Below are 72,089 nucleotides of genomic sequence, written 5' to 3'. Positions count from 1 at the left end.
GAAAGCACATAGTCTGATGTCAGACAAACCTGGTGATAAGTAATCTCCATGCAGGAACCTGGACAGGTTACTTAGGCAGAGAGGGTTGGATAGTAGTGCCAAATGCTAGAGCCTGACTGTAGGGGGTTGAGTCCTAGCTCTGCCACTTGCTGGCTGTGAAACCTCGCTTGTCTCAGGTTTCCATCTGAAAATGGAGATAAGAAAGTACCCACTTTATAAAGTTACTGTGAGGAGTAATGAATTCCAACTGCATAAAACCCCTTCGTCAGCGGGCACTGGGAGCACACAGTCACCACTCTTTGGGTTTGCTGCTATTGTTTTGCTGTCATTACTTAATTTATCTAGGTCTGTTTCTTCATTCATTCATCAGTGAATATTTACCAAGTGCTTTTGAAGAGGCATCCTATCACTTCATTAACTTAAGATGAGACTTCTGGGTCTCAATTATAAAATCATTAGCCTATAAGTCTGGGAGGAAGTGTGTTACTATCTCTTGCAATCATTCTCAAACGTGCTCCCCTGGCAGTACATCTCGGGGAGAACTGGCTGTGCCAGTCATCCAGGGGAGCACGGCTCACCCCCGACGTGCAGGATTCCCTTCCCCTCTGTCATCCCACCAGAATTTGGACCTCACTGTGCTCAGAGTTAACTCTTCTGACTCCCAGTCTGGGCCAGAACAAGCAAGGCAGGTAAATGACAAAGTGAAGGGGAAGAGAAACTCAGAGGTATAAATGGAGGCACTCCAAAAAAGAAAGAAAGAAGTAACAAAGCACTAGAAGTTATTTCCTCCTAACATACAGAGCAATTGGTAGAGATGAATTTTGGATCTGATGTTCATCTCTGCCCTCACTTTCTCTGTCATTTCCCTTACTTTCATTTCTGAGAATACTTCTGAAGCAGAGATTTGGGTCCATGATAGTGGATGAAATAGGAAAATGTTTAGAAGTAAATAATGGCAACTTTAAAGAAAGGACGATCAAAGTTGCTAACAGCATATTGATGCACTTGCATATGGAAGAATTAAATAAGTTCATAAATAAATGAAGGTAGATCTTGAGATTATAGCTATTGAATTATCCTTGGATCAATAACTGGAGCCTATCTTTGTCGAGTATTTATATTTCTCCTAGTCGATAGTTAAAATTAACACTTAGGATCATGGTCTGTCCAACTGCCTCTATTATTAACAGGGCTTCAGAAGGAACTTATAACCTTCTCCTGCAAGCTGGGTCTTCTTCCATGGTCTCTAACTTCATCCAAATGAGGCATATAACCTAGGAGTTTTATTCTTCACACTCCTACTCTCTCATCATATCCAAACATCAGCAAATCTTACTAATCTTAGCACACAAATACCTTTCAAATTGGTGAATATTAATTAATTCAAAATAGTTATGGTTAGCATGTTCAAAAACATAAATTAAAAAATAAAATATAAAAAAGAATAAACATAATTAAGCAAAACAGGTGACTCTATAACAAGAAAAGGTGGATAAGAAAAAGAACTAGTTAGAAACATCAGAAACAAAAAGTATCATAAAATATACAAAATCAGTAGATGCAATAAAACCTAGCTTGGATGCAGTCACGATAATTAGTTTAAGTTGAAAGATAGTACTGAAGAATTCATGCAGAATACAACACAGCAACAAAGAAATACTGAGTAAAGAGGAGACTTCAGAGGAATGGTGTGGTAGCTTTCCTGCAAAGATGGTCACCATTAATTCCATCTCTCCCCATACACACAGGCTTCTCTCCTGTCAAGAGACACTGTCTCCCTTCCTCTGGAATCTGGGCTGGCCTTATGATGTTTTTGACCAAGAGAATGTGGTAGGGGTGATATTTAGAGCTTCTGTGGCTAGGTCTTAAAAATTCTCGGCAGATTCTGCCCAGGGTGCTTAAAACACTCCCTCTCAGAAGCCAGTAATCCTACTGCGAGAAGCCTGAGCCACATGGGGAACTGACTAAGACCCATGGAGAGCCAACATGTAGGTGTGCCAGTGGACAGCCCCAAGTGAGCTCCCACCCATGGAATCAGCAGCTGTCGACATTTTGGGCCCGTGAGCCATGGGGCCAGTAAGTCATCTTGGACATCCAACCCAGTCAAGTTTCTGGATGATTGCGCTCCAGCTGGCATCGGGCCTTAAATGCACAAGAGTTCCCAAGTGAGAACAACTCAGCCAAGTCCAATTACCCCGTGGAACCATGGGAAATAACAATAAATTATTGTTTTAAGTCACATTTTGTGTGGTTTGTGGTACAGCACTAGATAATCGGCACCTACCAAGAAGAGACTGAGAAGTTCTGATTAACAACTAACAGGAAGTCCAGAAGAAAATAGAAAAAAAAAAGGCAGAAAAATTACATTTAAGAATATACAGGAATTTTCCAGAATTGAGAAAGACATGAGTTCTCAGCATGAAAATGCACACCTCATATGTCAAGCAAACTAATTAAAAATAAATCCACACCTAGTCACATTGTTGCGAAGCTGCAAAGCTTAAAAGCTAACAGACAAAAAAGGCAGGTCGCCTGCAGAGTAATGACAACTGAAATGGCAGCAGACTTCTCATCAACATCAAGAAATGCATGATGGCAGGAAAGCAATATTTTCCTTGTTGAAAGAAACAAACTGTCAATCTACAATTCTGTACTCATCTACTTCATCATTTGAGTGAAAGCATAATAGAGACATTTTAAGAGATGCAAAAACTCAGAGCTACCTTTACGTTCCCTCAATAAAAGATTTAATTCTAACTGGGCACGGTGGCTCACACCTGTAATCCCAGCACTTTGGGAGGCTGAGGCGGGTGGATCACAAGGTCGAGAGATCCAGACCATTCTGTCCAACATAGCAAAACCCTGTCTCTACTAAAAATACAAAAATTAGCTGAGCATGGTGGTTCACGTTAGTGTGGTGGCGTGGTTAGTCCTAGTTACTTGGGAGGCTGAGGCAGGAGAATCACTTGAACCCGGGAGGTGGAGGTTGCAGTAAGCCAAGATCGTGCCACTGCACTCCAGCCTGGTGACAAAAAAAAAAAAAAAAAAAAAAAAAAAAAAAAAAAAAAAAAAAAAAAAATTTAAATTAAAAAAAAGATTTAATTCTACAAGAAGAAATAAGAATTTAAAAAGAAAACTGTATCCATGCAACAGAAGGCAAACCTAAAGTACAAAGTAACCAACTGCAGAATGATGCATACAGTATAATACTGTTTAATACTTAAACCCCTACCAAAAGACTATGTATTGTTTATTAAAATATCCACATATAGTAAAGTGGGAAACATGGACAGAAATGATACCTACCAGCTTCAGGACAATGGTAACCACAGGAGAGGGAGCAAAGAGAATGAAATTGAGAGGAACACACCAAAGGCCCCAACTATATCTGTAACACCTATAATTCTTACTATTTGAACTCTTGTCTCTACTTAGGAACTGAATAGAGTCCAGTGATTTTTTTTTTTTGAAAGAGAATTGTTTGGAGGAAATGGTATCTCCTCACTCTCTGAAATCTTACGACCTGAAACTTAAGACCTACATGGATTCAGATAAAATGGTGCACATTGCTCTCTAAGCTTCCTGTCTGAACTGTCACTATCCAAGCTCACTAACTGCATAGAATCAGAGAGCACAGAATACCAGGTTTCTGTTGCTTTAAAAATATAAGGTCTTAAGCAAAATAGTAAAATGCTAACAACTTGTTAAATCTGAATGGTCGGTACTTTTGTGTTTAAATATTTCAAATATTTTAACAAAACAGTTTTTTACTAGTAATTTGTGGAAAGCAATGTCATGGCTTTCTTTTAGAGTCACAACACAAACACAAACTGGTGTCTGTGTAGGTGACAGCACTTTGTGTTGGCCCCACTGCGGGAGCAGTAAGATATTGCCACTTCCTGAGCTGCTTCATCTGCATTTGGGTCCCCAATGCCACCAGACAGAGCTGGGCTGTGCCCCCCACTTCATTCACAAATTTACAGAGCTAGGAGGAGACATTCAAAGATACATGACTATGTCTGATGAAGTAAGTTTCCGGACAAGGCCAATTTTTACTTAAAAGAAAATAAAAATCCCAAGAGGAAATTTACTGAAGGAAGGTGACCCATACTTGGAAGTTGAAGGGGTATGCTGGACCAGGGGCAAGGAGCGCTAATACCAAGCTGAATGTGTAGAGAACCACAGGAACAGTGATGTGAATGTGAACACGAATCAGGGGCCACCAGGACTTCTCCTGACTAGCAACTGGACCACAGAGCCCACAACCCACTGTACCTTGGTGACGGCTGGACATCCAGCCTCCAGAGACTTGAACTGGTTCTCTGTATGATAGCAAAAAAGGTCAAGTCTAATTAATGGGCAAGTCTAACTCATTCCATGATTCTCAGGAATCTTTGGGAGAAAAACCCAAAAGAAGTCTAAACTTCCTGCTGATTTGACAGGTGGGACCTGGACTTTTGTGATTTGGATATTTGAGAGGAATCGTTATCTTATATTGGAGATACAGACTGCTGATGGCAAGGCTTTGGGCTATTGACTTTATCCTCATCATTTGTACACTTGGCAAAGAGGAAGCAGAGGTGGAAAGATTTCAAAACGGCAGCCTATCCCCAAGCAATACTGCAGTCAGTGAGGCCTTTCCTGACCACTCTATTTAATATTGTATTCCTCCCACCATGTACTCTGGACCTGTCTCCCAGCTTTATTTTCCTTAGTAGAAGGATTACCTTAACGTTTAAAGTATTATTTAGTATTTTTTCTGTCTCTCCAACTAGGATATAAACTCCATGAAGTCAGAAATTATCCGTTTTGTTCGCTGCTGGTCTGTAAGTTTCAGAGCAGTGCCTGGCACAAAATAGAAACTCAGTAAACATTTATTGAATGAATGACTCAACCTGTGTTTGGCTTTGGAGTGTGCTCAGACATAACATATACATCACAAACACTCTCAGTGAGATAAAATTTATGGGAGACCATTGATTTGGACTGAGCTCCTGCACTAGACCCTGACAAACCAATCTAAAGTGAAGTCACTCATGCTAAGGCTCCATGTCACCAAACTGAAACCTAAGCTGTTTACCTGTAAGATCTGACCTTTTGAGAAAACAGGAGAGACAGTAGCCTAACACCCAAATAGGGCCGTTTACCAAGAAACCAGAGATTCACAGCAGCCAATCAAAAGGGGCCCACTCAACGGAGCTTGTGATAAGGAAGCCCCTCTGCTGTAACCCACACAAGGAGAGTAACCTGAAGTGACCTGATGTTAGCCAATCTGCTCTTTGCACCAGGCTATCTCCCTGTTGCTGCTCAAGTTGCCTTACAGAAACCCACTGTTCTGCCTCACCCAGTAGAGCTACAGTCTATTTTGTAGACTGGATGCTGCCCAGTTCATGAATCACTAATAAAAGCCGCTCAGCCCTTCTCAGCATACTCAGGGCCCAGTGCTTGCTAAATATAATGGAATCTAGAAACAGTGTGAATGGAGCACCCTGTTTTTGGTTTTAAGCTGAAAGAAACCCTAAGGCAGGTTAGGAGAAAGCAGCCTGCCCAGACCACAGCCATTGCCTACGGATCAGAAAGAGTTCTGGGCTGGAGTAAGGAGCAGAACCTTCCCACGGAACCCAGGGTCACACCAACTCTGAGGAGCCCAGTGACACACATGGGCCTGGGAAGGAGGTGGCCAGGATAGGCTTGCCAGGGACAGTGCCTGGCTCTCCACTTCTACCCCATGGTGCCTCTGGAAGGGTGATCTCACCTCCTGTCCAAACCCCAGACTTCTAGTAGCTTCTCCAGTTTTTTTTACTATGAAAAAAAAAAGAGAGAGAGAAAGAGAACTGGGGAGAATTAGAGAAGGGGAAACGTGGAGGAGCAGACAAGCTGGGCTGAACCAGCAAGCGTCCTCCCGGGGGCAGCTGTGCGGGAAAGGGACTGAGGCTGGATGTTAGCTAGAGCTCTGCTGCGATGGAACAAAAGTAAGTCCCTTTTCTGCAGGGTGGGGGATTCCTGAAACAATGTCCATTGTGGGCTTCTAAAGCCTGGCTGGGGCCCCAGCTTCTAAAATGGGTTTTGAGTTGTAACAGCAACAACAACTTGGCTTCTTTTTATGGTGATCCCTAGGCCACCCTATCCTGATGGCCTGACCTTCAGGAGGACAAGGTGAACTGTTTCCCTTATCTCGCCTTGCTTGACAGGACAGGGTTATCAGGAAGGGAATCAAGTTCAAGTTTGGGGTTTGTTTTTTTTTTTTCCTCCCTTCTGGTATTTCCTACTGTACACGCTGCCAGAGGCAATGACAATGGTGGAAACTAATAAACTGTATGCATAAGCTTTTCTTTCTGGTACAACAAACACAGTTTATGAGTTTCTCTCCCTCTTTTAATCCTTGCTTAAAGTCTTTTCTTTTCCTTGCCTGTGGAGTTCAGCATTTGCCTTGCTAAAGGCCTCTGCCTTTTGTTCTGGCCTGAAGCACGAACTTCAGTGGCAGCCTCCTTATTTAGGGCATGCTTTCTCATCCTCTTTCTGTTTCTCCTTCCCTGTGTCTGTCCCTCCCTCCCCTTCCCTTCTCCGCACACCCCCACCCCACCCACCAAAACTAGTTTATTTGTTTGAAATTGCCAATACAGCATTTCCTACACTGACAGTGGCAACCTGAGTTATGGATTCTGAGTTTCCAGTTCACTGCCCAAACAACTCAGGGCATTTATTTCATGGGCCTCTTCCAGGTGGAACAGGTAGGGAGAGATGCTAAATAACTGACTTGCCAGAGTGTGTTCATAATACGTGTTTCCTCTGCATAAACTAATGAGACTTATATAATTAAGTGCGTGTACGTCTTCCCTGATTGGCGGTGTTGGTCCCTGGTTTGGACTGTCAGAGAAGGCTGGCAGGTGGCATAGAATGGAGGTGGGCTTGCCAGGTATCTGCACCCCTCTTGTTGGTCCTCCTCTTCCAGGGATCTTCACTACTGCCTCCCAGGCTCCACCAGCCAGAGGACCACGCCTCTGAGCATCTCATGCCCCTGGGAGGAGAAAGGTAGGAAGCAGAAATGGCCTTGCCTTATCCTGCATATCTAAAAGCAAATTACCTTAGCTCCAAACTTAAAAATACTCCTATATGTAAACAGCACCCATCAATCGCTGGTAAATTATCACCTTCTCCCTTCACAAACACATATCCAGCCTTAATTCAGATGATCTTTGACTTAGAAGTAAGAACCCACAGAAGGACTTTCAGATGTAGATTCCAGTATTTTGCCACAGATTACTATAGGATGGTAGGTGACCTTCAACACAAATAATTCCAGTTTAGACTGAAACCACCAGAGAATATCTGAATAAACACAATATTTGTCTCCAACAGCTCAGCTGTCTTTGGCTGCACCATCTCACCTATAGCTGTGTTACTGATAAGCCCTGGCTGGGAGGAGAGAGCTGGATGGATCCACCTCTGCCTTGCTGTGTGGGATTGGGCAAGTCACTTTCCCTCTGGGCCTGTGTTTCCTCAGCTCTAAATTAAAAATTAAACTGAATTATTTCTAAGATCCCTTCCATGTTTAAAATTCTATGAGCCTGAGATGACATTTGACTACTACTATCCAAGTCCATTAATGATTGTTAATCCCTAGACATCCCCACAAGAATATGAGCTACTGGTGACTTCACACTTTTATTAAATGTATATATAATTGAAATACAATACATATGCAAAAAAGCATATAAATGTACTGCTTGATGGGTTTCCCAAACTGAACATACCTCGTCTAACCAGCACCCTAATCCAGAGGTAGAACATTCCCGGCTCCCACAGAAATCCCTCACCCGCCACCTCTCCAGTCTCAGGTTCCATATTAATGCTTCATAAATAAATTTTGACTCTACAGCTAATCTGCCTTCAATTCTGTTACTTAGGCAAATTCACAAATAGTCCACACCTGCATTGTAATAAACAATAGGGGGCAAAATAAGCAGTTCTAGGGAACTAGAAATGATTCTTTATTACCCAGAGAAAGAGCTTGTCAAACACAGGAGATACACAGAGCATAAATAAAACGAGAAATGACTTAAAACATGACAATTGTGGCAGTGGTCAACAGCATTAATTCCTTGAGTGCTCCTGCCTAGATGTGGAAATCAGTTCATTACCGAAAGGAAAACAACAGCAATGATACCCATTTCCAACACCAAACACACATACACCACACACAGACACACACGCACTGGCATGGTTCATTTCGGTCACTGAATATAACTCCTTCTTTGAGAGAAAAACAAATGTTTAGGGTTTCATGAGTCATACAAATTTATGCAAAGCACATTATAAACACCATATAACCTCTATGAAGATTGATTTGTAATTCCTATATCGGTGTATTGAGAGGTCATTGATGGATGTGTTTTATATTCACTGGCCATGAAATCAAATTGTGGAGCCTGATTCTACCCACTGGGATGGCCCAGAATTGGGAGATGACTGGAGCTGAGCTTTCCTTAGGCTGCTGGGATTTTTTCCTAGGTCAGGAGGAAGGGTAGGGGTTTGAGGTTTGGAAGGGTCTATGGAGGACCTGCAGTGCAAACCCTCTATTTTATAGGCAAGCAGTTTGGGCCCAGAACAGGGAAGGGAGATGACAGGTCACCGGTCAGATGGTGGCAGGCCAGGGAACCCCTGTGCTCTTTCCGCCACCCCACGGGTCATTCCTGATCCCGTGCCCTGCTGTGGCATCTCCTGGATGTGGAGTTCCCTGCTATTCCCTTTCACAGCACCAAAAGCAGGGGAGATGGGAGGAGCTGCCACTGGCGCCCACAGCCCTTCTCTTCTTGGCCTTGTGTGGTCATCCAAGACTGTCTTCTGTGCTTTTTCCTTCTTGAATGTAGATTTAGGAAGTTGAGGTAACCTCATCCCTAATTCCTGTCACTTCATCATCATCTCTCCATGCCAGTTCCCTCTCTTCTTTGGGGGAGGTCCTTGTTTTTCTCCTCCTCCATTCTAGACCCTGTGTGCACCCCCTCCTCCCTGCAGGTGCCCTCTCTGAGTTTGATGCACACGTGTCCTTGGTTGTGTCCTTGTAAAGTTTAACTTGATGGGTGTAGAGGTTTCTAAATTACATCAATGATAGTGTGCTACAGACTTTCTTCTGGTTCTTCCTTGTTTTGCTCACCACCATGTTTCTGAGTTCTATCCATGTAGGATATGCACACTGAGTTGATTCCGTCTAACTGCTGTGATATATTCAGTGGTGTCGAGGGCCACATTTTACATCTAAGCTCTCCTCTTAAATGGTGAATGTTGGCAATCTCCCCAGCTCCCCTCCTGATGGTTCTCCCTTTCTCCCTGGCTGCCCAATGCTTGGACCCTGTCCTTCCTGCCTCCAGGCTGTGCTTCCTCCCCACTGTGTGCTATTACTCTCTCTGCAGATTCCCAGCTTTTTCTTTACTAATTTCACACCTTCCCCTTCCCTCAGTTTCACCAGCCAAACCTTCTGCTCTGCTGGGTTCCACCTCCTCCACCAGGCCTTTCCTGCTTCCAGTAGCCCTCAGCTTCTACACAGCCAGAACACACTTTGTCCATATTATTCCTTTTTGGGTCTTGATTATATCTTGCTTCAATTTGCTAGATAACCTGAATAAATCCCAGAGCCCTACATGGTCCATTCTCAACCCAGTGGTATGTTCAGAGAAACACAATCCAACAATTTAAATTAATTACTAATGCTTCAATTCTTTACTCCACTTCTCTAGCAAATATTAAAAGAAAGAGAGAATGGTCAGTGCACAGCAAACACCATTGAAAACAAAACAAAGCAGCCAGGCACAGTGGCTCACGCCTATGATCCCAGCACTTTGGAAGGCCGAGGCAGGTGGATCACCCAAGGTCAGGAGTTCAAGACCAGCCTGGCCAACATAGTGAAACCCCATCTCTGCTAAAAAAAATACGAAACTTAGCCAGGCACGATGGAGGATGCCTGTAATCCCAGCTACTTGGGAAGCTGAGGTGGAAGAATCGCTTGAACTCAGGAGGCAGAAGTTGCAGTGAGCTGAGTGACATTGTACCACTGCATTCTGGCATGGGCGACAGAGCGAGACTCTGTCTGGAAAAAAAAAAAAAAAAAAAAAGCAAGCTTCTCTCAGTATCACAGCCTCTCTCAATATCTCCCGGACATCGAAGGCAAAAGTTCTCCACTTGGCTGTTTCAGCACCATCTTCCCTTTGGCTTTTTCCCCATACCAGAAATGGCCACCAACACTTTTCCTCTGCTCAGCCGCCAAGCTGGTCACACCAGGATGGGTGAACGACGGGCAGCTTCACATCTTCCAGAGCTCCTTTCTTGTGAATGGACAAGCACAAAGACCCCTGGTATAGCTAATTCTATCCAACTATTTTTCTGTGGAACTCTGATGAATGTAGTTCTCTGCTTTATGGCAATTATTTAACTTTGCAGCAGTCTTGCGGTTTTGGGAAAATTAACCAAAGTCCCAGCCCCCAGGGTGGGCCTTCATTGGCATAACCATGCAGTATAATCTCATCCTCTTTCTTTGCTGTGGTCAAGAGATGGGACTGAGCCACTCATCACATGGCTCTCCCTGTCCGTAATAATTGATTAGTCCAGTCCAAATGAACTGCAGGACTTGGTTCATTGTGCTGAAGCAAGAGAAGAAGCTCTTTCTTGCCTCGATGGGGGTAGGCTGAGGCTGCAGCGGCCCTTTTCCTCTGAGGGGAGCCAGCCTGTGGATGAAGCCAGGGCACGGAAGAAGGCAGTCTGGAGACTCACGGGGACACAAGAACCACAACCCTGGAAAAACTGTCCCAGCCACCAGCAGCACTGTGGGAGTTACCTCCGCCAAAAAGTTTCTCCTGTTGTTTGAAACGGTTTGAGTTTGGTCTGCTATTTTAGTCTGCAACCAAAGGTCCTCTTCCTTCTTCCAACCTTGCTGACTCTGGCTTGTGTTTGTTTCTTCTAGCTAGCTGCAGGTACCTCCAGGGACAAGCCATGAAACACGAATTGTATAAATCCAGTGATTCTGCATACAAGTCAAATGCTCATATTTGCGTTTGAAAGAGATATTACACAATGTAAAGACGAAAAGTAAAATTCATGCTAGTAATTTGAATTTGAATTTAATAATGTCACCATCTCAGTTGCCTCTTTTTTCAAAGGGGATTTTTAAATATTGCCTCGTCTGACAAGATTACATGAACTATCATATGTAAAGTGCCTGGCTCTTTGTTTAACACTTAGTCAATGAGCATTTAGTAAATGGTTTTCTTTTCCTTTTCTCTTCTTCCTTAACGCAGGAACCGGGCCACACAGCAGGAGGTGAGCCGCAGACAAGCGAGCATTACCACCTGAGCTCCACCTCCTGTCAGATCCACAGTGGCATCAGATTCCCACAGATTCCCACCAACCCTACAGGGTGAACCGTGCACGCGAGGGATCTAGGTTGTGCACTCCTTTTGAGAATGTAATGCCTGATGATCTGAGGTGGAACAGTTTCATCTCAGAACCATCCTCTCCACCCCGCTGTTCACTGTTCCTGGAAAAACTGTCTTCCACAAAACCAGACACTGTTGCAAAAAAGGTTGGAGACCCCTGCCTTAAAGGACCAGCCATTTGCAGGGAGTTAAGAGAGATACATACTCATCCTGATACAAAGAAAAAAAAAAGAAGAAAACGAAAGGGGAAAGAGTGTTGCTGTAAGTCAAACCCAACAGAAGCAATGTTGTCCTCTAAGCCAGATGACTGGGGAATGGAATCCAGTGTGGGCTCTTTGAGATTCTTAAAGTCCCATTACAAAGACCCTACCCTGTTTCCCTCCCCCTGCAGCAAACCTGGCTCCTCTACTGCCTCCTGATCTCCTGGAGCAGGCTGCTGTGTCAGTAGGTGATTGTCCCCAGTCAGTGTTGGTGTGGCTGGAACTGGGAACCCAGAAGGGCTATGGCTCCACATAGAACCAGCATGGGGCCTGTTCTGGGAAAGAAAGTGTGAGACTCTTCTGCCTGTGGAAGTAAGTAGAGGATTCCTAAGTAAAAAATATAAAGATGGCTTTTTCTTTTAAGATAAACTTTTTGTTATGGAAAATTTCAATAATATACAAAATAGACACTGGTATATGAGCTCCTCTGTACCCATTGCCAGCTTCAACAGTTATTAACACCTGGACAGTCTCGTTTCACCCGAGTCCCTACCCACTTGGCTATGTTCTATGTTATTTTTGAGACAAATCCAAAACATCGTATCACTTTATCAGAAACTATTTCTTTCTTTTTTTTTTTTTTTTTTTTTTGAGATGGAGTCTTGCTCTGTCACCCAGGCTGGAGTGCAGTGGTGCCATCTTGGCTCACTGCAAACTCCGCCTCCCAAGCTCAAGCAATTTCTTGCCTCAGCCTCCCAAGTAGCTGGGATTACAGGCGCATGCCACCACACCCAGCTAATTTTTGTATTTTTCATAGAGACAGGGTTTCACCATGTTGGCCAGGCTGGTCTTGAACTCCTGACCTCAAGTGATCCACCCGCCTTGGCCTCCCAATGTGCTGGGATTACAGGCATGAGCCACTGTGCCCAGTCATAATGTGATATTTTCAAGGCTTTCCTAAGAGGTAGAGATGACAGCAAGGACGTGCCATCACCTGCTTTCCTCTTTCCCCCATCTTGGTTAACCCAGGAGCACTCTTGCACTGTGGATGTGTCTAACTCAGCCTAGCATGGCTGATTGCAGATTGGTGGTTGGTGCTAATGAATATTGCTTTCATTTCTCCCAGCCCAGACCACCTGTGTCTAAAGAGACCCTCATGTCATGGTGGTATTCCCATTCTCCCAGATGGGTACTTATTTTAGGGGTTAAAAAAAATCTTTGCTTTCTTGTACCTTTTTAAAATGTAGAGTTGAAAAGCTACTCATCTTTATGTCCTATTCCCAGGAAGCCTGCTTTAGAAACTTGAGGGGAGGAGGTTTCATGTACTTTTCTATTAAAAAAAAAAGGTATTACTTTGCCTTGAAATAATTTTCTGAAAAATCATTTGGGATTTTTTTATAGCTATGATGTACTTCTCATTTCTTAATTTCCTTCTCGAACATGTATCTGTTTTGATCTTTGATTTCCTTTAAACTTACAGTGAGGTAAATGTATTCTCTTACCACCACCTTTGATGCATCCCAAATTATACCCCTTGGAATTGCTTCAGTATTATTCATTTCAAAATGGTTTCTCAACATTTCTTGAATTTCATTTATACAGGTAAAGTCTTTAAGCAAAAGGTTATTTTGGGGCCAGTGCTCACAGAATCCTGAGCTTACTCAGCCTCCTGAGATGATTTCCTTTGGAAGCCACCCAGGAGAGAATTCAGGCTGAGAGCTACAAAGCACAGCAAAATGGGCAGAGAATTAAATATATATATCGGAATGCATTTGCATTTAAAAACTAGAGTGGAATTCCTGATTTTTTTCCAAAGACCTATTAGATTGATATGTTTGTTTATTTCATAATTTAATCTTTCAATTGCAGATTTAATATCCAATTAAACCCCCCTTTTAAAATAACACTGGCTTCAGAGGAAAATTAGCATGTTAAGAAAAGAAGCGTGCTCATCATTTGAAGTCTGTATAGAGCTCAAGCAATGACAGTCGACCTCACTAAAAAGATGATTTCCAGTAGCCAAGTAGATGATTGGTGAAGTAATTATGTTATTTAGGGCCCTTCTCCAGCGCTGAAAGATGAATCGCATTTGCATAGGTAAAAACAAAGACTCAAATGGGAGAAAATAAACCAAAGTTGTTTTGCAGAAACAAAGAAAAATAATGCTCAGTGGTGTCTCTTTCCGAAACATTTTCCTTCTGCTGCCAATCTATGCAGGCTGGAACCCAAATCCTCGGTGGAGCATTGAGAATGAAATCTGGGCATGTCTCTGAGGCTCCAGGTCCCCCACGGAGTAGCTGCAGCATCCTTGTAACACTCAGTGACAGAAGCTAAGTTTTAAAATACAATAAATTGTACATCTGTGATCATAGCAGCATTATTCACACTAGCCAAAACACGGAAGCAACCCAAGTACCCATCAATGAGTAACTGGTTAAACAAAATGTAATGTACATAGACAATGCGCTGTTAGCCCTAAAAAGGAAAGAAACTGTGGCACAGGCTACAGCATGAATGAACCTTGGAGACAGTATGCTAAGTGAAATAAACCCATCGCAAAAGACAAATACTGGGCAATTTCACTTAAATGAGGTACCTAGAGTAGTCAAATTCATGGAAACAGAAAGTGCAGTGGTCATTGGGGCCAGAGACAGGAGGAAATGATGAGTTATTGTTTAACGGGTACAAAGTTTCAGTTTTGCAAGATGAAAGGGTTCTGGGGAGGGACGGTGGTGATGGTTGCACAGCAACATGGATGTACTCAATGCTGCTGAACTGTTCAAAATGGTCACCACGATAAAGTCTATGTTACAGGTGTTTTATAATTTTTAAAAATTGGTTAAAAAGACAATTAAAATTGTAGGATTTTGGCCAGGTGCGGTGGCTGACACCTGTAATCCCAGCACTTTGGGATTCAAATCCCAGCAGATCAAATCCCAAGACTTCAAATCCCAGCAGATCACTTGAGGTTAGGAGTTCAAGACCAGCCTGGCCAACATGGTGAAACCCCATCTCTACTAAAAAAAAATACAAAACATTAGCTGGGCGTGGTGGTGGGCACCTGTATTCCCAGCTACTCGGGAGGCTGAGGCAGGAGAATGGCATGAAACCGGGAGGCAGAGCTGGCAGTGAGCTGAGATCATGCCATTGCACTCTAGCCTGGGTGAAAGAGCAAGACTCCATCTCAAAAAAAAGAAAAATATATATATAGGATTTAAACAAATGGACAGCCCCTCTAAGGTGTTACTGAGAAGCACTGCACATATACAAGCTCCCCAAAATACCTATACACCCCACATACTTCCCTTCCAGTTGTGCTGACAGACATTACCAACATCACTATATTGCTTGAGGTCAGGACCAGCTTTAAGGGGGCACAAGCAGTGCACTTGCACATGGCCCCACATTTGGGATTAGGGCTCTGTGGTTGTGGTCACCATCTTGAAATTCTTAATCATTTTATTTGTGAATTCGTGTTTTGTAAGTGAAACCCAATGGGACAATGGAGCATACACTGGGGTCTTTGGCTGACACATGGTCCAACCTCCTGCTGACACCCCACTTCCCCTAGGATAGTTCTCAGTACCCATCTCCTTCCATAGCCCAGAGACCCAGGGCTGCCCTTGGCCCCCAGCAGGCTGGGGGCTCTACACTCTGCCAGGTGTGCCTCAGTGGGGGCAAGTCTCTGGCCTACCCCGATCCAGGCACATAGCTGTCCTGGTACAGAGGTTGCAATACTCTTGGAGGTCATCTGTGCTTGTGAGGCTGACTCTGCGGGACTTTCCTGCCCTTGACCTGGAAATGGCTGGTTGGTGCAGCAGCTGGTGGGAAGAAGGAATGGGACAGACATTAAACCTCATGTGCCCTGAATTGTAGGGGAGACCCCGGGTCTTCCTTGAGCATGTGCACTCTCCCTGCAAGTATCCCTGTGCCTGAGGGAGTGCTCATCCAGGCCCACTCCACCACCGGGGAGCCTCTCTTCCTCCTTTCAACCTTGCCCACTCTGGCTTGTGTTTGTTTGTTCTGGCTAGCTGGAGGCACCTCCAGGGACAAGCCACAAACTATGAATTGAGTAAATCCAGTGATTCTGCATACAAGTCAAATGCTCATATTTGCATTTAAAAGAGGTATTATACAATGTAAAGATGAAAGGTAAAATTCATGCTAATAATTTGAATTTTAATTTTTCTTTACTTAGAATGACATTAAAAAGCAAATAGAAAACATGGCAAATGAAGAGAGAAGCAGCAGAAGGTAGGAAAAAGCTTTATATTTTAGTACCTTTAACAGCACTTCTTTCCTATTTTTGAACAAGGGGTTCACACTTTCATTTTGCAGCATACCCAACAAATTATGCCACTGGTCCCGTTCTGGGATTAGCATTATCTCTAGAAGACCCATTAGGATACCAGTGTGTTCTCTTAAAGTAGGAGTCAGTAAACTTTTTTTGTAAAGGGCCAGAGATAGTATTTTAACATCGTAAGTTTTTCTAGTTATACAGTCTTTATCATGACTACTTAACTCTCCCATTAGAGCGCAGAAACAGCCATGGACATTACGTAAATGTCAAGGCATAGCTATGTTTCAATAAAACTTTATTTCAAATAGATGGGGCCATGGGCCATCATTTGCCAACTTCTGTCTGAAGGGGAAGAAAGACCATTCATGTCTCCTCTCAACTCCAGTTACCAACTCAGCAAGGGTCTATCTCAGAAAGTACGCATAAGACACCCCCCTCCCCCCGCAAAAGGAGACGAAGATCAGTCCTCACTCAAAAGTTTTGTTTTAGCAAGAATAACCTGGAAAACTCTGAAAAAGAAGAGCATAGTTTGAAGCGTCCATAATTCAAACACTGTGGTATTGGCACATGACTGGACAGAAGGAACAATGGACAGAAATAGGCCCAGATACATGTGGAACTTTATATATATATGATAAGGTGCCATCGCATATCAAGAAGGAGGAGTTTCACATTTCAGTAAGTGATGTTGGGTTAACTGAAAGGCCATATAGAAAAGATAAAGTTGAGCCGGGTGTGGTGGCTCAAGCCTGTAATCCCAGCACTTTGGGAGGCCGAGACGGGCGGATCACGAGGACAGGAGATCCAGACCATCTTGGCTAACACAGTGAAACCCCGTCTCTACTGAAAAATACAAAAAACTAGCCGGGCCAGGTGGCGGGCGCCTGTAGTCCCAGCTACTGGGGAGGCTGAGGCAGGAGAATGGCGTAAACCCGGGAGGCGGAGCTTGCAGTGAGCTGAGATCCGGCCACTGCACTCCAGCCTGGGCAACAGAGCGAGACTCCATCTCAAAAAAAAAAAAAAAAAGAAAAAAGAAAGTTGAATTTCTTCTTCACCCAGTCACAGTAAGATAAATTTCAAATGGGTCAGAAATTTAAAGGTAAATAAAAATGAAACCATATACATATTAAAATAAAATATGGATGAATTCTCCTATAACATGGGAATGGGAAAAACCATCCTAACTATGACTCAAAATTCAGATGAAATAAGGAAAAGATGGATAAATCACTATTAATCAATTTAAAATAATGAAACACTTTTGTATGGTGAGAAGCCGAGTAAGCAAAGTTAAAAAGAAAGAAAATAAATGACAAACTTTAAAAAAAATTTTTCAATGAATTTGAAATATAAGGCTGATTAAGTAAATACTCTGTAGTCCTGAATTTGAATTAGAAGTATCAGCAAAAACTCAAAATATATTTTATCTTTAAAATACAAGCTACAGACTGGGGAAAATTTGTGCAAAACACATATTTGACAAAGGACTGTTATTTAAAATATACAAAGAACTCTTAAAACTCAATGATAACAAACAACACCATTAAACAACAGACCAAAGACCTTAACAGACACCTCACCAAAGAAGATACACTGATGGAAAATAAGCATATAGAAAGATGCTCCCCATCATACATCATCAGGGAATTGCAAATTAAAGCAACAATGAGATACTACTACGCACCCATTAGAATGGCCAAAATCCTAACACTAACAATACCAAAGGCTGGTAAAAATGTGGTGCAACAGAAATTCTCAACAGGATCTTTGCATTCCCTGCTGGTGGGAATGCAAAATGGTGCAGCCACTTTGGAAGACAGTTTGGCAGTTTCTAACAAAGCTAAACATACTCTTACCAATCTCTGTCCCTTCTGCTCAATTTTTCTGAGAACATAAAACTGCTCTTTAAAAAAAAATCTCTTTTAAAAATTAAAAAATAGATTGTAAAAATGCATATTTACTCTGAAAAAGCCCAGAAATAAAAACCAACTCTGTACCACTGAATATTCCTAGCATCCAGATTGTGGTCTTTATATGCCATTTCCACTAAAAGGAACCAGGGGGAACAACTGATTTCTCCAGGAGAAAAAGCTAATTCCAGGTCTAGGGTAGGAACTGTACATGATGAGCCTGGGGCATCTTGTTATATCAGGTAGCACGCAAGACATCAAAGACCACTGGAGCCAGGTCAAAAGAACTCAGGAGCCGACTTGCAGAGGATCACCAGAGCCAAAAGTGGAATAATATGTCTATCAACATGGAAAAACAGCTGCAGTGGATTGAAATACACCAAATATGTTTAAATCCATGAGTCCATAATAATACTTGAGAAAGAAACTCATTGATCACATTTAATGGATCAACAAACAGCTATGGAACCAGCAAACAACTTTGAATCAAGCATTTATCTTCCATTTCCTACATGAATTACATCTCAACATCTCAGGATAACTAGACCATTGATAAAATGTTCAAATTTAGAAAATGTGTGCTAATAAATGAAGAAGGAATAATAGAATTAGGAATGATCATCAGTGGCCGCTGACATTGCAAAAAGGGAGGTGCACAATATCATCTTTAAAGTGTTGCCAAAATGTTGAACCTGAATCTGATTGAGACTTCATTCTAGATCGAAAAACCAATTTAAAGAAAATACAGTGGATAAAATAACATTTTAAGTAAAATCATAAAGATGTAGTCAGCAAAATCTTGACTGTAGAGTACTGCAGGACAATGACCCCCTTTCTTCAAAGACTAAATTGCAAGGAAAAGAGAAAGAGAACGAAAGAGGGAGAGGAGGAAGAAAAAAAGAAGAAGAAAAAGAAGGAGACATTCTTAAAAGTTAAAACAGTTAAGCAACATATCAGCCTTGATAAAGTGTTGAGCTTATTTGAAATAGGTTTCCAAAAAAGGAACTATAAAAAACACTGGGCCGGGCGCAGTGGCTCATACCTGTAATCCCAATATTTTATGCGGCCAAGCTTGGGGGATCTCTTGAGTTCCAGAGTTTCAGGCTAGCCGGGGCAACATAGTGAGACCCTGTTTCTACAAAAAATAAAAAAATTAGCCAGGCGTGGTGGTGTGTGCCTGTGGTCCCAGCTACTTGTGAGACTGAGGTAGGAGGATCACTTGTGTCCAGAAGGTTAAGGCTGCAGTGAGCTATGATCACAGCACTGCACTTCAGCCTGGGAAACAGAACAAGACTTTGTCTCAAAAAAAGAAAAATATTGATAAGACAATTGGGGAAATTTGGAACACTGGATAGTTAGTAATACTAAGAAATTGTTATTAATTTCATTTCATTGTAAAGACAGTATTTTGGTTATATTTTTAAAGAATTATTTTATTTTAGAAATACACACAACAATATTTGTGTAATGTTGTGATATCTTAGATTAGCTTCCAAATCCACATGAAAGAAGAGGAGGCAGGAGAAACAATGTGAAACAAGAGTGGTCCTGAGTTGATCTTTCTTGGATCTGTTATGAATATGTGTGAATTCATTGTATCATTTACTTTTCTATATGTTTGAAATTTTCCATGATAAGACACTTTTTTTAAAGTTTTGTTTCCTTTTGTGAAGAAATGACTTTGAGGAGTTTTGGTTTTTTGCCTACAGCAGAAGCATGCAACAAGCACTTAACGAGCACCTACCACATATATAGCTTAGGGAGACCACCTGGATACTTCACTAGGTCAAAGGACGCAAAGCAGCAGAGACATAGAATGAACAAGCCCAGAGATCTGATGTTCAACATGAGCACTATAGGTAATAATATTGTATTGTATTTGTGATTTTTGCCAAATGAGTAGATTTTAGCTGCTCTTGCCACACACACACACACACACACATACGCGTGCACGCACACACACACACACACAATGAGTAACTATGTGAGATGATAAATATGGTAACTTGCTTCACTGTAGTAACCATTTTATTCTCTATATGTATCCCATGATATCATGTTGAATACCTTAAATATGCACAATAAAATTTATTTTTAAAACATAGTTCAGGTGGAAGAGAATGTAGTATTGTGATGGCAGGGGAAAAATGGAAAACAGGGGATGTTTATCAGGAAAAATTGCGAGCCACTGTGAAATCTATGCAGGCTCCAACAAAGAAACATTCAGATGTGTTTTCTTTAATGTCCTTGGATGGACCTATGAAAAAGCCAATTGTCTAAAAGGACAATGGATTTCTCTATTTGAATGGGAGTTTAAGTTCTTTGAATTCTATTAGAATTAAATACCTTGAAAATTTACATTTTAAAAATTCATTTATGATCAGAAGCCAAACATTCTATTACAGTTTACAAGGTCTGCACTGTTATCTATAAAATAACGGATAAACAAATTCCTTGCAGAATAATTAACAGTGTTCCATATTGCTGCTGCCACAGAACAGTCTTGACCTTTATCTTACATATTTATTTATTCTACTCCTGCTGTCTTCCAGCAGCCAATACTGGGCTTGAGGCTTGAGGTGGTCTCTTATGAGGACACAGGGAGAGCCCATACTCAAGTCAAGTTACCTCAAGCCACAGGGAGTCTGTCAAAGTATGGAAAGTCTGTGTGTGGAGTCGGAAAACCATCTGGAACCAGAACTGCACCCAGAATTAACAAGATCCTTGGTTTCTCTCCAACTGACCCTGTTTTCTCTACATGGAGGCTGTCTTCCTCACTCTTCTGACCTTCCTCTTCTTTCCCTTAGCTTCTGTCCAGTCTTAACTTGCACAGGGCCCATAGAGCCCCTTCAGATCCAGTTCTATCTCATCCCTTTGCAGTTCCACCGAAGTGGTGTTTAGTTTCAGTTACTGAGTGAAGAAATACAATTGGTTCAGCCTGTCTTCCATGTCATTGCACAGCCTAAGGACTGCCCCTGCTCAAAGGCCTATGCATGTCCCATCAGCTGTGGCCTAGGGAGGAGGTGAGCTGAATCACATAGCATAAAACATGGCTGCCTGTAACTGCCCCTTGAGGAGGGCCCGTGAATGGGGCAGTCTCTTAGATGGGACCCCGAGAAGTCTAGTACCGTGCAGATTTCTAATATATCCTGCCAACTTTGAGCTGACTGCTACTAAATTTTATATGAGTCTCAAAACCAGTTTGGGCCTCCATTTACCAAACCCCAAATTCTAATTCATCTCAAGTGAAGGAGATTTAGGGTTTGGCAGCCTACTCACTGCACCTTACCAGGAAGTAACCTTGGACCCCAAGAATAAAAATATTTTCAACTCCTGCCACCCTCTCAGCTCCTTAGAAGACACAAACAGAACCGATTACCATCTTGGCCACTAGGGAAAATGCTTAGGGTGAAGGGGTAAGTTTTGTTACTGCTGATATTTGTCAGTGTTGAAGCTACCAATAATTATATGACTAGCAATTGTTTGCCAAACATTTGTGATATGACAGGCAGTGTTCCTGGAGCTCTTACATAGGCCACCGCATTTAATCCTCCCAACAATAGGTCTCTCTCTACTTGACAGATGAGTAAACTGAGGCTTAGAGAGGCTGAGTAGTTTGTCTGAGGTCACACAGCTATGAAGTGGCACATCTAGAATCTGAATCCTGAATTGATTCCTTAACCAATATGTTATGTTGTCCTCTGTGCTGGATTCTATCACTGCTGTCTTGTGACCTCTGGTCATGTCACTTAACTCCACTGGCCTTCATCATATCTTCAATAAAAAGGGCCCATCTTTTAATCATTGAAATATTTTTCTCAACTTGTTTGGACATGGTTAGGTGCACAAGCTGCAGTCTCAGAGTGACCCGACTCATTCTGGGAACAAATGCCCCTGATTTAGCAAACTCATTCAATGGCTACAACATTTTCAGATAAGGGGGTCTTGGCCTGCACAGCATGCAAATGCATTTCAAAATCAACTCATTTATGATAGCTTAAAAAAAAAAAAATCCAACATAATGAGTTTCTGTGGCTTTGTTTACAAAAAGGGAACTTTTAGACTCTGCAATTACCCAAAGCAGTAAAGCAGCAAAGAAAGCCAGCATGTTAAATAATAATTGCAAATGTTATATAAATGAGAGTGGTTTGATTGAATTTATTAGATATGTGTTGCTGGCATTTTAAGATATAAAGCATTTATCACAAAATGATGATTTCTTCACTTAAGCTTATTAGGAAATCACAACTCAATTCACACATAATTACAGAGGAATTTCTGCTGCTCCCCACAAATCATTACCATGTTAGCTGAAGTCGAATTGGTTTTTCCATGATTTGGAAAGATGAGTTGTCAACAGGAACCCATAGAGAGAGGAGCTACACCTCCCTGGGGTCCCCACATCCTTGAATCAGTCAGAGGAAAGAGTGGCCTAAGGACTTTACTACAAAAGGCTAGGACTAGTCCCAAACAAGAGCTGAGGCTTTGTCTCCATCAGAATCTCGGCATGTGGCTCACCCTGCTTCTGACAGATGATGAGTTGAGAGAGATATTACTTGCACCGGGCAAGTGATGACCACTATTTGAGAGAAAACTGGAAGTAGGAGAGATCGAAGAGAAAAAAAATGAAGGGGGCATAAATATAAGTATATAAAATGTGTTCAATGTGTATGTTATTTATAGTTAATCAGTAAGATACAAGGCTGCCAAGTAACTAACCAAGAGGAAGAACAGTCTTTTGATACTCCTATAGTTGGCAGGTAATGGCTTCAGATTTTCTTCGTATGCATCTTGTGATGGCCATTCAAAAGTGTCCCTCCTTGCAAGACTGACTCTTAGCTTTCTTTCCTTTCACTATAAATGAGAAAAATTAAATATACAAGGAAGTCACAGGAGAGACAGGGTGGGAGACAGAATAAGGAAAAGGATATATGAGAGCAATGACTGGTTATTAGAAGTAACGAAAAATGGAACTTTAGCTAGCGTGAATCATTGGTCTATTTCCTTAACATATAAAAGCTCTTATGAATCAAAAAAAAAAAGCCAACAATTCATAGAAAAATGGGCAAAGATCATGAAAAGGTAACTGACAAAGAAAGAAATACAAATGACTTTCCAACACAGATAAGAGACTCAATCTCATTTAAAATTAAATAACTGCAAGTTAAAACAGTAATAAGCCACAAATTTTAACCTATCAAGTTGATAAAAATCAAAAAAGTTTGATAATATACCATGTCAGTAAGGAAACATTCTTATATAATTGGTGAAGTTTCATGTGCAACAACTTCTCTGGGGAGTAAAATTTGTCAGTGTATATCAAATTTTTAAATAAACATACCTTTTGACCCAACAAGTTCACTTCTATAAATTTATTCCATAGCTATATTTACACATGTTGGACAATTTACACGGGGATATTTATTGTAGTATTACAATAGCAAAAGAATGGAAAAATCTAAGTTGTCCAACAATTAGAAAACAAAGAATGCCATGTAACAATTAATAAGAGTAAGATAGGCTTATTTGTATGCACTGAGAAGTAACAATCTCCTAGAAATAAACCAAAGTTTTAGAAAAGGAAGGAAAGTGTATAATATACTAACATTTATGTAAAAGCAAAAGAATATAGATGTATATGTATACATATTAATATAGAATATATTCATATATAGAATATGAAAATAAAAAGAATCCTTTTCCTATGGAGAACTGGTAATAGAATTTGTTATCATTGCCCATGCCAGATCAGCATTAGAAATTATAGAATTTATTTAATATAATTCTCAAGACTTCTTATATTTCTCTATTAGAAAAATAATCTTTGAAATTTAAACTCGTGTGTGTGTGTGTACATACACATGCATTTGCATGCTTATAAACAGTATATTTCTGGAAGGATGCTAAAGAAAGTGTGGTGATCTCTGAGAAACAAGGGGGTTGGGGACCTTGGAATCAGAAATTTTTTTGCTGTAAGTTAATTCATAGTATTAGGCTTTTTTTTTTTTTTTACCAAGTTCCTATATTACATTTTTAAATCAAAAACCAGACGTATGGGTTGGGGATGGGGGGGCTCTTTGTGATATAAATAGAAATGAGGTCTGTCTGTGAGAATTATTTAAACCAAAGAAAAATCACAAGTTAGGTTCTTGGGAGCAGAGAAGCGTCATCTTGAGAATAAAGACAATGTCAGATGGAGGAGGCAACCCTAACACTGGAGATTACACACCGTCGCTGGACACGTATGTGTTTCTATTACTCTGTTTCTAAAACAGGGAAAGTGGTGGAGGAGAATACACTCTCAGAGCCCCCCTCCCCTGCCTCTCAGGAGATGTTTTTAGGGTGATGGAACTATTACATGATGTGCCTCCTAATGGCTTTTTTACAGTATGTCTTCTCAGGAAAGATGTAAGAGATCAATGACAGACATCAGTATTAAAACTCCCCTTCAGAGAGCAAACCACCCTTTGGAGGGAAACTGCTTTGGAAAGTGAGTGAGCTTTTTCTGGAAATTAATGCAAGTCAAAAATCTTCAAAGAAAGATTGTAATTGAAAACTCATAGTTCTGGGAGCTGGAATTTCTCTTCAGTTTGCCTTGGGCTTCATAAGACATTTGGTGTCCTGGATCCCGTGCACAGAGCCAGTACTTTACGGAGCATGGCCATTTGTCCTGGGTCCCGCTGGGAAGTCACAGACAAAATACCCTGAAGCCCCCAAGCCCTTCAGTGCTCTGAAAGTCAGCTGTGAATAAGAACACTGCACTTCCTGGACTTTACCTGACTTCTGGGTACCAGAACTTGAGTCTCCCTCAGGCGTCCTGGAAGTACTCGAGGTTGTGAGTGATTTTGCCTCAATTCCAAGGGGAATGAATGCTGACTAGTGCTTGCCATTTCAGAGCTGCAGGAGGCTAGTTAAGAAAACAGAACTAGAGTTTTTTTTAAAACTGTGCTGAGACCAGGCAGTTCAGGGCATTTTCTCGTGAATGAGCTTTGCATAATGAACTCAGGATGCTGCTAGCCTAGGACCTGAACTGCTCAAATCCAAACTTTGCTAGCCTAATAGTCAATAAAAACAAACCAAAAAAGAGGGGGGGGGAAACCCAGTGTCTTTTTGAAGGATTAGCTGAAGAATTACACTAATTTTTTTTTTTAATGCTGAAATCTCCAGACAAGTGAGAGTACGAAAGAGATTCTCTTGTTAAGAATGAAAAGGAGGAAAGAATTCACCTCTCCTTTCAGGTGTAGAAGGAGAAAAGCAATGAATAGAAAAGTGAAATGGTTTTCTCCTTTTTGGGAAAGAACAGTTTTAACCTTCAAGTAACTGCAGAGGTTGTTGGAGCTTATACAAGGAAACTCTTCAGAAAGACAGCAACATGAATCATGGGTCGTTTTATCTGCACTTTAAAGCACTCCAACATTCAAATTCCCTAAAGAAAAGAGAGCGGGTGGTGCAAATGATCCAATCTACTGGATTTATTAATATCCCCAGCGCCAGTCCAGGAGGTTCCTTAGTTTCTGCTAGTGACACCAGCAGTGTTTTTTCCTGAGGTTGAGTCACCGTCTCCCTAGTCATGGGGTTGAGGTCACTGGAGAGGGGAAGTAGGAGCCATTCTGGGTGTGCTTTTATTTTTAATATACTAGTGAGAAGTCGGCAGGACCCGTTACAGGAAGTCACATGCTGGAACAGAGCTGCTTGATGCTGGGAGTTTGACGAATGTCTGAAGAATGTTCTCTTAACAATATGAAAGCTCCAGATGGCAAACTGGGAAGGAGCAATCCACTAAGTGCATTTAGAAAGGCCGTGTGCAGTTGCCCAGTGCAGTACCAGGTCAGTGAAGAAATAGGAGTGGATGGGAAGTGGCTGGCTCGCCTTGGTGATGTATGAAGGATTATGGGGCAGAAGTCTTATGATGGGAATTTATTTTCTCTGGGAAAGGGCCGATGCATTTCCTTTTCCAGCGACATACATCAGGGCCTGACATTTATTTGACATTCTCCCATCAGATATTCATGAACACATAGCCTGAGCTGAACATTGTATTTGCAATTGCATGGCAAATGCGATGGACGAGGCCCCTGCCCTCGGGCAGCTTGCAGGCCCGGGGATGGCACCCACAAGAAAGAAGTGACAGCATATTGTGTGGCGAGGACCACAAGGAGGAGAAGCATTGATGTCTGGGGCCATAAGAGGGGTATTTGGGTGTCAAAAAGGAGTCTTGGAAAAAGAATCAGTCGGCTCTAGCAATACAAAGGGAGAAGAAGACGAGGTAGAGAAGGCAGGATGTGTAAGGACCAGCAGCAAGGGGCAGAAACAGAGGCCCCTCCATTCCCTTGCCTTGTCTATCTTTCTCTTTCTCCTCTCATCCCTTTCAAATCTTGACTCCACGCCCTTCAGAATTCACCTAGCCCTGCTCCTCTCTGCCCATACCATGCCCTGTCAACTCCTCACCCAGCAGTTCCAGCTGCAGGCTGCCCTGATCCAGTCTGACGCTCCAGCACTGGATCTGATGCCAGCCCCAGGCTCAGTCCTGGTTGCAGCTCTGGCTTTTTGATCTCCAGCCTCAGCTACTACTGAAAGCTTTCTCCCTCTACCTGACGTTCCCTCTCCTCTTTCTTCTCCTCTCCTTCAGCCTCTCTGTCTCAATGAAAAAGATGAAGAGGATTGTGAGGGGCAAGTAAGTAGAAAGGGGCAGGTGAAATGCAGCCCATGAATGGTTTATACCAGGAGCAGAAGTGAAAACAAAAAATCCTTAACTTCAAACCAGTCCTTCACAGAGAAACTGAAGTGCATTTCATCTTGCCTTACCTCATCTCAAGTGCTCGTGGGGGAGACCAAGGAGCTGACAGAAAAGGAGAAGAGTCTAATGTTTTCTGCATACTAGCAAATGTCAATTTTGAATGGTTTTTCACTAAATTACCTAAATACTTTTGTTTTCCATTACAGATCCTTGGACACGCGATCTTTTCAACAGAACCCTAACAGACTTTAATCATGGTTTCATACCTTCATATCTTTTTATTTCCATAGTGCCTAACCTACTTGATAAATTATTTTTTAATGAATGAATGGCTTAAATTGTTTTTGGGTTGAGTTTGAACTTGCTTAAAGGCAAAACCCAAAAAGAAAATCTGTCTCATCTAGGCAAGGTGAATGCAGTTTGTAGATATCACAAATGGTTTTTGTTACCCAGGAAATAAAAAAAGGGTGAACCTCAACTTTTCTGACTGGCAGCTCATCAGATCAATACTCAACTATTCACTAAGAACATCCAAATAATGTCAATAAAGCAAACTCTGCCTAAAGGTATTTTGTCTGTTAAAACTCTCCAAGATTGTATTTATGTGTCAGAAACAGAGCAGTGGGAGAGAAGGAGAGTGGAGCCAAGTCTGAGCTGATAATGTAGGATCACCTTACTGCTCATTCTTGGGACTTTACCCTTCCCTCCGCCTCCTGCCTAAAATGCCTATCACTTTGCACAGATTTGCAAGTCAACCCACCAGATCCTCCCCACAGCCTAATTTGCTATGATGTGTATTTAACAGAATTTGGATCTGGGACATCATCCAAAATCATTACCAGAAGGACCAGAAAAATCTCATTAGGACATTCACACCCATGGTACAAGCCCATGACAAGGGTCCCAAGACTCCCAGCATTTTTATATTTGAGAATTCAGTGTCTCAAATGGTTGTCAGTAGGAGGCTATCCTTGTTTGGTTGCTTGTTTTACCTTTCCACGCTTTTTGCAGAAGCTAAGAGATCATATAGTAAACTTGTATATTGTAAGACTCTTAGGAACCCCCACATTCATAATCTCCCCTGAAAACCCAATGACCAGCAGGCAACAACAATGCAGACTTAAGATGTGGATGCCCGGCAGCAAGGCTGGCTCCCTCGCCAGCCAGAGGGACATTCATCCACACCAGCGCCTGAGTGAAGTTCCGTTTTGCACCTCTGCAAACTCTACATGCAGTGGGCTTAGGATTGGGGGCAGGGACCATAACTGTGAAAGTGAGAACATTAAATCTGAGGATACCGACACTCCGCCATGAAATAATCTCATAGATGGAGGTGCTTCACAGTTGAAAGCAACCCCACATCATTGTGCTGATGACAATGGGATGGAGACTGAGAAAAACATCCTGACAAGTCTGGAAGGAACAAAGGTCTTTCATTGCCTACACAATTACCCAAAGAGGCCACCATCAGGGAGAGACAAAACAGGCACATTCCTGTCTTTCATCTGTAAGATGCAGTCATCTCTGAAAGATGGTATTCGATCCTTTTCTGGAGGTGAAAAGCAGTTAAAGATACCCAGAGAAGGAAGGGATGCACACCAGAAGTGGCACCCGCAGGAAGTGCCTTGCTGAAAGCAAAGCTGGGTGCTCACAACTGCTCAAAGCTTGGCAAAGTTTCCTGGGACTGCAAGAAGGTTCTCCACTGAGCAGGTAGAAGGTGCCTCCCAGCCGGAGGGGACAGCTGGGTACAGAATGTGAAGAGCACAGCATTGAGGAGCAACTTGCCATTGTACCCTCACCTCTTTGTTTCCCCCTGCCCTGTCAGCTCACTGAGCACTGCTGATCTTGTAAATGAGATGAGAACTAGGGAGTGCGGAAGGAAGGAAGAAATGTGGCTTCTTTGAACTTGTCCTCCATGCCCCCACCACACATGCTCATCAAGAAGCTTGCTTTGGCTGGGTGTGGTGGCTCATGCCAGTAATCCCAGCACTTCAGGAGGCTAAGGCGGGACGATCACTTGAGGCCAAGAGTTCGAGACTAGCCTGGATGGGCAACAGTGTGAGACCCAATCTCTACCCAAAAAATAATAATTAACTAATTAAAAAACAAACCAAAAAGCATGTTTCCTCTGGGTTCTGCTGCATTCCCACTGATATAACTAGTTGGGGTCTCACCAGACACACGGCCTTCCTCAAAGGGACTCGGCACCCCACACAAGATAGAGCTAGGCAATGTAGCGTGTGTCACCAGGACCCGAACAGGCCTCTAGCTCTCCGGTTCCCCGGGCTGAGGCCACCAGTGCAGCTAGGCTAGCTTCCTGCAGGCTATGGGGGTGGAAGAAGCTGGCCCTCCTCCTCTGAACGTCAGAGCCTCAGGGAGGCGGCCACAGATGTGTCCTCTTTACAGCCTCCTCTTTGGTTCATCAAGCAGCCCTTCTCCCAAATATAACCTTCAGCAAAGACAGCGCCGCCCAAGCTCAGGACACAGGAACAAGTCATTCATCTGCCAGCCAGGACGCAGCGGCCCCAGGACCCAGCCGGCGAGCTTGGCAGTAGAAATTACTCAGCCTGGCAGCCTCTCTCCCCGCGCGTGCCCGGAGCCAGAGCCTCTCTGCAGAGGCAGCACCTGATCCCCCTGGGGCCGCAGCAGACGCAGTCTAGAATCCAGCTCCCTCCGCCAGAGAGGGGCGCCAGTGTCTCGGCCTGACCTGCAGCTGCAGCCCCAGCTTCCGGAGGCCCGCTTCTCCCTTTCCGTCTGAGTGTGGAGGAGCAAGCCAAGGGGCCCATGTTATCCCACAAACCGCAAAAGTGGAATTCCCGTTGGCAGTGACTCCCCTGAATGTGTCCGAGGTGCTCCCGAGCTAGTGCGGAGGAGAAGAGGTCACTTGGACTCCCCCCGCCCCAGGTATGCTGGGGACGCTTCTAAGAGAGGGCCTCCAGGTCTCCACGTACCAGCACCTGGGCCCTCACCCCGCACAGCTCACATCACAGAGAGCTGTGGCCAGGCATGAGGGCCAGCGCTTTCAGGGGAAGGAGAATAAAGAAGTGAAGGTCGAAAGAAACCAAAAGAAGAAAAAAGAAACCAAATTTAAATACAGAACAACATACAAACACGTGTGAATTTACATATACAAATCAATCAGTGCAGGTAAAGGCAGTTGGCAAGTGGTCAGTTTGACAATTCCGTTCATTTAGTCAACAGTATTTATTGACCCTTATTGTGTGCCGGGTACTGCTCTGATTGCCCCAGCCCCGCATGGGATTGCAGAGGCCAGGGCCCAGGGTGGGCACCTCTGGGGTGCTTTGTGACTGGGGCTGCAGTAGCAACGGCCTTCCTCCATTCTCCAGAGGAGAAAGTGCAGCTGGAATCCCGTGTAGATGTTCAGTGTTGCCTACAAAGGCCATGATGATCACGAATAGAAGGAAGAGTGACCTGTTCCAGGCCAGAGGCTCAGGGAGAGCCATGGAACCGGCCCCATGTCCCTTCGGCTCGAGGAAACCTGCCCAGTTCAGGCTCCTCCGCGGGCTTTGTCAAATCCCCCGAGACCCAACATGGCCAGAGAGAAAGAATTCCCTCCAAGCTAGAGCCTGTACAAAGAGGGTAACTTAAAGCAGTATTGTGAGAAAAGTGGAGGTGTGTAAGCTCTTATAAAGATGAAAATGAAAGGACTTAATAATTCAGTATTATCTTCTGATATAATCAGGTATTTTTATGGGGCAGTCTGTGCTGTTAACCATAAGGAACATCAACTAATTTTATAGATATTTGAGGAGTAGATGTAAAACAACCATTAACCATCATTTTCTTTTCTTAACAAAAATAAAGTCTTAAGAATATACAATATATTCAGCTTTCCTAGGTATACCTGCCTCTTTTGACTCCAGCCCATCCCACCTAGCTACACAGAACTCACAGACAAGTCTTGGAGGATCTACCCTACGCCTATTCTGGCTTGGGCCAGAAAAAGCCACTAACAGACAGTGAAGAGGAGGAGGAGGAAGATGGTTATAGAGACAGTGATGGATGGTAGTGGTAAGGGGGTGATGGTGGTGATGGTGTAATGGAAGTTAGTAAGATAAATCAATTACAACAATTTGATACTTTAATCTTTTAACACAATATCCTACAGATAGTTTTAAGCATTCATTAAAAGGTTAAATTCTACTGGTTTAGCCTCAGTCTTTCCAGATTTTTCTCTCTATGAAGAAAACCAATCCCATAAAGGTCAGATCATAAAGATAAATTATTTTCTATCTCCAGGTGCCAGAGTTATTTTAGGATTTAGACTAAGACTCATTTTGCTCCACACAGAGCAGATCGGCCCCTCCTTCTTCAAGGCATCACCCAGAAACGTAACTTTTTTTTTCTTTTTTTTTTTTTTTTTGAGACAGAGTGTTGCTCTGTCTCCCAGACTGGAGTGCAGTGGCGCGATCTTGGCTCACTGCAACCTCCACCTCTCAGGTTTAAGCAATTCTCCTGCCTCAGCCTCCTGAACAGCTAGGACTACAGGCGCACACCACCATGCCCAGATAATTTTTGTATTTTCGGTAGAGACAGGATTTCACCATGTTGACCAGGATGGTCTTGATCTACAGCCTCATGATCCACCCTTCTTGGCCTCCCAAAGTGCTGGGATTACAGGCATGAGCCACTGCGCCCGGCCCAGAAAAGCCCAGCCCAGAAAAGCAACTTCTAACTTATTGAAACGTTTACTATATCCTCATTGTTAAAAACATTCTCCTAACAATCTTGTCATTTCTGCTCTTTCTTCTGACCCCCCTGATATTAAGTCACTAAGACCCAAAGCAACTAAGCTCAAAAGGGAAAGGGATAAACAAAGCTAGGAGAATCTAAGAATTATGCCTTTGTTGCTTTACACCTTTGATAAAAGAGCTCCTACAGCATTTGCTCATTCATCATTCATTACTTATTCATTCATTCAACAAGCACTTACTCCTAGCACTCTGTACTAGGTCCAAGTGAAAAATGGGAAACTAGCGATTCCCATCCTTCCCTCAAGGATCTTATGCTCCAGAAAATACAATAAAGAAAATATTCCAACTTGGAAAAGTAGCCAGAGCTGGGAGGATTCTACACCCTCAAGAAATATAGGAAAGAAAGATGAAGCTGCTTTTGAAATAAGACTTCCCGGCCAGGCGCTGTGGCTCATGCCTGTAATCCCAGCTCTTTGCAGGGCCGAGGTGGGTGGATCATGAGGTCAGGAAATTGAGACCATCCTGGCCAACACGGTGAAACCCCGTCTCTACTGAAAATACAAAAAAATTAGCCAGGTGTGGTGGCGGGCACCTGTAGTCCCAGCTACTCGGGAGGCTGAGGCAGGAGAATGGTGTGAACCTGGGAGGCAGAGATTGCAGTGAGCCAAGATCATACCACTGCACTCCAGCCTGGGAGACAGAGTGAGACTCCATCAGAAAACAACTTCCCGAATGCCCTGCAGCAATCTTTGAAAGATCTCCCTTATAAAAACCACAGGACTCTATAACAACTAAGACGCTAGAAGGCTGTTTGTCCAAATGGGCCCACTAATGGTACTGTACCACCAACAACTGTTAAAAAGGCAGGTTGTATACTCCTACCACAGGCCCATTGAATCAGAATTTCTGCAGGGGCAGAAGGTAGGGATCAGAGAATTTGCTTTATTAACATGTCCCCGTAGAGATTCTGATGCACACAGAATCACTAAGCAAAATATAAGAAAAGGTATTTAAAAATTGTGATTAGAAGGGGCTTTTTATGACCAAGGTATGAAAATTAAGATGCCAAGGAACAGCTAAATGGGGATTGCTTTTAAACAGCAGAATGTGTGAGAAATTCTTTGGACTGGGAGCCAAGAGATGTGGTTCCAGTACTGACAAGCTAAATGATCTTGGCCAATTCATGTAATCCCCTCTAGTACTCAGATACTGTTTCTGCAGTATCCAGTATAGTAGCCACTACCCACATGTAAATATTGAGCACTTAAAATCTGGCTATCTGAATTTAGCTGAGCTGCAAGTGTGAAATATACCCTGGGTTTGAAAGATAGTATGGGGGTCATACCTATAACACCAGGGCTTTGGGAGACCAAGGCAGGAGGATTGCTTGAGCCCAGGGGTTTGAGGCTGTAACGAGCTATGATCACACCACTGCACTCCAGCCTGGGAGACCAAGCAAGTGTCTCTAAAAACAAAAGCAAAGACAAAAAAAAGCCACAATTTTTAAAATATTGATTATATGTTCAAATTAGAATATTTTGGCTATATAGCATCAAATACATTTAAATTAAATCTAAATTAATTTTAACCGCTTTTACTTTTTTAGATTATTTTTAGAGCAGTTTTCAGTTCCCAGCAAAACTAGGAGGAAGGTATAGAGATTCCCATATACCCACTGCCCTACACGTGCATAGGCTCCTACATTAACAAAGTCCCCCACCATGATGTATATTTGATACAATTAACGAACTTACGTTCCCACAGCATAATCACCCAGGGTCTGTATTTTACTTAGGGTTCACTCTTGTGAAACTTGTTCATGAGTTTGGACAAACTAATAATGTCATGCATCCACCATTATCATTCAGAGTAATTTTCTCACCCTAAAAATCCTCTGTGCTCTGCTTATTCATCCCTGTCTCTCTCTCAACCCCTGGCTACCACTGAGTTTTGCCTTTTTCAGAATACCATACAGTTGGACTCATTCGGTATGTAGACTTTTCAGATTGACTTCTTTCACCAAGTAATATGCATCATTTAATGTTCCTCCATGCCTTTTGATGGCTTGATAACTTTTGTTTTTTTTTTTTTTTTTTTTTTTTTTTTAGAGACAGGGTCTTGCTGTGTCACCCAGGCTGGAGTGCAATGGCATGATCACAGCTCACTGCATCCTCCAACTCCTGGGCTCCAGTTATCCACCTGCCTCAGCCTCCCAAGCAACTAGGATTACAGGTGCAAGCCACCATGCTGGCTCCTTGATAACTCATTTCTTATTAGTGCTGAGTAATATTCCATTTGTGGATGTACTACAGTTTATCCATTCCCTATCAAAGCACATCTTGGTTCCTTCCATGTTTGGGCAATAAATAAAGCTGCTACAAACATCTGTGTGCAGGTTTTTGTGTGAACGTAAGTTTTCAACTTTTTAAGGATAAATCCCAAGGACCATGATTGCTGAATGATATTATGAGAGCATGTTTAGTTTTATAAGAAACTGCCAAACTGTCTTCCAAAGAGGCTGTATCATTTTGCATTCCCATCAGCAAGGAATGAGAGTTCCTGTTGCTCCATATTCTCACGGGCCTTCATGTTGTCAGTGTTCTGGATTTAGGCCATTCCAATAGGTGTGTAGTGCTACCTCACTGTTGCTTTAATTTGCAATTCCCTGATGACACAGGGTGTGGATCATCTTTTCATAAGCTTATTTGCCATCTGTGTATCTTCTTTAGTGAGGTGTCTGTTAAAGTCTTTGGTCAATGGTTTAACGGCAGTTTATTTTCTTGTTGTTAAGTTTTAATATAATTTGTATATTTTGGGCAACAGTCCTTTATCAGATAATATTTTTTGCAAATATTTTCGCCCCAGTCTGTAGCTTGTCTTCTCATTCTCTTGGCATTGTGTTTCACAAGGAAGTTTTTCACAGAGATTTTTCATTTTAATACAGTCCAGCTTAAGAATTATTTATTTCACAAATCTTACTTTTAGTGTTATATTGTATCAGAAAAGTCATTGCCATGCTCAAGGTCATCTAGGTTTTCTCCTATGTTATCTTCTTCTAGAAGTTTTATAGTTTTGCACTTTACATTTAGGTCTATGGTCCATTTTGTATTGATTTTTTATGAAGGGTTTTAGGTTTGTGCTTGGATTCAGTTTTTTAAATGTGAATGTGCTGTTGTTCCAGCACCATTTGTGAAAAAGACTATCTTTTAAATCTATTATTTATCAAGTAGAGGAAGTCCCCCTCTATTCCTAGTTTACTGAGAATTTTCATCATGAGTGGGTGTTGGATTTTGTCATATGCTTTTTCTGCATCTACTAAAATGATTATGTGCTTTCTATTTTTCAGTCTGTTGATGTGATGGATTATAGTGATTGATTTTCCAATGTTGGACCAGCCTTGCATTCCTGGGACAAATCCCACTTGGTTGTGATATATAATTCTTTTTATACCTTATTGGATTTGATATGCTAATATTTTGTGGGGATTTTTGCATCTATGTTCATGAGAGATATTGATCTGTAATTTTCCTTATGTGTCATGTCTTTCTCAGTGTTAGGGTAATTCTGGCCTCATAGAGTTAGTTAGATTCCCTCTACTTCTATTTTCTGAAAGATATTGTGAAGAATTGGTATAATGTCTTTCTTAAATGTTTGGTAGAATTCACCAGTTAACCCATCTGGGCCTGGTGCTTTCTGTTCTATTATTAATTATTAATTATTAATTCAATCTCTTTAATAGATATAGGCCTATTCAGATTGGCAATTTCTTCTTATGTGAGTTTTGGCAGTTTGTGTCTTCCAAGGAATTGGTACATTTCATCTAGATTATCAAATCATGTGCATAGAGTTGCTCATATATTTCTTTATTATCCTTTAAGTGTCCCCTCTTTCATTTTTGATATTAGCAATTCGTGTCCTTTCTCTTTTTTTCTCAGTTAGCCTGGCTAGAGGTTTACTGATTTTATTCATCTTTTCAAAAATCAGCAATTGGTTTTGTTGATTTTTCTCTGTTGACTTAAATTTCATTGATTTCTGGTCTAATCCTTATTCGTTTGATTTTTTTTCTGCTTACTTCAAATTTAATTTGCTCTTCTTTTTCTGGTTTCTGAAAGTGGAAACTTAGATGATTGATTTTTAGATCTTTCTTATTTTCTAATATATGCATTCAATGTTACACATTTCCCTCTAAGCATTGCTTTTGCTGCATCCCACAAATTTTGGTAAGTTGTGTTTTTGTTTTCATTTTGTTCAAAATATTTTTTAATTTCTCTTGAGATTTAACTCATGTTCTTTAGAAGAGTGTTGATTAATCTTCATATATTTTGGGATTTTTCAGTTATCTTTCTGTTAGCTATTTCTTGTTTAATTTCATTGTGGTCTGTGAGCAGATATTATATGATTTCTATTCTCTATTAATTTGTTTACGTGTGTTTTACAGCCCAGAATGTGGTTTATCATGGTGAATGTTCCATGTGAACTTGAGAAGAATGTGCATTCCGCTATTGTTTGATGAAGTAGATACATGCCAATTATATTCAACTGATTGATGGTGTTGCTGAGTTAAACTATATCCTTACTGATTTTCTACCTGCTGGATCTGTCCATTTCTGACAGAGGGATATTGAAGTCTCCAATTATGGTAGTGGAGTCAGCAATATCTCCTTATAACTCTCAGTTTTTACCTCAGGTAGCTTGACACTCTGTTACATATACCTTAAAGATTATTATATCTTCTTGGAGAATTGGCCTCTTTATCATTGCCCTTCTTTATCCCTGATAAATTTTCTTATTTTGAAGTATGCTCTGTCTGAAATGAACATAGCTATTTTTGCTCTTTTGATTAGTGATAACATAGTATATTTTTCTCCATCCGTTTATTTTTAATTGATTTGTCTTTATATTTAAAGTGGTTTTTTGTAGACAAGATATTGTTGGGTCTTGTTTTTTGATCGACGCTGATCATCTCTGTCCTTTAATTGGTTTATTTAGACGGTTGACATTCAAAGTGATTATTGATATAGTTGGGTTAATATGTTCCATATTTGTTACTGTTTTCTATTCGTTGCCCTTGGGGGTTTTTTTTTCCTATTTTTGCCTTCCAATTTTTTCTGCCTTTTATCATTTAAGCTGAACATTTTATATGATTCCATTTTCTCTCCATTTTTAGTGGTTCTTTTTAATTTTACTTTTTTACTTTTTTTTTTTTTTTTACTTTTTTTAATGGTTGCCTAGAATTTGCAATACACATTTAAAACTAATCCAAATCCATTTTCAAATAGCACTATATCACTTCACAGGTGGTGTGAGTACCTTCTAACAAAAATAATTCTACACTTGATCTTAGACAAAAGGCCGAGAAGCAATACTAATAAATACTAATAAAAATAATTCTAATTCTCCCTCCTGTACCCTGTATCATCTTTTACTTTTTAAAATGTGGCTACTGGAAATTTTAAATTACGTATGTGGCTTGCATTTGCCACCAGTTGTATATTTGGACAGGATACACAACATGATACATATTGGACGGTGCTGGTCTAGACGAGCTCGAATTCAGCATTGACATTCCGTGCATTTTGCAGACAGATTGAGAATTGACAGGAAGTGCCACTTGAATCAATCTTAGAGAAAGGCTTTGGTCTGTGGCCAGAACCCAGGCAACTTCCAGCAGGAAGTCCCACCCACCCAGAGCAGGAGGAAGCTTCAGAGAGAAGAGGTGAACTCTGAGGAGCTAGACCCTAGCACAACCTCAAACACTTTCTATAACAAATTTGGACAGTGTTTAGTCATTTAAAAAATCATGAAAGTTGTTGTTTACCATGCCTGGAGCTTCTGTTAGATCGCCTTTGATCTCCTCTGGCCAGCATACACAAACTGATGGTTTTCTGGGCAATTCAACATTCCTGGAATGATACTTTTGAAGTGAGTTTTCTTTTGGCCGCAAAGACTTTATTTGGAAAGCCATATTTGAATGAGTGAAAATAGCAGTAAAAATAGTAAAATAGTAGTAAAAATAAATTTTATATTCCTCTCTTCCTCTTTTCCTCTACTTACAGTGAAAATAAATTTTTTAAAATCTCAGCTGGCTCTGCTAATTGTACCAAATAGGCCTAAAACAAATAGAAAAGCTTCCTAGAAAGTTGTCATAAACTTCGAGTCCCCATGATTTTGCCTTTTACTTTTGCTTTTTATTTATTGATACCTATCAGGGCCCCTCCTACTTCATCCTGGCATTTCTCCTCTTCTTTCCAGCCCCTGCTTATGACCTCTCTGTTCTTCTGTGACATCACTAGCTGCTGCTTCTCAGTCTCCGTTGCTGGTTCCTCGTTATTTCCCCATCATCCTGCCATCGGAGTGCCATAAGGCTCAGGACGTGGCTTATCTTTTGTGTCTGTACCCCACTCCCTAGGTGGCTTCCAGCAGTCTCAAGGCCTTCTCACATACCAGTATATAAGTGACACCAGACTCTCATCCTCAGCTTGGACCTTTTCCTCTAACCGCCATACTTATATCTCCAACTGCCTATTCCATATCATCACATACGTGGCTAATGAGCACCTCAAACTGAATAGTCCAAGCTCAACTCCTAGTCTTCCCCCCTGATCTGCCCCTCCCAGAGTCCTGCCCCTGTCAGTGAATGGACACTCCATCCTCCCTGCTATCCAGGAAAAAATGCTTGGAGTCATCTTTATCTTTCTTTCTCTCATATGCCTTATATCCTCTCCATTAGCAAAGACTGTTGCCTGTTCCTCCAAATATATCAAGAATCTTACCACTTTCCACTGCCTTCACTGCCAGCACCCCGATGTGAGATGCCATCCCCTCTCCTCTGGAGGCAGATGCCTCCCTGCGGGTCTCCTGCTTCCACCGCTTCCCCCTCAGAAGCTGCGCTCAACACAGCAGCCACAGTGAGCCTTTAAACTATAAATGAGATCAAGTCCCCCCTCTGCTCACACAGAGTAACACGTTACAATGACCTAAAATGTCCTACACGATCTGACCGCTGGCCTTGCTGTTTCTTCCTTCACAAAACATAGATCAAAATTTGACGCAGTAAATATTTCCTTTATTGTCTGTTTCTTCCCACTAGAATATAAGGTTCTTGAAGACAGGGGCTTTGCCTGTTTTTTTTCAGGCTGAATTCTCAGCAGCTACAACAGTGCAAGTAGTTTTGAAGAAATTAATAAATGGGTAGTAGGTGTTCCATTCAGTGAGTAAAAGATGAGTGAATGATGAAATGAATTAGTGCATGCCTACGTGGGGTTTTATGTACATGCTTGAGAACCTAGAATGACACCTCTGTGCTTGTGCTAGTGTGGAGGGGGAGGGGGCATTTGTGGAAGTATGGTGTGATTTTAATTCCCCCTCTTCTTTTCTCTCATCTCTGCATTTATTCACGCAGCTGCTATTCACAGGTGTGGGCTTACACTGTGCTATGTACAGGCCCATACACATGGTTTTCCATGAGCTCCTCAGAAGACATGCAGACATATGACCTTAGAAGGGAGGCAGGTGCTGATGTTGAGGTGTTTCTGAGGAGCATGAAGTCTACATGAGGAAAGCCTGAGAGGCCAGGAAAGGCTTCTCCCAGGGGTGGCAACTGAGCTGAGTCTTGAAAGATAAAGCAAAATTCTTCATGTGAGCAAAGATAAAAGAGTATTCCAGAAAACGGCATTCTGGGAAACAGGAACAGACAGAGACTGGAGACAGCATGGCACTTTTGAGGAACTGCGAGTGGGTAGGCATGCCAAAAGTCCACACCAAGCATCAGCGTTCGGAGACACCAAGCGGGGGAGGTGGGCAAGGGAATGTCATGAAGGGCTTGTTCGCCATGCTAATGCATTGCTCACATTCTCTGAACAACATGAAGGATTAAGCAGATTAACACGATGAGGCAAGAAAACAGTAATACAATACAGATCAGTGAGTGCAAAATTTGAGCTATGCACAGGATTCTACGGAAAGACGGAGCGCGGGCAGTGCCTAAGTCAACATTCTAGGGGGCTTGGGCAGGAAGGAAGAAGGAAGTGACAAAGCATTGCCTAGGAGGGGACACAAAGGAGAAGCCAGGCTAGGTAGGCAGGAAGGACAAGGGCTTTCCTGGGAGAGGAACAGGAGGTTTCACAGGCAGAGCATGAGAGAATGCTGGGCACAGCAGAATGCCCACCAACCCCACTTTCTCACCACCCACATTAATATCCTTTCCTAAAACCTAGAAGGGCTGCCTAAATCCTTTCATTGTCCACACATTCCATAATCCTCCTTCTCCATGATCTTCATTATATAACCAAAAACTCTTAATGCTAGCGAGCTGGAGGGCATCTTTGAGTGAATCTAGTCCGCGACGTTCCACCTTCCCACTCAAGTGTCCTGAGCAGTCGGGGAAAGAACATGAACCCATTTTTTTTTTTTTTGAAACTGCTTATTATATTTTTTAAATGCAAAATTTGCATTCTGAGTCAAAATGTCAGTATTTGCTTTAATATAAAAACAAGTGTTTCCTAAAAATCTTCTAGTAAGATTGATCCTCCCCAGGAAGTTGAATCCATTTTTACCCACAGCCACCCGACCTCTAACCACATCCCCAGGTCTGCGGGCACCCTTGGGAAATCCCTGATTTTCAGATGAGGACACGCAGGCCAGCAGAGAGGGTAGACCAGCTGCCCGAGGTCACACAGCTGGTTAGATGCAGAGTGAAGTCCAGAACCAGCCCCGGAACTCTCCTCGGACCCTCCCCCAACAAGCCCCCCCTTCCTTCCTGTTCCTGCATTTCACTGACTGCTCTCCCTTTGTCCCATCTGGGGCTCCTGGGCCCCCTTGAGTGTCCCAAGGGCTCTGAGGCAGAGGGGATAGAGTGGAGGGGCCGCCGCATCGGGAGAGAAGGTCACAGAAGGCAGAGGCGCTGAGCAGCCCTGGCCCCACCCTCTCCTGCCGCAGCTTCTCATTCCTGCCTGGGAGGATGAGGCTTCAGCAGCACCAGATCAAAAGGTTTATGAGGCCTTTTTGGCTGTTCTTAATTAATTATACCTTTGCTTCCTGGAGGCACTTAGAACACATTTCTGAGAGTTTGGCTTAAAGCACAGAGGAGGAAACCCACAGTTCCAGTGCCTGTCCCAGAAGGCCTCCCACCGTTCGTTTTCATCTGTGTTGAAGGTTTTGTGAGCACCTCCAGCAGGGCTCCTTGAGTGGACATGCCCGGACTTCACTCCTACAAAGGCGGAGAGTTGCTGTTTGGAAAAAGTCAGTCACTCTACAGTCCTCTGAGTCAGCCAAGTGCAGGAAAAAAAACGAGGAAGCTTGTATTGTTTCTCTCCAAAACACAGCAAAGCTGACCTGGCTCCATCCTTTGTCTAAAACCTGTCAGTCATTCCCATTGTTCCCTGGATAAGGAAATCCCCCTGCCATGGACTATTAGGAGCTGAGTCAGCCCCCATCTTATTATCCCAGACTCCACCTGCACCCCTCTCCTCCTCTGTCTTCTCTAGCCACACTGATGCCCTTTGCTCTCTTCCCCATGCCCCTCCCCCTGCCACAGGGCCACAGGGCCTTTGCACCTGCCATACCCTCATCCTGGAAGGCTCTTTCCCCCACTTTTTGCCTAGTCTTACTCTTCTTCATCCTTCAGCTCTCAGCTTAACATTTTCATCCTCAGAGAAGCCTACCTGGACCTGGACCTCCCCAACAGTCAAACATTTCCTTCTAGGTTCTCAGAGCACCAGATGTCTTTCTTCACACTTATCACAGCCACAAATTTACATTTGTGTGTTTGAATACTTGATTACTATTTATCCCTCCCACAGGCTGTATGATCCCCAAGGGCAGAGGCCACATAAGGATTTGCTCAATCTCGTATCTTTATCACCTAACATACCTAGCACATAGTTGATGCTTTAAAACATTTAAATAAAAAAAGAAAGAAAGAACAAATGAATGAATAGTACATTTAGTAAGTTCAAAGTATGAATTAGTATATGAATGAACATGCCTGGAATTTTTTATAAAGGTCTTCAGGACTCAGGATTTGATCCTTGAGCTTGCACACCGACTGTAGGTGAGCAATACATAGCCACATTACCTCTCATTACTCATCATTGAGCTATCCATGCCTCTTTTGTGCCTGTCGTGGGTTAGTTCTCTGCTATATGCTCTCTTGGCTGCCCTCTTTCCCCCATTATCCTCCTCTATTCCAGTCATCAGAAAATCCTGCCAACTCCACTCCAAGATATATCAAATTCCATCAGACATACAAAAACTGAGAGTTTATTACCAACGAACTATGATAAAGAGAATTTTTTAAAATTTTTTTTTGGAAGAAGAAAAATTATCTCGAGGGGAAAAGATGCAAGAAAAAAAATAAGCCACAGCATCAAAAAGAATAAAATACTTAGAAATAAATTTAACCAAGAAGGCATACACACTGAAAATGATAAAACATTGATGAAAGAAATTGAAGACATAGTAAATGGAATAATATCCATGTTCATGGATTGAAAGAATTAATATTGTCAAATTAAATTGCCCATATTACCCAAATTGATCTATAGTTTCAATTCAGTCCCTATTAAAATTCCAGTGACATTTTTCACAGAAACAGAAAAAACAATCCTAAAATTTGTATGGAACCACAAAATAACCTACATAGTTAAAATCTTGAGCAAGAAGAACAAAGCTGGAAGCATCACACTTCCTGACTCCAAAATATATTACAAAGTTATAGTAATCAAAACAGTATGGTACTGGCATAAAAACAGATACATAGACCAGTGGAATAGAACAGAAAGCCCAGAAATAAATCCATCCATACACAATCAACTAATCTTCAACAAAGACACCAATAATGCACAATGGGTAAAGGATGGTCTCTTCAGTAAGTGGTGTTGGGAAAACCAACTATCTACACGGAAAAAAAAAAAACCAAAAAACCAAAAACCACCAAAAAACCAAACCAAACCAAAAAAAACCATAGTTGGATCCTTATCTTACATCATACATACAAATAAAGTCCAAATTGATTAAACACTTAAACATAAGGTCTGAAACTGTAAAACTCCCAGGAAGAAATATAGGGAAAAATGTTTATGGCATTTGTCTTGGCAATGATATTTTTGGATATGACAAAAAAAAGCATAGGCAACAAAAGCAAAAATAAATAAGTGAACTACATCAAACTAAAAAGTTTTTGCATGACAAAGAAAACAATTGACAAATTGAAAACACAATCTATGGAATAGAAGAAAATATTTGTAAACCATATATTAAAGAAGTTAATATACAAAATAAATAAGGAAGCTATACAACTCAATAGCAAAAAGAAAAAAAAATCCCCCAAACACACACACACATGCATGCACACACACACACACACACACACACACACACAAATAACCGGGTTAACAGTGAACAAAGGATCTGAATAGACACTTTTCTAAAGAAGACATACAAATGGCCAACAGGTATATATAAAAAGAAGCTTAACATCACTAATCATCAGGGAAATGCAAATAAATACCACCATGAGATATCAGCTCACACCTGTTAGGATGTCTTTTAAAACATCAAAAGGTAACAGCTGTTGTGGCAATATGGAGAAACCCTTCCACACCATTGGTAATAATGTATATTGGTACAGCCATTATAGAAAACAGTATGTAGCTTCCTCAAAAATTTAAATATATAACTACCATATAGTTCAGCAGCTTTGCTTGGGATAGCTACACTCCCATGTCTATTGCAGTATTATTCACAATGGCCAAAATATGGAAAAAAAACCTACATGTCTGTCAACAGCTAAGTGGATAAAGAAAATGTGATTGATATACATGCACACACACACACAGAGCAATGTTTTCAGCCTCAAAAAAGAACAGAATCTTGCCATTTGTGGCAACATGGATGAACCTGGAGGACATTATGCTAAGCCAGACACAGAAAGATAAATATCGTATAATCTCACATATATTTGGTATCTAAAAAGTCAAACTCACAGAAACAAAAAGTATAAGAATGGTTACTAGGGGCCACAGGGTGGGGGAAATGGAGAGATGTGACCAAAGGGATAAACCTGCAGTTATAAGAAAGCTCGAATAAGTTCTGGAGCCCTAATGTACTGCATAGTGACCATAGTTAGAAAGAATGCATTATACACTTGAAATTTGCTAAGCTTGATCTTAAGTATTCCACACACACATAGACACAAAGGCAACTATGTGAGGCGAGGAAAATGTTAATTAGCTTGATTGTGGTAATTATTTCACAATTTATACATATATCAAAACATCACATTGCATACCTTAAACATATACACTTTGTATTTGTCAATTATACTCAATAAAGCTGAGGAGGAAAAAAAAGAAGAAATGTAAGCTAAGAATAGCTAAATATGAAACTAAATCTAAATGAATACTTGTAGGAAGTTACAATAACAATGCATAATTTTAGAGATTTTTTAAAAGCAGTCAAAAATAACATCTAAGATGGGAGGGGTAGTCAGATTTAAATGTGCTAAAAATTTATGAAAAGAGTCAAGATACTAAGTAACTTTAAGCTTTGTTAAGTACAATTAAACCTTAAAGGATAATCACTAAAAAAATGAAAAGCGAGTTTGTCTTTTCCAAAAAGTAATGGGGAAAATTACTTTTCCCCATTATTATGTAAAAAAAATTCAATCTTGAAAAGACAAGAAACAAAGAAAAAAGTATTTAAAAGTCAAGTAAATACCACAAGATGGTATAAATAAGTTAAAATACATGAACAATCACAATAAATGTAAATGGACTAAAGTTAACAGTTAAAGATAGAGATTGTCAAATTATATTTTTAATGTCCAGCTATATGCTATTTTTAAGAGACATCTCTAAAATATAAGAAGTGGAAAGATTGAAAGTCAGATTTCAATATTATGGAAATATTAACCCCCCAAATCATATATAGTTATATTGATATAGATAAAATCAATTTTAAGCTTTTTAAATATTAGTAAGTCACTAAATAATGATAAAAATATTAAATTCACTAGGAAAAGATCGTTTGAATCTTGCCTAATCTAGCAACATAGCATCAAATATACAAATCAAATTTGGTAGAATTACAAGGAATAACTCACCAATCCACAAACACAGTGGGAGTTTCTCTGTGAAACTGATATAGCAAGCAGACAAAAAGTCAATATAGAAGATTTGACAACACAATTAACAGTATGGCTTGATTAATGGGCACATACAGAGCCCTAAAACCAAAAGAAGAATAAAAAAACACATGTTTGAAATTCATTTTAGAACATAAGTGAAACGTGCAAATATGAGTAAAATTGACCTCATAATAGAGGGCAAGAAACAAGTCTCAACATATTTCAAAGATTCTGTATGTACACAGACCATATTCTATAACTACATGCAATTAGCTTAAAAATAAATGATAAAAAGATAAACTTTTAAAACCATTTGTCTTAAAATTCAAAGCATATCTCTAGGTTACTCATGTGTTAACATAAAATAATAATGCAACTGTAATGAAATCATTATGAACTTTAATGATAATATTACATGTCAAAATTTACAGAAGGTGGATAGTGGTACTTAGAGGGAATTTTGTAGCCTCAAGTCTCATTGAAGCTTTCCTTCATTTTTCCAATTACACAGTTCATTGATTTACATATTCATTCAATAAATGTTTAATCTGGCATTGTGGAAGTCGTATGGCTGGAGGCTGTAGTAGTCGCTAATAGCTTCAAAATGGAAATCCTGAGCTAACCCGGTCCATTTTCCAATTGTTGATTTATAAGAGCTGTCCAGGGCAGCTCGTAGATTCTCTTGCAATGGAGACATCACAGGCTATACACTTCCCATTGCCAATAGTCAAAGGCATTGACAATAGTCTCATGCTCAAAGGGACAACAGATACAGGAATTCTTCAACCCAAAATGTGATACAGAGCATCCCTGGATATTTTCTTATCTACTTGACTTTCCACCTCAAACACTTTATTTCCCATTTCTCTCTCTCTCTCTCTCTTTCTCTCTCTTTCTCTCTCTCTCTCTCTCTTTCTCTCTCTGTCTCTCTCTTTAGGAGAGGAATCTTACTATATTGCCCAGGCTGAACTGTAGTAGCTATTGATAGGCACAGTCCCACCACTGATCAGCATGGGAGTTTTCACCTGCTCTGTTTCTTATCTGAACTGGTTCATCCTCCTTAGGCAACATGCTGGTGCCCTGCTCCCAGGAGGTCACCATGTTTGATGCTTGACTCAGTGTGGACACTTGATCTGCATAACTCACTACAGCCCAGACCTCTTGGACTCCCGTGATTTTCCTGCCTCAGCCTCATGAGTAGCTGGGACTACAGGGGCCACCACCATGCCTGGCCCATTCTCTCTTTTGATGGGAAAGGTTTTCTTTTCATTGGAAAGTGGAAAGTCTCATAGGACTAAAGGGATATATATATATATATATCTCTTCATGTCTAGCAGCTATTTCAATGATAGCATGAGAGACACAAGAGGAAACGGAAAACATCTTTGGTTTCCCTGGAGCAAATTTCAAATGGACATGTAAGGATGACAGCCACCTATGTTTCCTCAGATTTGCAGTGACAGAAAGATAGGATGCAATTAGCAATGGTGATGAGGTTGCTTCTAAAGAGCTAAGCAGAGCATATTTGCTTTTGGTGTTGATGTGTCATTATTTAAAAAAAATTATCATGCTCTACTGCAGAATCAAGATAGGCCCACTCTTTGGTCCATTTCCTTTTATCTTTTGGGGCTGTCTCAGGTTACTAGTTAGCTGTCAAGTAAATTGCATTCTGTACTTCTCACCATCAGTTGTCTAAATCCCACGTTGGAAAGGATCTCCCTAATCTTATGTTCTAGATATCAAAGGCTGTCTCTCATCTCTCCACTGCAGGGACAGGTTTTGAGGATATGTAGTAGTAGCTAGAGTTTAAGGCAAACCTATATCCAAGCATGTGTTTGTTTTGCAACATAATACTTGCTGTACTTTATTTATTAGATTTCCTCATTATGTAAGACATTTTAATTACAAAGTCATCATAGATTACATTAGATATGGCTCTTCTTCTTATGGTTAAAAATAGTTTGCATGACGCAGCTGACTTTATAGAAGCTGTATCTGGGCAGATAACTGTGAGTGTGTCACTGTCAATGCAAACTAGGAAAGATAAATACTGCTGCTAATCATTGGAACCCGCTGTGTAGCTATTATAGTTTGTTCAAGTTAAAACAGTGGCGATGAGTCAGACTGTTTCTCTCTCTGGCTTTAGAAAACTCGTATATTTAACCAAGACAGATTTACACGTGAGGTTGTGCGTGACGAGGTTGCTACGAATGCCTCATCCAGGGCTAAGTTCCAAGACAGGGCACTGGAAAGCACGAGACACAAGCAAAAGTAGGTTGCACAAGTTCTCTTCTTCAAGAGCCTCCTCTCTCCAAAGGTTTTCTGCTGTTTATTTAAAGCTGAGGTTCCACATGTTGGTCTTTGTTTCCAGGGGAAATTGATTGATGACTGGCTTCAAACAACGTGCACAATTTATGGATATGGAAAACGCATGTACTATCTACACATGCTAGTTCTTTATAGATGGTCTTTAGGGCAAGTCTGAGATGCTTGGATAATGTACAAACCAGCAGTAATAAATCTCTGCAGAGAAGACACTACCTATCTCTTCCTCTTGAGATTAGATAAAAAGCAACCTTTTAAATGCCTGCTTTAAAGACCATGACTGCACACCATATTTTCCCTTTGGTTGTCCCTAATAGTGAATGCCCAGAGCTAGTTTTTAATACAAACTTCAGACATAAAGCCCCAACCCTGGAAGAAACCAGTGATGCTATTCTTCAAAATAGCACTTAGGGAATTTTTTTCCAGGCTACAATAGTAATAAATGCTCATTGCAGAAATACTGTTAAAAACAGAAAAGTAGGAAGAGAAAATAAAAGTCACCCGTGATCTGCCCATTGAGAAATTACTCACTGTACCCTTTCATTCTTTTTTCCTGGGAATTCATAGTTTCATAAGTTTAGATCATATATATATATATAATGATATATACATGTATCTACATATATACATGATATATACACATATCGTGTGTGTGTGTTTGTGTATAATATGACCTGCAGGTGTTCATTTAGTATATCATAACCATTTTCTCTCATATTACAAAGTATTACCCTGAAATAGACTTTTTGATAGCTATATGGTATTACATTCTGTGAATGTACCATAATTTTCTAAATCAGCCCCCTATTGTTGAACATATAGATTGTTTTCAATATTTACTATTATAAATCCCAAGATCATGCACATCGTTGTATAAGAACCATCTTTGCATTCTTGGCTACGTGTATTAATTATTTAATATACCATTGAATTAAATTTCCCAGCACTATATTTTATTTAGAATTTTTTCATCTATTAATGGGCTTTTTCTAAAACCTGTAAGAAATGCATGCAAGTAAAAATCACTGTGTCCCATGTTAAAGAGAGAGCTAGACATGGTGGTTTACGCCTGTAATCCCAGCACTTTGGGAGGCCGAGGCGGGTGGATCACTTGAGGCCAAGAGTTTAAGACCAGCCTGGCCAACATGGCGAAACCCCGCCTCTACTAACAATACAAAAATTAGCCAGGTGCAGTGGTGGGCACCTGTAATCCCAGGTACTCAGGAGGCTGAGGCAGGAGAATCACTTGAACCCAGGAGGCAGAGGCTACAGTGAACTGAGATCGCACCACTGCACACTTCAGCCTGGGTGACCGAGTGAGACTTGGTCTAAAACAAACAAACAAACAAACCAAAAAGAGAGAGAATTGTCTTGGGAAAGGCAATCAGAATCAGTAGCAGCTAATGCTGTATGGGAACAGCCTTGGTACCATGGCTATTTAATACTGGGTTTGCTACAGGTCCTCAGAAGAATGCAAAACCAAAGTTATTCAATTGGCATTGGAATTAGAGCAACTGTTCTATTATTGTGTGCAAACTTCTGCTATAAATAACCTGACAGTATCCATCTGCATGGGATGCAAAAAAACAAGAAACACGCAAAGTAAAGACCAAAATAGACCTGGGGTCCATCTGGTATACCCTTTCCATGGGGCCCTCAAACAGATGGTGTAAATTCCCAAGATATACCTGCCTAATGGCATTGTCCTATCTCTGAGCCGCGGGATGAGGGGGATTCCTTTCAGCAAATGGCCTAGCCAGAAAGGAAAGGGAAGTGAGTCACTGAGATTCATCATTTTATTCAACAAATAATTATCTGGACACTAGACATGTTCCAGGCACTGTTCTAGACCCTAGGAATAATGCAACAATAAGCAAGAAAGACAAATTCCCTGAGCACAGTGAATGGCCCAGAAATGGCTACTGTTTTCCAGCTCTGTTTTGTCTGTTTGTCCTTCTCTATCCCCATCTAGACTTTTTCTTTTCCCCCAGTTGCATTACTCGTGCCCCGTGGCCTGCCTTCTACTGATTTCTTTCCCTAGGCCATTTTGCCACAGCCAGTCAAAGTTCAGGAGCCTGCAAGGTCTTCAGTTTCATTCCTCAGCCACTAACTGCCCCGGAGGTCAGGGGCTATGACCTTTTCCCCTTTGGTGCCCGTATGATGCCCAGCATCCAGGAAGTGTTCAATAAATAATAAACTGAAGAAGATTTTAGCCTTTTACAAACAGGGACTCACCACCTCTGAAGCTCTGCAGAAATCGGCATTGTCTCCTCTCCCTGATCTCTTCCCAGAAGGCCAGAAAATGTAATACAAATCTCCTTAGGAGGTCTGGTGGAGGATATAATGTGTCATTTCAGGTAGATACTGAAGCATATTTACTATAGATTAAACTTGGAGGGGCTCTTTCTTATGGGCCTTGCTAGCATTTGTCAACTGTGAGCATAGAGATGGAGATATATATAGACAGACAGGTAGATATATATAGATGGGCCGGTAGATAGAGATAGATGGATGATAGAGGAAGTGGAAACTGGCAGGGAACACCGTGTGTCACCGGCAGAAAAGAGATGAAAGATGAAAAGTAAGACTGATTATAGCCCAAAGCACCAAAGCTCTGAGTGATCCACAAAAAGGTGAGAATCATCCAGAGACTCAGGAATTAGCACTATCCAGTAGACACAGCAGGGCTTTAAAGGTTTTTACAAAGCAAGAGTGCCTCACTTTTATTGCTTGCAGCTAGAGAGAAAAAAGGATAGGAGGATGGCGTGTGAATGCTTTCACTAAGGGAAATAAAGACATACACCCATATGCACAGAGATTTGAGTCACACGCACCAAAACATAACAGGAGGGCTTCAGGTCACCCACTTCCAACCAAATCTAAGCCCCGGATATGTCTCAGGATATGTTCCCTACAACAACATTGCCTCAATTCCTGCAAGAAAAAGAGAGCAGATCTAAGATCCTTCTAGAGGGTGCGTCCCAGAGCTTTGCAAGGAAGGTTTGGAGAATGATGACTTTTAAGATGGGGGCTCTGCCCTTCTTTATCCACAACCTGAGCTGGGCTTGGTGTCTTTCCTTAAAGGCCCTGCAGTGAGAGGGTGCTATGGGTGGGAATGAAGCTACTACTGGAGGTCCTAAAAGGTAAATGAAGATGATGGAAAAATGGGGGTGGACCCAACAGTCCATATGCTTGGTCCAACATCTCTGAGCTTCCTGACGAGTCTTGACTCACAAGAAAAGAAAGCCAAGTAACGGATAATAAACTCAGTTCTGAACGTGGTCCTTAATCCAACCCAACCGTCAGTGCCAAGAGGGTTAAAATCAAGTAGAAAAACTTACCACCTTCCAGAAATAGAAGAAACAAAAAACACATTGCAAGAAACATCCAGTTAAGTTTGCCTCTTCTTGTAAAAAGGCTTGATATGGGTTCTTGGCTACTCCTGCTTTCCCATCCTCCTTTTATAAAGCCCACCTCCAAATATTCTGTGCTAGACACAGTTGGACTAAGAGTCACGGGGAAGGGCCAGGAAAGGTGGCTCATGCCAGTATCTCAGTGATTTGGGAGGGCAAGGAAGGAGGATCATTTGAGGCCAGGAGTTTGAGACCAGCCTGGGAAACATAGTGAGACTCCATCCCTACTAAAAATTTCAAAATTAGCCAGGTGTGGCAGCACGTGCCTATAGTCCCAGCTATTTGGGAGGCTGAGGTGGCAGGACCATTTGCACCAAGCAGTGGAGATTGAGTCACTGCACTCTAACCCGAGTGACAGAGCAAGACCTTGTCTCTTAAAACAAACAAAAAATGGTCAGGGGATGTGAAATAAAATATGTCCCAAACACCTTCCCAGTAATTTTTATTCCTAGGAAACTCTCTGGCCAACATGGAGTCCATGTAAATAAAGCTTACACCGGGGGAAAGTTTCCCTTTGGAAGTTGAGTTCCCCTTTTCTCTCCCTGAGATGAATAGGAGCCATGCCTTGACAACTAGAGAAGAATAAGCTACTAAATGAGCCCAGAGAGACAGACACAAAATGGTTATTTAATGTGAGCTATTGTCACCACGTGCAGAAGACATCAGAACCCATTTCCATTCACCCCCTGTACAAACACTATTTCAATGGCCTTATGGTGGGGAATCACCACGAGTGTCAATCCTGCCATTTCACCTCCGAAATGAACAAGGCTTTCTGGAGGCTGCCTCTCCTCACCTGTCAAAACCAGAACTCTGCTGAGCATGAAGCCCTTCCAAGGTGGGAAAGCTATGATGTCAGATCCAGGCCCGTTCAGCTCAGTGAATACTGGGATTTGCTGTCAAGTCTAAATATATTCTTTTATGAAAATAGCTTCGTCCTTTCCTTGGCAAGTAGATATTGGCCTATATTTTTAATCCATGTGTGGGTGTGTATACAGCTTGGTTATGCAGTCCTTTCCTCACTCAAGGGTGAGCTGGGGAACAGTGAGACTCTGCGCGTGAAGGCAGAATCCAATCTATGTCCCCAGGTCTGTTCCACACGGGTATTTGAGTGAGCCCTCACATGGGCTTCTGTTGCTGGGTTCCTCTGAAACATCTGGCCTTGAACTAGGGACTCTGAGATTGACTTTGTGGGTTTCAGTCCATTCTGGCTTGCAAGTAGCTTACCTACTCATGGAGAATGAGGAAGACAGGAGGATATAGTCACTACCCACAGGGTTAAACTGGGATGACTTTCCTGAAGGAAATGATCCACTGTACTCTGTCATATAAGATTTGTGAATGTGATTAAAGATTTATTGATTGGGTGCTAGGTGTCTTCATCTACAGAGTCTCATTTAATCCTCACACAGCAACCCTGGGAGGTAGGTTATTACAAGTTCCATCTTTGTAGACAGGAGAGTTCAAGCTCAGAGAAGCTACATGACTTCTTCAGAGTTATCCAGATAGTAGATGGCATCACTGGAACTCAAGTCCAGGATTCCAACTCCTGTTCTCACTACTACTGGTCATTGACTGATGCACAGCCATGCAGTGTCCGAGAGCTTCCGCTGGTGAAAAGGAGGCAAGCTAGTCTCAAGGATGAGGCTGGCATGGGGCAATGGCTGGTGGAAACCAACCAGGGCAGATGGTGAATCATTTTGTCTTAGGAAGACACCAGCAGTCTCCTACATGGAGTACAATTTAGGATCCCACAATGTCCAAGGTAGTCAGTACAGAACCCACTGTGAAGACTTCTATATGCTGATGGTTCTCCATGAACAATGGGATTCTGGTCCTCTGCAAGCGGTTGGGGGTCATCCATTCAAGCTAAGCACAAAGGATATCAGAAGTCCCCAGAGCTTGGGGAAAGGAGGATGCAGGAACAAGGTGAGAGAATGGGCTTCTCAGGCCAGGGGCTGGAGCTCACATAGGCTCAACTTCCCACGTGGAGATGGAGGAAAAAACCACGCTCCGTGGAATTCGGCCCCAGGCTCTTGTTTATTTCTTTTTCAGACCCACTGTAATCTACCTGTGTTGGGCATGCGAAGTAGCAGCAGACAACATGCCAGTTCCGGCTAACTGCTCCTGACCACTCCCCAGGTGTATCTCACCCATTGCTCCCTGCATTGTCCTCCTGAATCCACACTCCTGGTTTCAGTGGCTGCCTTAGGCCCCTTTGCCTTAGAAGCCACTGGACTCCCCTCTTCTCCTTCCTGAGCCATAGATTCTCCACCTGGTTCTTGCTCTGCTGCAACTCCTGACCTCAGTCTCCTGTTGTCATCAACCATTTCAAACTGGAGTCATTTGGAAGCAAAAATGGGAAAGGGTGAATTATTTTCCTGGCCTGATCCGAAATATCAAACGTGAAACTGCAGTCTGTGGGAATATCTATGGTTCCATGTCCAGTGGGAAATTCTCTGGAATTGTCTGATGGGCTTTACAGTAACTAAGGGAGTTAATAACTAAAAGAGTTCCAGCAGGCTTAAATGTTTGAGAGGACAGAGTGGAATATTACAGCTTACGATGCATGCCCCAACTGCAGGGACAAAGTAAAGTGACATGACGGATGTATTTTTATCGGCAGTTAGGTTGAATTTGATTTAATGAAGTTTGAGGGGAGGGAGCACAATGTCATTGCTTGAGTTTTGGTTCAAGAATGAGATACATAAATGCTTGATTTGCTAATGCTTCCTATGATTTTGTTTTTCTTGACTCTTTGTACTGAAAACTACTGCTAAGCCAAGGGAGTGAGGTGCACTGAAGGGAGATGGGGAGTCCCCAGTCACAGTGAAGTGGGCTTGATTCACAGATGCTGCTGGGCAAGAAGCCTGGAAGAGCTGTAGATGTCAGCAAGGCCCTCCCGGAGAGATCGCAGAGAACCGAGGCACAGAAACGCCCCTCCCGGAGATGTTGCCCCTGCATGTTCTGTAATGAGACGATGATCAGGGAAATAATACACAGGAGGCCGGGTGCAGTGGCTCATACCTGTAATCCCAGTACTTTGGGAGGCTGGCGTGGGCGGATCACAAGGTCAAGAGTTTGAGACCAGCCTGGCCAACATGGTGAAACCCTGACCCTACTTAAAAAAATACAAAAATTAGCCGGGCGTGGTGGCATGCATCTGTAATCCCAGCTATTCAGGAGGCTGAGGCAGGAGAATTGCTTGAACCTGGGAGGCTGAGGTCGCAGTGAGCCAAGATCGTGCCACTGCACTCCAGCCTGGGCGACAGAGCAAGACTCTGTCTCCAAAAAGAAAACCAGTCTGTAATTTTTCTTCATATAGGGCACACACATTTCTCTAGAGAGAGGTTTTTCTAGATAATGCTCTATTTTTGTTAATTATTTAATTCATTCAACAAGGAATTTAGTAGTCATGAAAAAGATGCCTTCTGTCTTTGCCTTCAGGAAGCTTACAGGTTAATAGGGAAGATACAAACTTAAGCAGTAATTGGTCATTCGAATGAACAAGTTAAGTATGGGCTTCTCCGGAAAACACACCATACCCTGAGGAGCCCTCAGCAGTCCAAGGAGTCTGTGGGTGGAAGCTCTTTCTGAGGACACGGTGTCTCCAGTTTCATCTGAGTAACAGGTAGGAGAACAAACGCAGTGCCAGGCCCGACATTTCCGCTTGTTTGTCCCTTAGATTTTTCCTAACTGCATAATCCAAGTATACAGGGATATTATTGACTTTTGTAATGCCTTATTTTACCTGAATTTTGTATAAAGTGACTTTATTAATTCTAATTGCTTTTTTAGTTAATTCCTTTGGGTTTTCCAGGTTTCAAAACATCATAACTATACACAAATCTAATCTTTTTGAAGGTGATTTATAATTTTAATTTTTTCTGCCCCTTGGTGCAAGAATTCGAAAAGTTTATTTTTTGCTGAATGATGTGGCCTTTCCTTCCATTTATCCTAAATGCACATCAGTGAAACCTCATGTGTTACCCACGAGTTCTGGTGTTCCATAATGTGGTAAGCAGGTCCTTGTTCACTCTTATATTTTCATGGAATAATTCATTCACAAACCAAAAGCAAAACACATGTTATGAATAAGCTGGAAGCCTCCCCCTTCTTTTTTCATCAGGAGAATCCAAAAGAATATAATCCAAGCAGGTGCCATCCCTCCTGGGTACCATTGAGACAGCCATTTGATCGTCAATATGTGACTCTTGTAATGTAACACAATAGGAGATTCAAGGAAAAGCCAAATACTTCTTAGCACAATAATGTCAGGGGCTAATGTTAGGAAAAGGGCAAGAACAAAGTTTTCCAAATAGGGGCAATACTGTTTTCTTTATCCAAGTTAAGACTGTATCATCTCCAAGACAAGTTAGACCTTGCCTAGGTGCGATGTGTTTACCTCTTAGGTGAACTAGGGAAGAAGCAGCCACTGCAGATAGAATTAGCATCGCACATCCTCCATCATTCTCACTCATGCTGCAACATCCCCGGAGTTACCTTAAATCAGAACTTCTTAATACAGCATATAAAACATTCTCTTTAACTATTCAATCACTCTGAGTTGAAATTTCTATTTTTTCTTTATTCTTTCTTTCTTTTTCTTTTCTTTTTCTTTTTTTTTTTTTTTTTAGTTAGGTTCTTGCTCTGTCATCCAGGCTGAAGTGCAATGGTGCAATCATGGCTCACTGCAGCCTCCACCTCTCGGGCTCAAGCGATACTCCTGCCTCAGGCTCCTAAGCAGTTAAAACTACAGGCACATGCCACCATACCCAGCTGGTGTTTGTATTTTCTGTAGAGATGGGGTTTTTTACCATGTCGTCCAGGCTAATCTCAAGCTCCTGGGCTCAACAATCTGCCTGCCTCAGCCACCCAAAGTGCTGGGATTACAGGTATGAGCCATAGTGCCTGGTCTAGATTTTTCTTATTTGCAGCCCAAAGCACCCTGACAGATAGAAAAGGGAAGGGACTTGCCTGAGGTCACACAGCTTGTAAGCCATAAAGCACAGATAAAATTCAATGTTTGTGGGATGACAAATGTCCAGTTCCATCTATCTCTTGTGGGATGACAAATGTCATCCCACAAACTTTCTATTCTGCTACAGTGTACAACAACGTGAAGAGTGATTTCACAGATTTCCTTAGAATCCTTCCTCACAGAAGCATCTCTCTGTTAGTCAGGCATCTGTCAACATTCTAATACTAAAACAAGATTCCATGAAAATTATTTTTTTAAAATGCAAGACAAATCTTCTTTTCTCCCCTCACAGTGTTTTTCCTCTCGGAAGCATCACAACTGCTTCTTATTCTGTGCATGGTGTCAAGATAACAGGATTTAATTACCAAATTTATAAACCACCAGTATGGCATAAATGCATTGGCCTCAAATAAAATGAATGCAGTTATTAAAAAAAGAAAAGAAATGCTGAATCAATACAGTGACAGCCGACACAGAGACGGCAGTTTTATTTACTTTATCTCTTACAGGAAGCAGTTAAGCCATTTCAAAGAGATTATTGGGTTTTAATGACCCAGGACATTAAAAGACGCTTCTCCCAGCAACACTGACACTGTACCTCAGGTGCAGGAGGTTATAAATCCATGAAATAATGGCCTGTTTTGGCAACCCCTCCCCACTCGCTCCCAACAGTGGACCCGATCATGACCTTTCTTCAGTTAGCGAGGGCCGCTGGCTGGGGGTGTCACTGGAGAATACTCTGCGTCCTCTCAATAGGCCGGGGGAGCTTTCTAGATTGGGACTCAGCAGCAGCTTTTAGGCTCCACAATGAAAGCCACCGGTGGGGCAGTGCTCTGTCTCCAAATGACAGGAGGAGAAGGAAAAGAAAGAACAGGAAAGAGGAGAAAGGGTGAGAAAAAAAAGTGAGGAAAGAGACCACCAAGTGTGGTGCTCAAGAATTCTACTAAAAGCCCAGCAGCCACCCTTGCAGGGCCTCGAATGGTCTTACCGAGTCCAGGTTCCAAGGACCAGAATCTCCTCTGGATCCCCTGGAGCGGATGGGCATCTAGAGATCAGGTTGGAAGTGGATCCTGAACTTGCCCATCAGATTTCCTAGGGCTCTAAGAGAATCACCTGCAGAGAACACACTGTCTTGACCAAAGCAGCTTCCCTTTGATTTGTTTTATACTTTAGACTTTCATAAAATATTTCATTTGAAGAGAAGGGTCCATACTTTTTAAAAAGTTTGAAAACTAAAGATGTAGGTCATCATCTTTGTTTTGCAAAGACTGATGACCACAGGGAGGAAGTTAAGGTCAGGAGAATAGATAGATGGAACTGGAACAGGTCACCACCATTCCCAGGCAGCTCCTGGATTCTTCCTGATGGAATGCCAGCACTTGAACGGGTGATTTTTTGAGTTTCTAATCTCTCCAGTGACAACCATGCTATCCAGTAGCTACACCCTGTCCAGGCAAACAAGAAAACATAAGAGTGATCTCCTCTCCATTTTCCAGGTGCTCTCTCTTGGATTCACAAAATAAAGATGCAGTCATTCACACGGTATTTCCAATACTCTGCCATTCATTTGGTATTCCCAATACAGTGAGAATTGGCCAGGTCTTTTAATGCTTCACAGGCCCCTGAAGTTCTATGCAAGAACCCTCCTCTAGAGCTGTTTCCTTGGGAATGTGAAAAAAAATCACAACTTTGTTAACCAATTTCCTAATCATACTTCCCCTCCCTAGGCATATTTTTGCAAGGCTGAGTTTTGCAGAAAGATTTCTGGGCTTTTCTGCTGAATACATTTGGATAAGCTCATGGCCAGTAGAACTGGCTATCTACCAGCTCTTGTGGGGCCTTGGTTCTTTGTCATGGGGAAATTCATGGACCGTCTAACTCAGAGAGCCCATCCAGAAACTGCATTTTTCTGGGAAGTCAGGGCCCCAGCATCTGGGCTGCTGAAAGTACTCAGCCCAGGGCAGGCCTGAGGGAGAGCAGGTGTGGGCAGGTTGCATGAGGATAATGCGGAACGAGGAGAAATGTGTTTTGGAGCTTGTGGGTGAGGAGAAAATGGTGTCCTTGTCTCAGAGGCACTGAGACACCTGGGAGTGGGGGGCTGGGGTGCAGGTGGTGGGGTGAGGTAACTGCTGTCGAAAAGAGAGAGCGTGGGCATCCCTATGGATATGGGAAACCCAGGAAAAATTCAAGGCATCATATTAACAAGGACAGTCAAAAGAAATAAAGACCATTGCTGGCTGCATTATTAAGCACACACCCCAATAGTGTTCACAGTGCAGATACCGAGACAGGCAGATTCTAGGATTCATATGTCAATCCCATTCACCCCTACAGAAGAGAAAGAAAAGACAGCCTGGTTGGGGGGACATCCTCATAGAGAGGCGGCCCGGCGGCAGGCAGTCGCCAGTGGCCTGGATCACGTTTTGCCTCCTAGCAGAACAGTTGAGCTATCTGGGGAAAATCCCTCAGCCCCTCTAAGCCTCAGTTCCCACAGCTAGGAAATGGGGGTAATGGTCATAACCCTTCCTCTTGGAGTGTTGAGACAGAAAGTGAGTCTGCATTTCAGCACTTAGCACTGTGCCCAGCACACGCAACAAGAGGTAGCTGTCGTCCGCATTAAGCTGTTCTTCACGCCCTCAGGGGGACTCTGGACCCAGCGAGGGCCAGGGTAGAGAACCTCAAGGGGGAATCCTCTTGCCCCATCAGTGGCTCAGCAGAGACCACTCTGAGGAACCCATCATGTTTTGGGGCTAGAGCGAGTTGTTTGGTCTAAACAGCTTGGGAAGAAGAGACCCAGGAAAGGAGCGCCATCTTGAAATCTTTGACGAGCTCTCAGAGAGCAGAGGGGATTTCAGGCTTTGCTACCCCAGAGGACAGATTTGAGTCCATTGGCAAGGGCGGAGCTCAGGGGCAGCCCAAGGAAGTCTTTCCTCCTCGTGAAAGTTGGTGAAGAACAGAAGTTGCTGTCTGGAAAGGCTCTGAGTTCCCTCCTCAAAGGCCCTTTACCACAGGTATAACGTGTGTGTCGCAAACAACCCTCAGGAGAACAGAGCTAGAGAACCTTTGCCTCAGGAAATGTTCAGGCTGAAGCTGGATGATCAAATGCTGGTGAGGGGCACCCGGCACTGTGCAAGGCTGAGACTAGGCAGCCCACTCCTGGGATGGGGCTATCTATGGCTCCATTGCATTGAGCACAGTCTACATGCCAGGCAGGCCCAAGGCTAAGTACTTCACACACACTAGCTGGCTTCACCTTCACAACACCAACATGAGGCAGGCACTACTGGTAGCTCTGTTTTACAGAAGAGGAAACTGAGGCCCTTGGATGGTTAGTCACTTGCCAAAGCTTCACAGTTAGAACACACAGCCAAGATCCAAATCCAAGCACAGCTGGCCATAGAGCCTGTGAGCTAACTGCTGCACTGCATGGCTGTAGCCGGGGCAGTTTGTCCTTGCCCTGCCTACATGCTGCCTGCGACCAGGGCCTCTGGCAACAGGGGAGATGGAACCATGTGAGCCTGGCTGACAGGAAGTAGCTGGCACTGTCCTTCTGGCCTAGGGTAGGGCCAAGAGACCACAGCTCTCCACATCACCAGGAAAGATAGGACCTTGCCTGGGGCTGGGAGAGTTCCAGGAAGTTTCTCTAGCAGCACTGGCTGGTCTGTTGCTTTGCGTGCTTATTGCTTTTGTATGGAGTAGGTATCTGATCTCCCCAACACCTGCCAGCTCCGCCTCTGCGTTCTTTCCCTTCCTTGTACACCCAGCCCCTGCCTCCCACCCTGGCATCTCCCTCCCTTCCCCCGCCATGCAGAGATCTGAGTCATTGACAGCAAGTGGGTGAGAAGAAACAGAGAAGGCAGAATCAAGAAATAAAAACCCTAAGGGCAGCAACAATTAATATTTAACTTGAAAACTGCCTGGGAACAGAAAGCTCGGCTATTCATGTGCAAATCATATGCAAATCATATGCAAACACTCTCCACATCAGGCCCTTGTAATTATTCTGCAAACCTGCCTGGCCAGCTCTAAGGGCAGCTTGGGAACCCCCAACACCCCATTCTTGCTGCAGGCTGGACACCTCCCCATGACAGGGATTGGGAGGGTCTCCAGGTGACACCACTCTGGTGACACTAGCTTGTCCCAGAATTCATCAGGCCCAAGCTCTTTCCAGTTATTGAGGAAATGTTTCTCCTGCCAGGGAAAGTTCCTAGCCCCACATCTGGGCTCCCCTTGCCACTCCCCAAAAATGCCTTCCTGACGGTCACCCATGGCCTCCTGATGACTAAATCCCAGTGCCTCCGCTCATCCTCCACTGCCAGGCAAAAGCCAGTGCGGCTGATGCCTCAAGCTGGCTTCTTCTGTGCTGCCCACCCAGGGCCTCCTCCCTTCCCTCTGACTGCCCTTCCCTGGCCCTGTCAGTGCCACCTGAGCTCCAGCGTGGGGGTGAGGCTGAGAAGGCCTCTTCTAGTCCCAGTCTGATATGCCCTGGGCAGAAGGATGGGTCTCTTCGGAGGGTATGGGCAGGCCCTGCACATGGCAGGAAAACAGTTCAGTTCCCCCTCCCCTCCCCGGGTCACCTAAGGCCAGCCCAAATCTGGTATCACCAGAGGCCTAGAGTTCACTTGCAGGGTTCGGTGACTGGAGCTCCCAGGCCTGAGAGCACAGGCTGAGGACAGGTGCCTTTCCCTTTGTCTTCACAGTTGGGAGCTCCCTGAGCAGGACACAGCCCCCCAGGACCATGCTCACCACTGTGCCTGGACCTTGACAGTGTCCCCTGGAGCATTGCCTCCAACTGCAGCCAGGCTGGGGAAGGAGGACACCCAGGACCAGGAGAGCAGCCCCAGCCCCCCAGGCCAGGCCCTGCCAAAACAGCCTTTAGCACAGGTACTTGTCTCCATCTCTGCCTGCATCCCTCACTCAGACGCATCAGCTGTTACTGGATCTGATTTATTTCGTATCCACATCTGTTGGAGAAGGAGCCTGCAGAGTGTTCAGCACATTGGCTGGCCCGTGCTCAGCACCTAATCCAAGGCAACTGCCCTTGACCGTAAACGCTGAAATGAGCCGTGTCCACAGTTCCAAAGGGTTTGGTGCCTTCTTCTCACTGGAGTCATGGAGCCCGGGGCAATGCACGGCCAGGCAGGGTGCCTTGGCCAGCACCATCGTCATCACCATGCCCAGAGCAGGTGGGATAGGTGATGGTGAGGGGGTAGGCCCCACCATGTGTGGATCATTCCCTAATTCCATGATGCCTGTGGCTGATGATCATTCATCCTACTAAATATTTACTGAGCATCTACTATGGGTCTGGCACTGTTTTGACCCTTCCCTCAGGGAGCTTCCACTTCCAAGGGGGAAGGTGCTCTTAAGACAGAACCTGAATTCACTAACAGTTGTAAGAGAGAGAGGGGGAAAAAAAGTTACCACATTAAACATAAAAGGTAACAAGTGAAATAAAAAGTGCATCCAGCTAGCCGCGGTGGTTCCCGACCTGCAATCCCGGCACTTTGGGAGGCTGAGGTGGGAGGATCCCTTGAGGTCAGGAGTTCAAGATCACCATGGGCAACATAATGAGACCCTGTCTCTATAAAAAATTAAAAATTTAGCTGAGCATTGCTGACTTGTGTCTGTAGTCCCAGCTACTTTGGGAGGCTGAGGCAGGAGGATTGCTTGAGCCTAAGAGATTGAGGCTGCAGTGAGTTGTGATCATGCTACTGCACTCCCACATGGCTGACAGAGTGAGACTCTGTCTTCAAAAAAAAAAAAAAAGTGCATCATCCCATTTTCAGAAATATTAAAATGTAGAGAAAATGTACATCTGAAACCCAAAGAACTATAATAGTATAGTTTATAGTAACACAACAATAATACATAGTAATATAACATATAATATAGTCATAAAGGTCACTTTATTTTAATTGCAACTTATCTGGTTGCCAGAAAGAAAAACTCAGTCACAGTAACTCAAATATAAAGAACCGAGGGCAATTTATGAATGCAACAGCAAGATACACATCTAGGCCCTACAGGAACCATGCTGGGGCCGAAATGGCATTGAGAATGGTGGCAGCCACCCTCTGCCTGCTGTCCTCTCTCTGCATCTTTCTCACCACACGCTTCACACTCATCTTTCCACCAACAGCTTAGTCTGCTTCCTTGGGTTTCTATCTGGGCTGGCCAGGTCTCTGACTGTGGTCACAACTTTTGGTCCCCCACGGTAAGCTCCAGAGTAGTAATTCCAGGTTCCTGGGAGAGAGTTTTAATAGGCTCAGTGCACTTGTTCAGATATCAGTGTGACTTATTCCAACAAGGAGACCCCAAATCCACAGTTGGCTTCAACCAGATCCACGTTTGTTTCTCTCCTGCCAAAGTCTACACTGCCTGCAGCCCTCCTCTGCAAAGTCGCTGGGGCTCTAGGCTCCTTCCTTCTTGTTGTTCTGTCATTCTTAGGATGAGGACTTTGCCCACATGGTCCACAGGGCTCACCACCACATCCACACCACAGGAGCAGAATAGAAGAAAGGCATGGCCCTGAAATCGCCTGCATCGTTTCCAATCCTGTGGCCAGAATGTACCCACAGGACTAAGCCTAGCTTCAAGGAGCCCAGAATATGTTTTATTTGCTAGGCGGTCAATGGGGGAGGGGGCACCAGCCATCTCTGACATAGGCAGGCCAGTTAGTTGTGGTGGTAAGAGGAAGGGAGTTCTGAAAGGGGGCTGCAAGATAGAGCCTTGGCAGCCTGGAGGCTCCACTTCAGCAGGGTCCAGGCAGAGGGCAAACCCACCCTGTGCTGAATCCATGCTGGGCCGTGCACTAGGGAACCTCTGACTTGTGAGAGCACTGAGAGAAACACTTAGGAAGGCACCTAGGAGACAGGACCTGCAGGGCCAGCAGTGTGGGGCATCTCGGAAGTCTCTCCTCAGAGACCCCTTTTATCTGTCGGGGTCAAGGAAACGCAATTAAATTTAGGTGTGGGAGGGAGAGAAGACAGAAAGCCAGAGGAGAAAGGGAACAGGAGATAATTGACAGTCACCAAGTTTATCTGAAAGGACTCTTAGGTGAGTTCTAAGGAAACCTCTTACTCTCAGTTTCCTGAAGTAGCTAAAAATTTCCTGGGAGGGTGATGATCACGAGGCTGATTTGTGGTAAAGAATATAAAGCAATTGGGGTACGTCTAGCACACAGGAGACACTCAACAAATGGCAGAGTTTGGTTTAGATTCGAGGGCACTAAAGTGGAGCGGTTCAGTTCGGAGGTGACCCTCTGCATGCTGTGTAGTCCAAACACGTGGACAGTCTTTCTTTGCCTTTCCCAGTTCGTGGGGAAGGAGCTCTCCAGTTCTAGAGTCCACTCCCAGAGACGTTGCTTTTGTTAGGCCTAGGGTGGGGCCCAGGGATCTACACTTTCATGCCGGGAAGTCTGGGGCAAATAGTTGAGAGGCTGAACTAGGAGACATACTGCAGAAGGGAAATGTCCTCTCTGAGGGGGACCCTCTCCATTGACACAGTCGTCTCCTACACAGCAATCAGCATGGGGCCCCTCGGGATACAATTCTCTCATTCCCTTTCTTGTGAGGTTCCTGGGGGTGGAAGATGAGATGGGAGTCGTGGCAGGAAAGGCAAGGTGAGGATGGGAGTTCATTTGGTCAGAAAAGCTTATCTGGAACATCCATAAGCCCAGTAATGACCTCCCCCCTCAAATTTCCATTAGAAAACCAGCAGGCTATTTGGGCAGCATCTGAGGTCACCTCCAGGACCAGCATGTACAGACCATTGGAGACATCGGAACACTATTAATAGTGGGGTGGGCGGCGCCAAGCTCAGGGAATGTGAAATGCTTCTTCCAGGAGCACACAAGCCCTCTGAGAGCCCAGGTCACCTCAGACTTGAATGTAGTCATCCTGGCTGACCCCCCAGACATAGCTGCTGGTGCTCAGGGCAAAGCGCAGGCCTGGCCACAGAAGGCCCAAGTGCGGCCCTCCACAAAGCCATTCCCTCTGGCGTGTCCGACACAGAGGTCTCAGTTCTCTCTCAATCACATTTTTGACTTTTTTCTTATTACTAGAATAGATATACAATCATCATAAGAAGTGTTTTTTGAAGATATGGAGAGGCACAAAAGAAAAACAAAAGCCACCTGTAATCCTACCATCCAGAAATAACCGTTATTAACATTTTAGAGTAACACACTACTAGCTTTTCCTATGCATATATTTGCATAACATTGCATACATCAAATTTGGATTTTACCAAATCCTCTGTTCTGTAATCTGCATGCTTCGCTTAACAATATAGAATATCTTCCCACATCATCAAATGTTCTTTGACAGCCTCATTTTTTCCCATCTCTTACTTTTTAATTTTAAGTTCCATGATACATGTGTAGGATGTGCAGGTTTGTTACATAGGTAGACGTGTGTTATGGTGGTTTGCTGCACCTATCAACCCACCACTTAGGTATTAAGCTAGCATGCGTTAGTTAATTTTCCTGATGCTCTCCCTCCCCCTACACCCGTGGGCCCCAGTGTGTGTTTTTCCTCTCCCTGTGTCCGTGTATTCTCATTGTTCAGCTCCCACTTGTAAGTGAGAAGACACTGTGTTTGGTTTTCTGTTCCTACATTAGTTTGCCGAGGATAATGGCTTCCAGCTCCATCCATGTCCCTCCAAAGGACATGATCTTGTTTATTTTTATGACAGCCTCATTTTTTATAGCTCATCATATTCTAGCATATGGATGTATAACAATTTAATTTGGACATTTGGGTTACTTCTGTTTACTACTATAAATTCTGTATATCAGTAGTGGTTTTCTTAGGATTGATTCTGAGGTCAAAGTGTTTTTTTAAGTAAATTCTTAGGTCAAAGTATTTTTTTAAGTTTTAGGTACACACTGCCAAATGGTAGATACTCAAGCAAAGCTTGAGGAAGGCATAATGAAAACCAGGGATCCAGGTCAGGCTTCAGGGTGTAAGGAGAGCAGTGCCGAGCAAGGAACTGTCTGAGCTCAATTTCTGACACCATGAAGGGATACTTGATCAAGCTGGGAATGTTGAAAAAATTTCCCCTCCCCCGCAAGAAAATCAACTCCAAACCCTGAGTCCCTTAACACTGTACAGATGGCGTCTCTTCCGAGGATACTCAACCCACTTTAGGGATTCTAGGTGAATTCTCACCTGGACTATAGCAATTATTTCTGAAAACCAGACTTTTGAAAGAAGTACATTTAACTTTTTAAAAAATAGCATTTTTAGTGCATGCTATTATCATTGTTACTTATTCAAATGTGTTGATGGTAGAGTAGGTGGAAGGGTGATGTTTGCATTGGCATGGCAACCAGTGACTAACTGAATTCCCTTCACAGCCTATAATGCCTTCGTTGACTTACATGGGGCCAGAAATGGATTTTCTTTTTGCCCCTGTGTGTCACTGGCTTATGGTAGAGAAAAGGTTACCCACTCGTGATCTAACCCTTTTTTATTCTATTTATATTTTCAGTTTGTGCCACCTTTGGGGCTATGTTTAGCGAGTTTACTTCCCACCCTGTAATGTGAGATTTCTTTTATCTACAGATGCCTCTTGTAGGGTGTAAAATATGACTCCTAATTATTGTAACAGCTAATATTTATCGAATCCTTACTGTAGTACCAGGCACTCGGCAAGACACTTTACATGTTTTTCTTTTAGTCCTTAACAAAACCCTATGATGTGAGTCCTATTACTATCATCCTTTCTTAAACAGGTGAGGAAGCAGATGGAGGTTCAATGACTTGGTGACGGACACAGAGTTCACAAGAGGAGGGCAGACCCTGCACCCTGGAGGCGGAGAGTCTCACCACCCTGCTATCCAGGCTGCATCGAGTCCCCGTGAGGATGTGGGATCTGACGGCCCAGCTCACGGTCAAGCAGGAGCTCTTGTTTCATGTGACAGTCCTTGAGCATATCCTTTCTCGGACTTTCTGGGCTGCAAAATGCCAGCACTTCAGTCTGTCCTCACAAAAAAGTTCCTTCTTCTCTTTGCCTAATTTAACAAACCCTGGAGATTAAACGAGATTTTCCTCTTTCTTTTGGTCTCAGAAATAGTCTCTTAGTCTCATCAACTCTGTTTTTTTCATCTATAAAATGTAAAGCTAAAGCTGGCTCACCTGAGGGTTGTGAAGATGGCAGGGGCAGGCCTCCACAGAAGCCCGTTGCGTGGGGCCTGGCGCACAGTAGGTGCTCAATAAAGCTCACTTCCCTCTGTCTCTTGTTGGACTTCCAGTGACAACCCGTCTCCATCGTAGAGCTCCTGGACAATCAATGCTATCTCTGCTCCTCCTGGCAGCACAGGGCTCTCACCCAGGCCCACTGAGACACGGCGTGGTTGGGATCCTGGCCTGGTTCTCCAGTGAGTCATGATGTCAGAAGGTGCACGGTGGAGAGAAGGGAACACAGGCTCGGGAGCAGCAGCAGTGGGGTTGCACCAGCATGAGGAGCCCTTCGGGAGCTATTAGAAGGAGAAGGCTGACTCTAGACAATTCATGGACAACAGTCTGTTAGTCACTTGTTGTCTCTTTGGGCATCAAAAACAAGCAAAACGAGGAACACTGGTGCTTGCTAAAATCCTTGGGGAGAACTCTACAAACACAGACAGGAAATGATTGGACAAGAGCAGTTACAAGTTACAGGAAGCAAGAGATCTGAATGAACCATGGACTGAACATGGGCTAACGATGTATGCAGCTCTAGCAAAACTCTGGGCAACATGCATTACCTCATAGCTTGACACTGTGTAGCCATGAAAAAGGATGCTGCGGAATGCTGCTTTATGACATGAGAACATATGCACAGCATACTGTTAATAAAGCAACTCAAAAATGATGTATCATATGATAACTATAAATACCAAAAAACATGAAAAATACGGCCAACATTTTAATAGTATCCTTCTTTAGCTAGTTGGATTATGGGTTGATTTTTATTTTTGTGTTTGAAAATAAAATTTTCTATAACAAACATTTACTTATTTTGTAATCAGGGAAACAATAAGCATACTTTGTAAAGGGCACAATCATTTCACTGGGATTTTAAGGCTAGAAAGATAATTGCTTCATTTGAGCTGGCAGATCAGGTTCTGTCAAGAGCACTGGGCCATTTATTAAACAAATTCAGTAAGTGTTACGTGTTAAGCACTGTTCTAGGCTCAGTTCTGGGCTCCATGATAGCAGGGACATGAACAACTTGGAAAGTTCAAGGGAAGGTTCACTGGAGAATCAAAGGTATAACAGTCAAGGAGGTCAGTGATACTCAAACTGTGGTCCTCAGATGGGCCAATCAGTATAACCCGGAAGCTCGTTTGAAACGCAGATTCTCAGGTCCTACCTCAAAGGTGCTGAATCAGAATCGCTGGTGCAGGGCTCAGAAATCTGTACCTTAACATGCTTTCCAGATGATTCTAAGCAACCTACAGAATCTGAGAAGCACTGGGCTAGACAAATAACCCTCATCTCTAGGCTCATAGTGAAAAAGATTGCTTTCTTGCTGACACCTCATATTCATCAAAGGCTAATTGTGCTCTTCTTCAGGACCCAGGCTGACCCACTGAGCTACCTTGTCTGGAACGATGCCAGTCATCAAGGCAGAGGGAAATCAGAGCACGGTGAACCACAACCTCACTCTAAGGCTTCTGCTTAGCAGGGTTGTGACTCACATTTTATTGGCTAAAGCAGTCACATGGCTAAGTCTCCATAAATGAATTAATGAAGTTGAGAATATGAATTTTCCCCAGGAAAAAGCAACACGTTTCTTTTTGGCTTTTATTTTTGAATTAGTTATAGACTGCCTGCACTATAAAAAATAATAAAAAGAGATCCTCTATACCCTTCACTCAGTTTTCCCCAATGGTAACATCTTGCATAATTATAGAACAATATCACAACCAGGAAATCGATACTGATACAGTCCAGCAACCCAATTCAGATGTCATGTTTTACATACACTCCTTTGTGTGTGTGTGTGTGTGTGTGTGTGCGCGCGCATTTAACTCTATGCAATTTTATCACACAGCAAATATTTTTAAATAATAATCCAATCTACTCCACCAAGGAAAGGACGAGGACTATTTAACTGGGGAAGTAAGACTGATATCTCTCCTCTCACTAAGATCCCTGTCTTTGAAAAATGAGTTCATGGAGACTGATGGGACTAGATCAGAGAAAACAAAAATGTCTTTAAATCTATCCTGAGGAGTCATAAATGTAGTAGACATTTGTAGGTTTGGCCTACCCAGCATAATTCCCCCTTCTAGGGGCAGAACTTGTGTTTTGTTTTGGGAAAGCATCCCTCTCCCATTTTCACGATGTGTGTGCAGGTGGGTTTGACCACATTCTAAGCTTTAAGGGTGAGCACCTCACCTGGCTCACACTTGGCCTTGCAACACATTCCATCCTCCTGGCCACAGTCACTGGTTCAGAGATGGGCACATGAACTAAGCTGGTCCCATAAGAACCAACCCAAGACATTTCACTGAACCTATTGATAAAGATGCTCTCTTTCCACTGGTGCTGCCAAACTGGTAAATTATAACCTTGGATGCTGGAGACCAGCAGATAAAGAAAGTCTGGCTGAAAAATGCAATTGACACTAAGAAACGGAGGAAGAAGACCATGCCTAGATAACACTGTATGATCCCCTGGATCCAGCCATGCCTGATGCTTCGCTCCTTTTGGACTTTCCAGCTAAGTGAGCTAAAGAATTCTCACTTTTAAAAAATTTCTGCTTAAACTAGTTGGAGTTGGGTTTCCTGTCACTTATTCCTAAGAGTCTTCAAGTCCTGACTTACCCAAGAAGGGAATTCCCAATGCTAGACAGGGTAAGCAAAGGAAAGCAGTAGTTCTCCTCTTCCCAACAGTTTAAGCGAAAATAAGTACATAGAGAGGCACACACACATATATATGTGGGGGGAGGCCTGTGTGTGCATGCATATATATTTTTTCACCCTAGCCACTTAGCCATTTAAGCCCTGTTCAGTAACTGTCTACCTTAAAAAGTCAGGCAAGAAGCCCAAGGAAACAGAATAAACTCTCTCTTCCTCGCCCTTGCCTTGGGATAGGTTTCCCACGCTTGCGAGAGAATTTTCAGATCCGAAAAAAAAAAAAAAAAATTGTGCAGAGGGACTCTTCGTTGCTGAATGTTTATGATTGTAAGACTTATTTTACTGGGCAAATTTTGAATCTAGTAACTATGAAGGCTGTAGAGAAAGCTATAAAATGAACAATATTCTCAGAGTTTTGCAACGTTATTTTTCCTCCCAGGGGTTTCCAGCTGGCCTGAGTGTTCACATGGTTATGCAGGTAAGTGCCGACAGATTGATGCATTTTCCCAGTTGAACAGAAAACTGTGTGTGTGTGTGTGTGTGTGTGTGTGTGTGTGTGAGATCAATAAAATATGCAAATGAAGCCTCAAACTCCAGAGTATGTAAATGCGGGTATTTTAATTTCCCTTGATAACGGACAAATACAGCCATGAGAAGCTTCCTTGGGAGTTTTGTCATCTGCCATTTACAGAGAGTGGGAAGTTATGCAGCAATTAGCCAAGGAGGGAGAAGATGTGTCCCCCAGCCTGTGAAGACTCTCCCCACAGCTCGAGGAGGCCACAAAGGGCCAGAATGTGTTAGTACTGGTCACCCCAAAATGCACAGATCATCCCAGGAAACTGCTTGAAAAATGTAAAAAGTGAGGTCTAAATTGTGAAATTATACTTTGTTCTTCCATGTGCTCAAAAGAGCTGCCATTTGGCTGCTATCGTGACTTTGAAGTCCACTGTAAGGAACACTTCTGCCACTGGAAACTTAATTGTGGCCTGTTTTGAAGATGTATACTTTTGTGGGAAATTACGGTTGAGCTTTCTGAGCCCTGTTTCAACAGTCTATCACTTCAACAGGGCTCTTCTCCTGAATGGAGCTGCTGGAGTCAGTGGCATCCATGTGCAGGGCCCAAAGCTCTGCCGCTGACAGCCGTGTCATCGCCTTGCACGGCTTACCGTTTCTGAGCCTTGATTTTCTTAGGTGTAAAATACAATACTAATACCTATTTCATAGCTTTGTGGTAAAGACTTAAAATAGGTAATAGGTAATAGATTCATGATCCTTTTGCAAACAAAAAGGCACATACACACGAGATACTCTTGTAGATTCCTAAGGTCATGTTCTAGAAGCCACACAGACAGCACAAGACCAGCCGTAGGGAGACAGAATGTGATTTTCTATTAAGGAATGAGCTTAGGAAAGTGAGATTGGAGTAAAAATATAATGAGTAGACTTTTACCCTTTGAGACTTAGCCATTGAAAATGATCAAAAGGAACATAACCATTTTTGTTTGTTTGTTTGTTTGGTAGAGACAGAGTCTCACCATGTTGCCCAGACTGGTCTCTAACTCCTGGGCTCAAATGATCCACTCACCTTAGCCACCCAAAGTGCTTGGAGTTAGGTGTGTGCCACCATGCTTGGCCAGAAGGAACTTAATTTTGAAGTAGAGAAAGGCTGCAAAAAATTTTGAGTACCTTCAGGTACTGAAAAGAACAAGATGAAGTTTCTGGAAGTTACTTGTATGTTTCTTGGTAATGGACAGCTGTGTAATGGTAGTGAGAACACAGTTCAAACTAGAGTTTGAATCCTTGCCTACATGGCCTTATGCTCATTTTCTTCCTTACTGCCTCTGAGCAGTTTTCTTGTCTGTAACACTGGGATTACAATACACACCAAAGAGGGTTAGAGTGAGGATTAAATGAGAAACATAGGGAAGCTTTTAGCCCAGTGCCTGGCAAGAAGTGAATGCCAAGAAAGGTTATGATTTGAAGAAACTTGGGATTCCAGGAGAGCTAAAGAAAAGTATTTTTTTAAAAAAAGGCAACAGAGAAAATAGACAAAAACTGTCCAAGGTTTGTCAGCAGATTAGGTTATATCTTTTCTGCTTTCAATTTGCTATTTTTCTCTTTCCTTCATTGTTACCTCAACAGCATATTGCTCTGATTTTATATAAATCCTGTGTCCAAACAGGGAAGCCCTGTGGAAATGAAATACTTAATAATATTTCCAACTTTAAGAAAGATTTCAGTAAGGGCAGCTCTGCTCTGGGTGATGCTTTACATTAATACGATGGATGAAGAATCTATTCCCAGCATTGAGACTGTTAACGGAAAGGTTTGAACAGAGGGGCAGGCTTGGGAAACTGGATGGATTCCCAGATTCACCCGAGTCAAGTCTTTCCAGTTCTGCTTCATCATGTTGTTTGAAATAAATTCCCAGAACATAAGATTCTGCCACATTCCGAAAAAAAATGTTCCAAAATTCCATAGAAATGTTATCTGGCTGATTAGCTTCTTTAGCATGGTCAAAGCTGTTTTCTTCGCCGTCAGTACCAATAATCGAGACTTGACTCTGGTTAAAGGGGGAGTATTTTCGAAATACCACAGTGTTTTTAGGATTCAGTCAACCTTGTCTTAGGATGGCTAAATACCATCTTGCTTTCTTTCCCACTCCAAAGATGAGTTATAAATCATATTTAAATGATAAAATGATTCATCACCCCCATTGGTTTGAGGGAGGAATGAGGATTGTATCTTATTAAACTTTATGTGCACAGTGCCCAGCACAGTTGCTGAAATGGATAATAATTGTGTAGGAAACACATTTTAGATTTCTCACAAGAACAGTTTGTATTCAACAAAACTACTAGCTAGTTAGGAGTTATGCATAGTTAGGCAAACATGCCTGACTAACACACTACAGCCATGCGTCACTTAATGATGGGGATGAGCTCTGAGAAATGTGTCAATAGGCAATGTCATCATTGTGTGAACATCACAGAACGTACTTATGCAAACCTAGATGGTAGAGCCTACTACACACCTCGGCTATATGGGATAGCCTCCAAGGCTATAAATTTGTACAGCATGTCACTGTACTGAATACTGTAGGCAATTATAACACAATGGTATTTGTGCATTTAAATATATCCAAACATAGAAAAGGTACTACATGGCACTAGGATGTTACAACAGCTACAATGTCCCTAGGCAACAGGAATTTTTCAGGTCCATTATAATCTTATGGGGCTCCCTTCATATATCCAGTCCATTGTTTACCAAAACTTTGTCATTTGGCACATGACTATGATCCATATCACCTATAAACATTTATTGAGAACCTACTATGTGCCACACATAGTTCTAAGTACTAGAGATACAAAGACAAATAGGGCATGATTCCTGCCTTCATGTTCAGACTGATAGGAAAGAAGCCAGTATTGGTCAAGGTTCTGGATTGTGGACAACATAATCCACTGCAGCTAGTTTAAACTGAAAGGGATTAATTAAGGTTTATAAATATCTCAGAAAACCATTGGGAAGAAACAGATTCTATGCTGAGCTTCCAGGACTCCACCAAAATAGCTTGCCCAAAAGATAAGTTGTCTTTCCCACAGACAGGAACCTCTGAATCAGGAAGCTACCAGCATTACTGCTGTTGGCTCCATAACCATATCACATCTGCCATCATCCAAGCCAGCAGAATGAATGGCCCATATCCTGCCTCTTTTCCCATGAAATGTAGATATGAATCCAAGTCCTGCATGAACATATCTGACTTGCAGAATATAAATCAGTATCTGCACCCTCGCACAAGAGGCTGGGAACTGCAGGTGTGGTTTGGTGGGAATTTGAGGTGTATACCATGGGAAACTATAAGAATATGGAGAAGCTGTTTAAAAGATTTAGGGCTGATAGAAATGACCATGTCCTCTACAGTGATTAAATAAAACACTTCAGTAGAAAGCGCAAATGATGTGACTGACATATACATGGGATGTTTTAGGATTACAGAGAAGGTTTAATCTAGAATGATGGAGACATCACAGAAATTAATCTCTTAAAACAAGCCTTAACTGAGTAGGACTTAGCCAGGCAAAGAAGTGCAGGGAGAA

The sequence above is a fragment of the Mandrillus leucophaeus genome, unplaced genomic scaffold (genome assembly GCF_000951045.1).
Source record: "Mandrillus leucophaeus isolate KB7577 unplaced genomic scaffold, Mleu.le_1.0 Scaffold136, whole genome shotgun sequence".
NCBI classification, from domain to species: domain Eukaryota; kingdom Metazoa; phylum Chordata; class Mammalia; order Primates; family Cercopithecidae; genus Mandrillus; species Mandrillus leucophaeus.
The sequence above is the reverse complement of the archived record's forward strand: the minus strand, read 5'-3'. Positions refer to the sequence as shown.